General features: G+C 48.3%; 1 protein-coding gene across 2 annotated transcripts; it reads right to left on the bottom strand.

Moving 5' to 3' along the window:
- Positions 1–8,886: 8,886 nt before the first annotated feature.
- On the bottom strand, positions 8,887–55,105 carry HUNK (hormonally up-regulated Neu-associated kinase). 2 transcript variants are annotated; one of them, XM_039554975.1, is made up of 10 exons: positions 54,441–55,105; positions 39,460–39,752; positions 31,667–31,722; positions 27,140–27,275; positions 26,783–26,910; positions 23,458–23,593; positions 20,098–20,266; positions 19,175–19,258; positions 14,188–14,368; positions 8,887–11,950 (listed from the first exon to the last, which is right to left on the bottom strand). In XM_039554975.1, the coding sequence occupies exons 1-10, from the start codon at positions 54,687–54,689 to the stop codon at positions 11,307–11,309; spliced, it is 2,076 nt and encodes a 691-aa protein (XP_039410909.1). In that variant the 5' UTR covers positions 54,690–55,105; the 3' UTR covers positions 8,887–11,306. The 2 variants fall into 2 exon arrangements, with proteins under 2 accessions (XP_039410909.1, XP_039410914.1); XM_039554980.1 differs by having other exon boundaries at positions 14,188–14,251; positions 54,441–55,104.
- Positions 55,106–60,635: the final 5,530 nt, after the last annotated feature.

The raw sequence follows: 60,635 nt of genomic DNA, 5'->3' as shown, positions 1-60,635 counted from the left end.
TGCCTGTTCTCATCCTGCCACACGGGGGGTGCCCAGGAGTCATCTCCCTCCTCAGAGGGGCCGCCAGGAGAGCCACATGCACTGCATTAATAAACAGGCCCCCCCCCGATCTCCCCGTGGAATTTGAGGGGAAATTCCCTCTAAGCATCTGTAAAACTAATTTAGACTTTTCCTCCTAAAGCCCACGTAAATGCTCCTTTTTGCAGGGCCTGCAGAAAATAGACATCACTTCTGGAGGATTATCACACTAACCAAAATTATCTCCCTGTTATCCTGCTCTTCTCTGTTTGTTTGGTGCAGGGTGCAGGATCCATCTTGATCACAGCAGTACCTGGCATAAATTCCTTGCTGATCCTTGAGGAAGTCTTCCAGGCATTCCAGCTACTATATAAAAGCAACAAGTTGCTCCCTCACAGAGCTTAGCTGGGACAGGGGTGCACTGCCCAGTCCTCTAAAATCCTGCTCTCTTTGTTTCCTTCCAGCTACTGAAACAAACAATATTTTAATTCCAGGCTCTCTAACTCTTTCCCACACCTTGTGGGATCTTCCCAAAGAACAGTGCCAGGATTCCCAAACCCTAATGATCCTGGGTAGCATCCAAAGGTCAGCCATCCACTGCTGCTGAGGGGAGGTTAGGATTAGATTTAGGGTTCGTAGTGAGCCCAGGGCTGGTGGAGAGGGGCTTGGGAGGGACTGCCAGAGAGAAGAGTGGGCTGTGGAGAGAGCTGGGCTGTGAACCAGATTGATCTGGGATAGATCCATGGGATATTGTCCAGCCGTCTGCCCTCCACCAGGGCTGCAGCTGAGACAGAAAGCCTCGTGCTGCTTTTTGGAAGGGGCCACCTCAGGAAAGCCTTGGCTGCAAGTCAAAGGCAAATAGCTCAGGTCCTCCCCTTCAGGTGCTCCTTCAGCGCAGTCCAAACCCCCATATGGAGCAACTGCTGCAAACCTAGAGCAAATCTGAGCCAGTTTGTGTCTGGTTTTTTGTCAATATGAGGAGAATAACAGAAAATGGTGGTTTACGGTTATTTTTTTCTGTTTAACTTCCTCCTAGTGTCCCAAAGTATGCTGCACAAAGCCCTTATCAGGATTGCAGGGCAGGTTTGAAGACAAGCATTGTTTCTCTCAGTCACGATTTGACAGTGAAGTTGTGGGAGTTTCATTATCAAAGCTGGCCCAGCTGCCAAGTTTTAAACAATTCTGAGATCAGCTCATTCTGCCTCCCTCCTGCTGCTCCTTGTCCCTGCTTTGAAGGGACTTTTTGGAAGGAGTTAATCAAGTGCAGAGCTTCCAGGCTCTCCTGCAAGCCAGGCTCAAGCATAACCTGAAGTCTAAGACTGTGAGGGCCATGAGGGGTTTTCCTCAGTTCACTTTACCCTGCTCCACTGCTCCTAATATCCCTGCTTGCCCTGAGTGTGCATTTACCTAAAAAAGTGTCAGTTCACATTTTGGGCTTTTGGACTTTGATTTGGGGTTGGTTTTTTTTTTGCTTTATTTTGTTTTTCCCACGGTGAAGGAAACCAGTCCCAATCCAGTAGAGCACCTGCTAACATCAAATTCATGTCTACAACACACGTTTTTCAGGATTGGAGCTGACACAGAGTTTTTCATAGCTACTCAGTAGCAGCCCAGTAGGATCTATTTGACAGACATGCCCTGAGGTTTTAAATTGTCTTGGTCTTTTACACAAATTGAACGAACCCCACAAAGCCGCTGTTTGACTCCTGTGCTCCAGTTGTTCTGGGGCTGTGTCCTCCTGCCCTGAAGCACATGAGGCTGAGGAAACCTGCCAACTGTCTGGGAAGTAGGAAAAGCAGGAGGAGAGTAATTCAAATGCTTAACACCTCCCATGAATGCAATTTGCATTGTAGAAAGACTAGGTAATTTCTCACAGTGACAGTCAGATAGCAATGAGATGCTTCCCCATTTTACACATCAAGGAAAGGAAATCAAGGTTGTAAAAGCCCTGTTTTCATGCCTAGTCCCAGTGTTCCTCTCAGAGATAGGGGAGGCTGCTGAGTCTGTGTCTTGGGAAGCATCGTAGGAAGCTCCTGGTGGATACATATCCAGCTCTGACCCCACGGAAGGATGACTAAGTAAAACCTCTCCTGTAGGCATTCCCCATGTTCCCACCCTGCTCCCCTCGCCAGACTACACCAGCTCATCAGGGAACTGCAGGCTGCTCCTCGTCATCATGGAAACGCTGTTCTTCCAGCGGAAATCAATTGGTTATTTTCCTACAAGTGCCAGAATTCAGGCTCGCCTGTGTTTCCCTCACGATCTCTAACAAAAAGCGATGCCTGACTCATGCCTGAGCTGATTCACACCTGAGAACTCCCAGTACCGGGAAGAGCCGTGCAGACAGTCAGGGAGATAGGTTTTTGAGGGGTTTAGGAAGGTTTGCATTTCTCCTCACACGGCCTCTCATGGGCTGTGCCGGGGGTGAGTGTCTAAGGGGGGAAATCTCAAAGCCCTTCACCCCAGAGTCACAGCACTGCTGTCCCTGAGGAGCCCCTTGGATTTTCCCCGGTCAGAGTACATGGGAGAAATGGATGCTTTCTTCTTGTTCATGCAGCCCCAAAACATCTGAGCTTGGTCCATGCAATTGCTCTGCCCTCCACAACCCCTGCTAAGCCATGCTCTGGGGCCAGGGGATACTGTAATCTAAACAGGACAAAAATAACAAACAAGAGCATGTCCCCTCAAGAGAGAGGGATGTGGGGGTGATGGATGAGGGGAGGGGAAAGGATTGATTACAAAGAAAGGGTTTATGGCAATCCCCAGCCTAATAAAACTCAAATAGGGCAATTTCTTATTCTGAAATCCGTCAGTGACCTTTGGCAAATCAATTCATCTCTGTCTGTGCCTCTAGTAAATGGGAATAATACAGCCTTGCTGTCTGGAAAACCTTTGGTAATTCTCAGATGAAAGATGCTTTATTGGTACCAGTATCATCCTTCATTGTCATTAGCATGATAACAGATCCATCACCTAGCAACAGAGCAGCAACTGCTGCTCTGCTTGTCCACGGATGTCTCTTGAATTTTGGCTCTCTAGCAACCTGCTTTTCATTGCAAGAGGTTTTACAACCTGTGACTGTTCTTCCCTTCATGTTGACTGCTACAGACAGCACATCTGCCACGCCCCAAGTCCTCCTGTCCCCTTTTACCTCTCACCATCACAGCAAGCAAAATTTGCTTCTCTCAGCTAAAGCACCCCAGCAGAAGTTTTGAACTTTAAAATACACATATAAACTTCATGCAACCTTAGGAATGTAACTATTTATCAGATGTGCACAAATTACAGGGGGAAAAGTGGTAATTGGGAAACTTCATAAAATTTTGCAAAAGCCACCACTTTGCCAGACATTCCAGGCCTCAGTTTTAAGGACAAAGTTGCACATACATAAATATCACCAGCCACTGAAGATGAGGAGTCCTGCCAAGTCCTGTGATGCTTTTAGACACGAGACAGGAGCAGTCCTTCCACACTCAAGCGGTGCACAGACCAACCTAAACCACTAAGACCAGAATCAGCAACTACTTGGAGAGAGGATCAAAGGGAAAGATAAGGATAGTAAAAGCGTTGTCCTGTCTCATCCGAGAAAAGCCATCCCTAATTCTTATTTTTTTGTCTAAGCCCTCTGCTCAAGCAGGGCTGCTTTGGGAAGGTCCCTTGCTGGAAGAAATATGGGGAAGTTGTGCGCAAGGATTTTTAGATATTAAGGAGCAATAAGATTCATGTCTACTAAAATACATGAATTCATGACTGCAACCCTGGGTTTACATGACTAGTTATTAAAAAATACTGTACAGTCGGTAGCTGTTTCAGATTCTGAAGGCACACCAGCCACTTCAAGGCATCAATTACTTTTTCTTTCAAAGATGAAAACCCCCCGCAGCCATCTCATGTTTCCAGGTCAGTACCTGGGCATGAGCAGGGCTGTCACCATGGTGCTGCCCGGGACGCGAGGCAGAGTGTGACACTGTGACACGGGTAATTGCCAGCAGTTTGCTTTCTTGTCCCTCATCACCCCAGCACAAAGTACAAACCACGATGGATTTAAGGAATTGACTTTTAAGGTTTTATTTAACATGCCTGAAAATATTAGAGGATGGTCAGTGTAAAATGCCTGTAAGAATTATTTCTGAGATGTCAGCATCCCTTTGAGTAGGTGAGTCTGATCTTCCCTAATTGCCTGTAATCCCATCCTCAGCCTGGGAGGCACAGGTAAATAACTGGGTTTCCAGCCTGGCGGTGACTTGGGATTTGGTGTCTTCATTCAGAGGGGATTGCAGGGAACTGAATAAAGACAACACTGTCCACGCAAGCTGCTCTCTTGGCAACCACAATTCGAGCAGTAGAAAATATCCCGAGAAAAGGGCGGGCTGGGAAGAGAAGGAATTGCCTGAGCACACAGCATTAGGCTCTCCCAGCAAAGACAGAAAAGTGGAAGGTATTTGTTGCCTGATCCTTTCTTCCCTGTAATGTTTGACCATCCCATAATCAGTCTCACAGGATGATGGCCCAGGTATCCCACAGCACAGGCTGTGAGAGGGCTCAGGTGGATGCCATATCCCTGTTTCCTAGAAGGATTGTTCAGCACAGGCATCAGGGAACACCACGAGGGATTTTCATCCTCCGGCACTGTCAGCCTGCGCTTCCTCTTCGCTTATGCACTTGGATCAGGTGTGGTGGGCAGGGAAGCCTCATCTTCCATGAAATCACTTGTTTGGGTGACATGGGGAATCCTCCATCTCTGCCTCAGCCCCGTGCTCGCACCTGAACACCTTCCACAGACCAGGAGAGGCTGCGGAGCGGCTGTGGGAACACAGGGCAGGTCTGCTCAGCCAAACGTGTCTCTGCCTGGCTTGTTCCTGCTTCTGCCTCCCGATTCCCCCTGCCGAGTCACGCTGCCCTGTCTGCAGAGATGCAATTAATCACTATGGAGACTGCTGCAGCTCCCCTCCGTCTGGGCTCAGGGGCTCAGCTGAGCGCTCAGCAACAGGTGCGGGGCGGCTTTTTGGAAGGAGCTTTTTTCCACGCTGGTGTGCAGTGCCTGAAGGCAGAGGGAGGTTTTTCCCTCCCTGCTAACAGTGGATGTGCGGGTGGAACTTCCCGAGGCAGAAGAGTCCCTGTGGCATGGACCAGGTCCCTGTCACTGGTGGAAGTGGTGGGAGTCAAGGGTTGTTTGTCAGAGGAGTGGTCGGATTTGGAGTTTTGAAGGGTCTCCCATCCTTCATGCTGATGAAGGGTTTTAACCTCACGGAAAATCCTGCACTGTGTGTAAAGCCTTGGCTCAGGGGGTCGATCAAAGGCAGGGAAATCAGAGGAAACCACAGGTCTGCAGGTCCTGGCAGGTCTATGGGTGCCCATGCAGAGCTCATGTCACCTCAGGTCCCCATGCCAGGGCTCCCAGCCTGGACCAGAGGCCAGGCGGTCACAACAGCCCAGACTGTGACCCCAGCATGTTGGGGTGTGCTCCCCCGGGGAGCAGCATGTCCTCCCCTCCCCTGGAGTGAAATGTGGGATCTCAACCTAGGGAAAACCTGGGCTGGAGGTGGGGAAGACAGCATTTTGCTGACACTTAGAGACACAGTAAGTGTGTTACGTGCTCTAGCCGCAGCTCCAGGCCATCTGCCAGCCCAGCTCCTCACTCAGGATGGAGCACGAGTGTCTCTCATGGCTGTACGCACGGCTACGGGCAGGACCGTCAGACATCAAGTGCCACAGACACGTCTTGGAGCTGGGACTGGCACATGCCTTGGACACGTGTCCTTTCCTGGTGCCTCAGCATAGGCAAACTGGGCGACTGCCCTCAGCTGCAGGTAGCTTGAAGCTTCCTTCTGGAGAGCAGACCTAAATATGTCGTCTCTTCCATGTGGAAAAGAGAGCAGAGCTCTGAGAAAAAGAAAATTCGGGGCATCCATGGGGTTTGCCAGGTCAGGGAGCAACTGCTCTAAAGCACTGGCAGCTCCCTGCTGAACCCACACGGGCAGCACTGCCCCACCCCTGCCCCCTGAGCTCGTCTGTGTGACGGGACATGGAGGAGAAGGGGAATGACAGCCGTGGCTAACAACTGCAGGGATTTATGCATCCAACACCCCGTGCATTCTTGGAGGAGCTGAGCCTGACAGGCACCCTGAGAAACAGCAGCAATGAACAACTGCACCCAGAGGCACCCCAGGACAGCCAGGCAAGCGTGTCCTACCCAGGTGCAAAGCCACCAGTGCAGCTCCATGGGAAACTCCCAGCACAGCTGAAGGTCCACATCCCTACCCAGTCACCAGGAAAGGACAGAGGGGTCACAGCCAGCTGCATCCGTGGATGAAACATTGAAATGAAATGCTGTAAGAGGAGCCCCTGGGGTGTGGTGATACACTGTCCTTGTAATGCACAGAACAATCTGCTCTGTTCCAGGGCTCTGCTTCACCCCAGTGCTATTTCTGTGGAGGTACAGTAAAGGCAGCTGACACAGACCCTGAATCATTGCCCCCTTCTCTTTCCCAATCTCTTGATAGAACAGACACACTGCAACACCTGTCCACAGTGCAGTTTTGGCTGTGAGCTGTACTGAACACCACCCAAAGGAAATGCTCCAGGGCCCATCCTCTCCTGCTTGCAGAGAGGCATCCAAGCCCTTAGGGACAACACCTGTGCACCCGTGATTTAAAGCAGCTCTGCAGCTGCTCTGCCTGGGCCAGGCCTGAGCTGGTCTCCTGAGGGCCCTGCCGGGCAGGGAGCCTCCCTGTCAGCTCCCTGTCTCTCCTTCAGATGTTGCACCAGCCCCTGAAACTGCAGTGGAGCTGCTCCAGACAAAGTGAATGTTGCACAGCAAGTACTGCTAGGAATGCTGGTTCAGCAGAGCAACCCCAAACACAGCTGCTGGAAGGGGGTTAGGTTGCTTTCAAAAGCATCGTTCCAGTTATTTAGGAAGGGGAAAGGTTAGCATAGAACTAGTTTCAGTTTGGGGAAAAGCACCAGATGCATTCCCATTTTACCTAAATCTATGTTCTCAAACACTTTGTTTTCCCCAGCCTTATATTCTGAAGCACTTTCCCGGCACGAGCATCCAGGTCTTTTCATCCAGGACTTTGCACCCAGCCAGCCAGCCCAGCTGCAGCATCACTTCCAGCAGAGTCTTGAGGCTCCAGAAATTTCAGCAGCAGATTCAAACCTCTCAGATTCACTTGGGAGCGTTTCAGGCCAGGAGAGCTGGTGACCTGTGACAGTTTTGTCACCGCGCGCTGACAGAGCGAGGCCCCGTCCCTGGCAACTGCAGTGACACCTTTGCACAAGCCTGTTGTGTACTCCTTCTCCCACACAGCAGAAACAGAGAGAATCTCCTGTCTCTGGGGCTGGGAATGTGAAATGTTGAGTAGGTTTTGTTGTGAAGGTTGAGGCAGACCCGAAGCCAGCACGTGCAGATCAGTTCTTTCACAACTGAAATTTCCCTTCATTTTTAAACCAAGAAAAAGGCCATGGATTTCTGTTCATGAGCTGTGAGGAAAGGTCCTGCCTGGGAGCACCTGTCACAGATCCCATTCCAGCATCCCTGAGCCTCCTGAAAAATGTCCGAGCCCTCTTGGCTGCTTTCTGCCAAATGGAGTCTGAAATCAGACATTTTCCAGATTTTATGAGGATTGGTGACCAGGTAGAGGAAACTCCCATCAGCTCATTGGGATGTATAGGAAACATGGATCCAAGTCCACACACGGGCAAATTGTCTGGGAGCAGGCAGAGATGGGAGAGAAAAACCTCATTTTATCTAACAGCTATCTGGAAATAAAGCCTCTGGTGACCTTTCTTTGTTTTGGATTCTGTCCTTTCTGCTTGTAAGAGATACAAGGAACTGGTCTTTCCCCCCTTGTATAGGTAGAAGAGTGCTCTTCATACCAACATTAATAAATATCATATTTATTTTAATTTTAGAAAAAGCTTAGCACCTCACCCTTGCTCAATAAACATCTTCTTTCTTCTCTCTTTGGCTCTTCATGCCCTGACATCAGCAGGCAGACAACAGAGATGCTCCTGCAAACTCCAAATCCCACTCTAGGCTCTATCTGGATGCCCTTTGTTCTTCTGATTGCCTGTGCCCCAGGAACAGAAAGCATCCTGTTACAGGCTTCCTCTGAGATCAAACATTGAAGAGTTCTGTGACGCTCCAAGGAAGCCATGTGGAGGGAGGACACACGAGATAAAATTGACCATTTGTGGCCACAAAGGATTGAAGAAGCAGGGAAGAGACAGGCAAAATCCAAAGTCCTGCACACAGCAGTAGGGTCCCCGAAACTTCTGCTCACTTCTGGATAAGCACAGCCCACATGAGCTTGGGGTGCTACAAGCAGTGAAGTTTTTTTAGTATTTAGCAGCCTATTTACAGGAGAAGTACAAAGACCAACACCTTCAGCAACAGCTGCTGATTCCTGCTCTTTCTCGCTGAATATATCCAACACCTGTTTTTCCAGGCAGAAGAGCCTGAACAAAACCACTTTTACCACTCTGGATCCTGAACTGCTGCCCAGTGATCAGTCAGTTTGCGAAACCCTCCTGTAAGTGTTTCACAGCTGCTCCACTGACTCCACTGGGTTCTGCATGTGATCAGCAGCTCAGAAAGGCCCCACAGAGGTGTCTCCATCTTGCACCACAGCTCAAAACTGCTCTTTTATCGACACCCAACCTGAAGTGTAAGGTGTATTTTCAGCGCTGTCAAACAGCTTCCTGACAGGTTTGGTGCCAAGCCTATGGCAAACACCAGAAAAAGATCTCAACCTTCCACTAGTCCAGGTTGCTCCAAGCCCCATCCAACCTGGCCTTGAAGTTTTTGTACTGAGATCATCTTTGCTACACAGTGACCCAGCAAACAAAGTCAGCAGTCTGTGGCAATCTTGTTCAAAAAGTACATATATTTAATAATGATACCAAATACAGCTTGTCCCCCCTGGAATTTCCAGTATGATATTTCAGTAGGTCCCTTCTGTGGTCACTGCAGTTGGACTGTACATAGCTACTGACTATGCTGAATACATGGTTATGTTTTAGCAGTGTAGTACTCATATATTCTCTATAAATATAATAAAAGATTTAACATTTGTTTTCATTCAGATTCTTACACATACTTCCTGTGTTTTCATACACAAAAAAAAAACCAAAACAGAAAAAAAACCATGTCTCCTTCCTGCCTCCCCCAACCTTTTATTGGGTTCCAAATAAACCTGAGTTTGTAATTCAAGTCAGCATCTGCCATCTGTTCGGGTATGTGAGTCTGAAGCACACAAAGGGGGGGACTCCAGTGGTCCCTGACTTCAGTGGTCCCTGCCCACTGGCCTGGCAGCACAAACATGTTCTTAGCACGAAGAGAATGAAAATGCTCTGACGTTTATAAATGAAGGAGCTAAAATGGCCCCCTGGGATGCACAGGTGCTCTCTACAAACAGAATGCAACACTTCTTGATCTGAAAATGGATAACATTGTTTCAGGGCTGTGTTTCTTATCCTATTGGGGTTTTCAAGTGTAGCACAACTCCCTAAGAGGTGGGAGTCCTCACTCCACTCAAGGGTCCAAGATGCACATGGACTCTCCAGGACCGAACTGGTGCCAAACTCCAGTGTTGAGGGGAAGGTCTCACCTGCAGGGTGCTCTGGGCATCACTCTGCTGGTTTTTCCAGCACTGAGCAGTCCAGTTATCTGTCAGTATTTGGATTAATGTCCATTTTTTCCTGCAGATTTTGGTCTCAGACCCATGGCACACTGCAAACCAGGAACACAGGCTCAGCTATGGGCTCTGCTGGGGACCTTCTCCCCTGCCTCTGCTGCCCCTCTTGTCCCAGGCTCTCAACATCCTGCTCATGGAACTGGAAGGAAAACTTCTCAAACAGGGGTAACCCTCAGCATTTGCAGACACCAACGTGGCAGCAAAATTGTTTGTGAAAGTACGGATGAAAATAGGGCCTGGATTCCTCCCAGTGGCAAAATCCCCTCTTCCAGCAATAAGAAGACAACACCTCTGCTTCCTGGGTTTTGAAATGTCATTCAGGGCTGGGAGCAGTGTGGGCCAGGGCTGCCCATGGGGGAACCAGACTGGAACAAGCTTTGCTGAGATGCTCTGAACACACAAACACGTACACAGGGGTGGTACAGATGAAAGAAAAGAGCAGTCTTTGTCTTTGGCTAAACCTTCTAATTTATAGGAAATGGTTTGAAGACAGAAACAGAACCAAAAATGTTGCCAACCTCTCAGATGTATCATTTACTTAGAAAAACAAGACTGGTATACAGAACATGGTGTCTTTTAAGAAAGTTAATCTTCACTGCTCATAACAATACCCAATTTTTGGTAACCACTACATTACCAATCTTGGAGTATAAAATGGACTTGGTACAGGTTCATGTGTCCTTTATGGGTCTTTTTAATTCACTGCAGTCTCAGAGAAGCCTTCAGGTGTGTCCAATGCTGCCTTGCTGTAACAGGGGCTGATGTGGGGGTTGGCTGTTGTTTAAACACAGCCTGTTGCAATCTGGATTTCTGTTTGAAGCACCTGCTTGCAGACCCCTCATATGAAAGGAACTGGCCTTTAATGCAGTGAATTTCCACATGATGACACTTGTTTTTAAATAATCATGTTTCTTGTGACATGATTAAATCATAGTTTTCTTTATGAAAAAAAGGATTGCGTTATTACCTACTTTATGTAATTAACAGTAAAATCTGCTTTGAATTCCAATATTCCCACTTTTTCTGAATTAGACCACTCATGTCTTTATTCAAGCTTCTACCACCTTCATCTTCTCGGCAGGGCTTGTCAGCAAGCTCACTTTGGACAGAGTATCTGGGGTTTTTCCCCTTGCCTGCCCCAGGAACAAAGCCTGCAGCAGGACCACGTGCTGTGTGGCACAGGCAGGCGGAGCAGGGACAGTCTTACCACAGATCCTGGCCCGGCATCCACAGCACCACTGATTTCCTGGAGGAACCAAACCCTCGGTGCTCACGGTTCTTCCAACCAACCTCGCTGCAACACCAGGTGAGAGCAGTGAAAATACAGATTCACGTAGCTCTTTCAGGATGTTTTACTGTACAGTCAGATGCCAAATGTGAATATTTCTTAACAACACAAGCAGAGCCCTCTTCTTTCAACTTTAATATGTAGGACAATGCCTTCCTTGCAAGCAAACCTCCAATTTCCTACGCTGCACCGCTGCGGGGTATGATGCAGTGACAGCAACATGCCTGTGGCTTTCCCTTCTTGCTTAAAGGAGAAAAAGGTTGGATCCCAGAGAAGAGCAGTGCAAATCCCAGGATGTCAGACTAACACTGGCCGCTGACAGCCTCTGTGTTGAAGGAAATCTGTGTGGGGCTCATCTGCTGCAGCTGAGGCATCCTGGCTTCCAGGGGCTTTTCGCTCGCCGACTGCATGGTCTGGTTCCTCTTCCGCAGCATCTGTCCGATCCCCATCATGGGGAACCTGCCCCTGCTTTTCACACAGTTTGGGCTGCCCAGGGGGTTGCTGGGGACCAGCTGAGTAGGGGACACTGCTTCTTCCTTTGCCGGATATGCTTTTTCTTCATACGTGAACGAGACCTGGGTGGGGTGGACGGGGGACGTGCTCCCTGGGGGAAAGAGCGGCGACAGTGTCCTTTCACTTGAGCTTTTGTAAGGGAAATTCATTGGTGAGCCTAAAATTCTGTACTGGTGAGAGGGGGAAACCTGGTCTATTTGGTCCTCTCTGTCAACTGACTCAAAGGAGTGCACAATATTCAGGATGAGAGGGGAGTCCTTTGCCCGGCCCCCGATCCGGGATGGCTCCGGCTGGGGAGACTCCTGCCTCTTGAGGAGCCGGGGGGTTCTGGGGGGTGGCTGCTGGACCTCCAGGTATTCCAGGGAGCTGGAAGTGACACAGCCCATCTTGGATGCCAGGGGCTCGTGGAAAGGGCTCACCCCACCGCAGGAGTCTGCAAAGCAATGGGAGAAGGAAGCAGAAGAGCACATTGCAGTTACCAGCACTGGTGCCCCGGTGGGCAGCGGCCCACAGCGCCTCAAACATGTTCCAGAAGAACCTGATAAATGCACCAGCTACAACAAATGGTCTGGGATACACTCAGAACCCAATTCTCTGACCCTCACTTAATACTCACACCATTGTCTCCTGGGTAGTTTATCTGTCCCTTTCCTCACAGGCAGGAAAAGTGCTTAAACTAAGGACTTGAAAAGGAAAACCACAGGTATCTTCAGCTGTTTGTATTAATTATATCCTCTAAGGCTGTGCCTGAGAAATCTCACATTTCTCCTCTCTTAGCACAACTTCGTGTGGTTCTTGCTGGGCCTGTATTCACTGACACACCTAGAGACACAGGGGAGCACAGTGAGTTAATCCCCAATGGCTCTCCTTGCATTTTGGAACAAAATCTGTTCCTGGTTTCACACATGTAAATACGGAGTAGCAGCACTGGCCAGATTCAGGCTGCTACAGTTGGAACAGATTTGCTGCATCGACTTCAGCGAGAACCTTCCTCCAGCAAGGGCCAAAAATAAATGGAACAATCTTTGCAGCATTTGGCCCAGTCACACCAAACAGCTCGTGGAGAAGATCTGCTCAGTTCCTACAGAATGCTGGCACTGCCTTATGCCAAGCTAGGCACAAGCAAGCACGTTTTGCTGCCTTGATGGAAAGCTGTCCAAGGAGCCTGATTGCCAGGTCCCTCTAATTGAATTAAGTGGTAGCTATTCCATGAGTTCCCTCGGTCTCAAATCATCTGAAAAGGGTCTAACATCATTTAGCTCTGCCAGCGCTCAGGTCACAGCCACAAATCTCACAGGTATTTCTTGTGGAGGGATGGTCTTGTCAGGGGTTGAGACCTGAATGGATGAACAGGATGAAATCTCACACTTGTCTGGCAAAAGCAGGACTAGTTGGATCTGACCAGTTTCTTTCGAAAACTGGCCAAAATAATTTGACTATTTAAGATGTGTCAAAACATAGTTTCCATAAGCAGAGAAATGCTTTCGCTGAGATCTGCATGATTTTCAGGTTTCAGATCAAAAAAGCAGGGAAAAACATAAAGAAGGAAGGAATAAACATGATTTATTTCCCCCTGCGCCTTCCTCCCAAAAGGGACAACAAATCTGAGCAAAATGGGCATTTTAAGTGGCTTTTTTTTACATTTTTCACAAGAAGTGCATCCCATTTCTGACCAGCTCTCTGGACTCCTGCCCCTTTGCAGCAGGGTGCTCGTGCTGCCACACAAACACTATTTGGATGTTTTTTCTCACGTCGAGCACAACAAATGATAAATTATCAAGTCACGAGAATGAGCATGAAAGCATCACAAGCCACCACTCTGAACAACCCCTCATGCCACAGTAACTGTTTTACATCACTCTATCTCCCCACACTGCTCTGTAGTGACCTCCCCTCATTCAGTTCCTTATTTAACATCACCTTCCTGCTCCTCAGTGTCTCCCATCCAGGTGTGCACTCCCCACACCCCATTTTCCCTGCTGGCTCCCCTTTTCCTGCACTCCTTTCTCTCCCCTCCTTTTGCCAGCAGCTTTCACCCAGCCCTCTCAGGCTGCCCTTTGTGATTAATGCTCTCCTCTGGCTGTCACATCTTTTCCTTTCCCTGCTCATGCCTTCCTCCCTCCTTTTGCTGATGGGAAATTGCTGAGGTTGGCAGTCCCACCTGCCTTTCCTTGAGGCTGCCTCTTTCCCATTCCTCCACCATCAACTCCTCCCAGGGACTCCTCGAGGTCAGGGATTCTCCCGTGCTGCTCCTTAGCCCCCTCTCAGGAAAACACAGTGGCTGGTAGGAAGAAGTTTGGCTACCAGCTCTGGTTCCCCAGTGATCCGGGGTGGGTGGTGATGCTTTCAAAACACCAGCGTGAGTGTGGATGGCTTTGTGTGAGGACGTGTAAATACAGAAAGCAACTGGCTTTTTAAAGCACTGCAGGAATTCTGTCAAACACAGAAAGTGAGGATTCCTGACTGCTGAGCGCCATCATGGTCTCCTCAGGGCGTTTCATTCCCCGTGTGCCGACACTACCCAGGCCTCTTTCCCACACCACCCCCAGAGCTGACAGGGGATGCAAAGCCAGAGCCTCCCAAACACACAACACACAGGGCAGGACAGGCTCAGTAACACCACACCACACATGCACACATGGACCCACCGCTGGCCTTTCTCCCACTGACCTTTCTCCGGACCCCCAGCCTTGGTGACTTTCCGGTCCTTCAGCAGAGCCTTGGTGTTCTGGATCTGTGAGATAAGACAGGAAGAAGGCTGTCTATATGAAACTGGACTTTTCTCAGTTTTCTTTGGGAGCTGACGGTGAAGAATCTCCCCTTTCTTTTCTTGCTCTTTGAGTTTTTTGTCCTTTAGGTTGTAAAACAAACAAGAACAATTTGGTTTACTCAAGGGAAGTTTCAGTGACCCCCAGACCTACAAGGCGGATTAAGTACTATGTATTTACAAGGAACTTATTCTGACTACTCCGAGTAACTTCACCCTCCATGTCTCATTTTCCTCTCATCAGTTTGCCACGATTTCATGGCTCCCATCTGCTCTGACATTCAGGCAGTGTGAAAGCTGGTTTTGGAAAATTAAAGGAAAAGGAAAGCTTTTCTCTTGGAGCAAGCAGATAAAGGTTTGCGCTCCTCCATACCTGAAATACCCTACTTAAGCACCACAAAAGGTCTTTGATTTCTCTCACTCCCTCTGACATTTAAAAAGGTGAGCTGCAAAGTTTTAAAGAAGTTTAAAGCCTGTGGGTAATTTATCTTCTGTCCAGACAAGATCTGGAGGAATACAGCCCTTGCTTTTACAGCATCTCTGCAACTGCACAAGACATCGAGGGGGAGAAAATTACTGAGTCATCCCTTCCCTAAGCCCTAACTCCTGGCCATGATGGGGAAGGCAGCTGAAGGTGGGACTGCAAGAGCAAGACAGGTTTGATGTCCAGTGATGACAGAGGGAAAACAAAACCTGGGAGCAGGATTCTGAAGAGGCAACCAATTTTCAAAGTACTGTTTTACAATGAAAATTCATTGCATCTTCTTTCAGCCACTGGATTCAGCAAAGTGCTTAACACCCTTTACTGCCACTGATTTCTATTGTCTTATTTCACATTAAAAAAAAAAGTTTGGTTTGGTTTGGGGTTGTTTTTGTGGTCGCAGTTCTCATTTAAATAATATGTTTTGCTGCATCTGATTAAAAGGTCCCTGTAAGTACAAGTCTTTTTTAAAAACTGAAGGGAAGTTCCTTCCCCCAATTATGTGCCCATGTTTTTCTGATAATTATGCACTGCCAGTCTTGATTTTCTTTTGCAAGCTCACTCATAGACTGTGGAGTCTATGAAAAGCCTCAAAGTCAAGTGCACAAAAACCTGCGAGAGGAAAAGAAAGATGCAGAAGACAACTTGGGTTCTCCTGGGCCACAAAACAGCCCTGGAAGCAAAACCAGACACTGAAGAGGCAAAAATCTGGACTCATACTGAGCATTCCCAGCTCAGATGGAGCCTGGCTCCCTGCACAGATGGTGCCTGGGCACTGCTGGGCTCATTAACCTTTCAGGAGTTACAGAGTTGGAAAGAAGACCTGAACCCCAAACTAAAGTTTTCAGTGTTATTACAGACATGGTTAGGCAGGTGACTTGGGAGAACAAGGACCTGAGACCCTCTGTGAGCTCCTCGCTGGCTTCACCTCAGCTTCCCTCGTGCACGTGGTTTTTGCCCCCATCCATCCCTTATCTCCTCCAATTCCTTTCCCTCTGGCTAGCTGCAGCTAGCTGACCCTTCCACAGCCACAAAGGAGCCCCTCATGGAGCTGTACACCTTTGTCTAGCTTTGGAGGTGCCTGTCCATGCTGTGCTTGGAGCAGCACAGTGGCAGATCAGGCCCTGCACCATCCCTCCTGATGAGGGTGAGGTGGTAACAACAGCAAAAACAACAGCAGCAATACTACTACTAATAATGCTGTGGGAATATCACCCTGCCACAGTCAGTGGCAGGTGCACAGCTAATTCTGAGCCCACCACACTGTTTTTCCTCCCACGGCTCTGAAACTCTGCTGCCGAGTTCAGCAGAGACCGGGCTCTCCCCAGGATCTTTTTATAAAGGTACTTGTGAGGATGAGACTAAGTGGTGACTATATTAAACCCACAGGAGCCAATCAAGACTGTCAGGAGCTATCTGCTATTCTGGATAGGTGAGGAACAATCTGCGTGCTGGTTGCTGCAGCCTCTGTCTGAGTGCAGGACGTTCCAGGGCTGCAGTATTTTTAGCCTGATGGTGCATGAGCCAAGCTGCAGCTCCTCACCTGCCCAGTGCTCCTGCCTTTGCCCTCACCCTGCTGGTATATTCTCTCAGGCACAGCAACACAGCCACTCCGCACAATGAAAGCGCCCCTGGCAAGGGAAATTCACATATCCGGTGCTGGCAATTAATTCCCTCACACTGGATGAACACTGCAAATAGTCTTAGAAGTATTTTTAAAACTACTAACGTTGCTCCTTAATGACCACGGTTGTGAGAGGCTCAGGACCAAAGCGCTGAACTCCCAAGGTGCCACACACTTGCATTTGAAAAGGGAAGGAAGGTTCGTTCAGGGGAGCTATGGAAGTTCCCTCTGCACTGCAGAGTGCACGGCCGTGTCCCGCTGTCCCATAATGCAGGAGCTGTACCGGTATGTTACACTTGAATAGGTTGGGAATTACATCATCCTCTGCTATTTCCTGTCCTGACCTTGACCCTCAAACCTACTCTTAGTCCCAGCAATGGATTTGAAAGGCAGATAAAGGATATTTGCCTTGGCCATGACTGAAGTGGTGATAGGACAAGAACACCAGTTTTTAAAAATCGCGAATTCCAAGTCTGAGCCCACTAGCTCCCCTGGATTCACTGAAGGGACAGCCATACATCCCAAGCCCACTTCCACAAAAAAAAAAGAGAGATGGAGAGAGCCACAGACTCCTGCCTGCTTCCCTGTCCCTGCACAGCCCGTCCGTGCTGAGCACCTCAGTGACACCAGCCTGGAAACAGTCTGGGTACTTCACACCCACGGCAGCCTTGGCCCCTCTCGAGACCCGGTGGAGAAGAGGGGCAGGACATGACCACTGCCCATGTGCCCCTGCCTGCCCCAGCTGCTGGCAGCCCCTCCTGAAGCCAAGTCCTTATTTCCCATCGCTGGAGAGAGGTGGGAGAAATGCCATCGTCTGCTGAAGCCGTAGCTGACCATCCCTCCCCCTGCTATTCCCATGGCAACCTGCAGCTCTGCTGCGGTGCAGTGCCTGCCTAGGGACCAGTGGTTCCCAATTCCTGCTCTGGAAATGGTGAGGAGGTATAAGGGGATTCCATCTCCAGCTCATGAACCTTCCTGAGCTTACAAAACCCCTTCCCCTGAGTCCCAGTGGCACCCACTGAGCTGGACACTGCCAGAGCTGTGTTACTCCCACATGGAGGCATCTTAGGAGAGATGTCTGCCTTAGTTACAAATGGCAGCAGCATCCCAGGCTGTGCATTCACCCGTGTGCTGCTTCACCTGTTCTGCTACAGTAAAAGTAACATAACCCCACGTGTAAGTACAGCTGAAGTGACAGAAAACACTGTACAATCAGAGAATGGGTTGAAAGGGACCTTAGAGCCCATCTCCACCCCCTGCCATGGGCAGGGACACCCTCCCCTAGCCCAGGTTGCTGCAAGCCCCATCCAACTTGGCCTGCACTTCCATGCTCAGCTGTGCCCATGCAGCAGGAGAACAGACTGGGTTATTATCATTATTCTTGCAGTGTCTGCACAGTGAGTGCATCCTGGTAACTACTCCAAGAAAGACGTGACACCCCCTCATCCTCTAAACAGCTGCCCTGGGACTAACTCCGAGTGCAGGAGAGGCTTTGGAGGGAGCTTCTATCCCTAAGCATGCCTACAAACCAACCTGGGGCCATACCCCGGCACTGCTGTTAGTTTTCAGTTTTCCTGAGAGAAGTAAACTTCCCGGGCAGGCCTTGCTCAGCCTCCCCTGCACGGGAGCAGAAGCTGTGAGCCGATCCCTGGAGAGTGCAGAACCCCAGAGCGCAGTGGCTCTGTCACTGCACAGGGAAGTGACGCCAGCAGCCTGTCCAGGGAGAACCGAGATGCTCCATGCAGTATCTGCAGCATTCAACTCCCGGTACCTGCCGCTGTTTCCAGGGAATGTTGCCCTGCAACAGCCTGAATAAGCTGTGAGAGCTTTGTGAGATATCATATTCATTGAGTCTATCCACTGCTGATCCATTTCAAGTAAGATGGTTTTGATTTGCTCAAGACAAGAATAAGTACTTTGCCCTGATATTTCCATGTGGCTTGCAGTTCAGCTTGTCTTGCAAGCAGCCTTTATAATAAACAAAACCAGCCACGACACAAATCTGCCCCTGCAATTAGATCATCAATCCAGTGCTGAGGAGCAGCTTTTGAAACAGGCAGACTCCTCAAGAATGCTGCTCTTTGTGTTGGCAGGGAAGACTTGCACAGCTCATATTACTCCTGTAATTTTAGTGCTTGGCAAAGAATCAGCCAGGGAAGAAAAATCCTGCTATGGTTTAATACAAAATACCTTCTCTGCTTGCAGGCAAGAAGACGAGAGACCAATGGAGCAAAAGGTTGAATCTTTTGTCTGCCCAGGGGAATTCCTTCATGATGCAGTGGGCTGATCCTGCATCACTTCTGCTAAGCAGCAGAGAAAATTGACTTTGAAGAGTGTTGTGATAATACAGTTTCACTGTCCCGGCAGCCAAGCCAGGGCTGGCCCAGGACACCAGGAGGGTCACCCGGGCTGTCACTCAGCTCTCTGCCCTACACCAGCAAGGTCTCAAGGCTCAAAGCCTCAAAAACACTCAGTCTTCATCTTTTTTTAACACCAGCAACTTGCACCCCAGATGCCCCGAGTTTGCATCATTTTGCTGAACAGAGATTTAAAAACATTTAATTTCTTACAAAACCCTGAAAGTCACCTTTCTATTTCCTCTCTAGGGGGTTGCTATTTGTTTCTTCGAAAAGAAATAAAGGGAGTTATTTGTCCTGCACAGGCAAGACCACAGGTCTTTTTTTTCTCCACAGGTCCACAACCCCATCACCTAAATCACAATCACCAAGGATGCTCAGATTCAATCTGCTTTCAAAGCACTTCAACAAGCTTTGGTGAGCTTTACCTCATAGGAGTCTTTATTTGCCTTGTACTTTTCTATCTGGTATAGCTGGTTCTTGTGGCAAATACTGTCCTGGCCTTCAGCCTTCTGTGGAGAGAAAAGCACAGAAAAGTAAAATACCTGAGATAATTAGAGAACACCAACGTTCAATTACCGTACCCACTCTTGGCATTCACTGGAGGAGCATCGGCTTACAGGGATGATGGATTTGGTCCATTACATTTTAAATATCATTGGTGGCATCACCATTAATGTGAAAAGAACTGAGGAAAAAAAAAACTAAGAAGCTGTTGTCAAATTGGAAGGGCCAAGCCATGCTCAGGGGCCAGGGAGATTAGATCAAGTAAAACTTTCAGCTGAGTTTTCACTTAAAAGCTAAAGAAGCTTAAGAGGTCTTAAGCTTCCTCTTGATCTCCTGAATCAAATGACATTGTGTTACTGGTATTCCAAGCAGCAGAACTATCTCAACACAGGGACACAGCACTTCACATCACACACCAAAGGCTCTGCATGCCACCAGTTTGCTTTCTGCAGGATAACTGCCCTCCCTGCAGTTACAACTTCCTCGTGAGGGGAACAGGAGTGACAGGCACTGATCTCTGTGGTGACCAGGGACAGGGAATGGCTGGAGCTGTCGGGGAGGGTTAGGTTGGATATCAGGAAAAGGTTTTTCCCCCAGAGGGTGCTGGGCACTGCCCAGGCTCCCCAGGGAACGGGCACAGCCCTGCAGAGCTCCAGGAGCGTTTGGACAGCGCTGCCAGGGATGCACAGGGTGGGATTGTTGGGGTGTCTGTGCAGGGCCAGGAGCTGGACCGGACGGTCCTTGGGATATTCTGTGGTTCTGTGAGATCAAATGCCAGCAAACCAGGACAATTTTAGCCTTTTTTTCCCCTCCTCCCCCAGCAGTGGCACGAGGCAGTGCTCACCCTGAGGCTGGCCAGGTAGCGCTCCAGCTTCTTGTTGAGCAGGAAGTAGATGGCCAGCGTGTGACTGGCCCTGTTGGAGAGCACAGTGTTGATGACATCGCTGTTCTTGTAGCCCAGCTTCTCAGTCATGTGCAGCAGGACGCTCTGGCTGAGGTCCTCCAGGTGAATCCTGCACAGGGAGAGGCAGAGCAGGATTTTTGGACCGTCCTCCCAGTGACAGAGCCTCGGGGGGACGAGGCAGAGCGTCAAGAAGAGGCCCCAAGGGCTCGGTAACACAGGGGTGATTAGTTCCATTCTCCCACGAGCAGGCAGGGAAAGGAGAGATATCTGGGAACCACAGGAACTGCAGGAAGCTGAATGACCAGGACTCTGTCCACTGTGTCCATCCCTGATGGGAAATGGCACCATGATGCTCAGGCCATTTGTTACCCTCCATCTGACCCTGAAGACCATCCCGACGATCCATCTGGTTTTGAAAGGAAAGAGGTAAAACCCAACCCAGATCTGGCTTTCTGCAAAGCCCCTTTCCTTGAAATCAAACAGCACTGAGCTGAGCTTCACCCCCTTACCTGCTGCACAGCATCCACGCACTAATTAGCTAGGGAATTTCCTGCTGGAGAAAGGGGATGTACAGGGTTATTCCAGCAGCTCAGAACGGCAACACTGCTGTTACACTCCTGTCACAAGCACAAGCCGTGTTTATGTCTCTCTCTTCTATAAAGTCTGGAACAGTCTCAGCCAAGGCAAGAAAAGCAGTACAGAAGTCTTGTGGAAATGCCAAAGCATTGGCTCAGTCTGAGTTAAAACCAGATTTTTCCAAAGAACTCTGCTCCTATTTAGACCTCTAAATGGGCTGGCCAGCTTCCCAGAGGTACCCGTCAGCTCCCATCCATCTCCAGAGAAATGCTGGGTTTCAGCTGTTTCTAGAGGATATTCCTCACTCCTAATACCAAGCCTAATATCAGAGGGAGCTTATTTTGCAAGCTTCCCCCTTCCAAGGGATCCCTCCCCACCTTTCCCACTCCTGCCCCAGCTCTGATGCACAGGACTCAGACAAGATGTGAAACACAGTCTGGGAAATCTCAAATAACTCGTTCCCTTTGTTCCCTGTGCTTATGAACACTTGTTCTGCCCCTAAGGAATGCTTGGGGTTGGGTTTTTTTTTTTCCCAAGCTCAAAAGCAAAACTTATCTTGGCCACTGCACGTTGAGACATCTGGGCAGCAAAAGAAATTCAAGCAATTTCAACTTGAAGTGCTCAGCAAAATGGGAAATTTTTGCTTGCCTTCAGGGAATTTCTTTAACAAAAGCAAGCTTATGAAAAGCTTGGGAAAATATTCTCCTGAAAATGCAGTTTCTGCTGTTCTCCCACCTTATCTCCATGCTCTTCCCCTTCCTACCACGCTCCTGTCTTGGGAACAATGGGTGTTACCCCCAGAGCAGTGGAAGGGCACTGCAAGAACGTAACACCACTCCTTCAGTGTTGATTAAGAGAGGAATTGATTCTTTGCAAATTCAGCAGTGGGTTTTCCACACACTATTTCACCACACCTTACCCATATCTGCACACTGAGGAAAAATAGGAGAAATTTCATGGAAGCTGACTCTAGTGGTACTTTCTGAGAGAAGCTCAAAAGGAGCCAGGCCACGTCTTTAAAATATTTAAAACTTTGCAGATTATTTTCCCTATAAAGCTCCAGTATGACAAAGTCTAGGTAGGTCAAGCCTGAGGCATCAACTAAATGAAACAAAAGTAATATTATTAAGAAAGAAAGAAAGAAAGAAAGAAAGAAAGAAAGAAAGAAAGAAAGAAAGAAAGAAAGAAAGAAAGAAAGAAACTCTTTAAAGGCTTTTATCGTTTACAGCTTCACATGAAATTTGGTTTCAGATAGAAGAAGTATCTATTTTTCTCTTAATTTCTGATAAAATGATCGCAAAAGCAGCGCAGTGAGAGAACAAAAAGGAGGAAGGAAGGAAGGAAGGAAGGAAGGAAGGAAGGAAGGAAGGAAGGAAGGAAGGAAGGAAGGAAGGAAGGAAGGAAGGCAAGCAACTGTTCTATTGCAACAGCAAAGCACAGCATTCCATATTGATGTTCCCTTTGAAAATACTTCTAATAGGAAAGGATTATAGTTGTTCTTCTTGTTGTTGTTATTATTACTGCTTTATATTACCCTATACACACATAGGCATGAGCAAACTTATGTCTTCTCTGCAGTTCAGCACGGCATTTTCTTCCCTTTTTTCCACAGGATCCCTTGCCTTCTGGGGAGATTGATTCCATAAATAAAGAGCAGTGCACAGCTATTCCAGCCACGAGAGGCTGGAACAGCATCTGGAATAGGGCTTGGACACCTCACTGCACCAATACCTCTGGAAAGGACCCTTCCACCACAACCTGACGAAAGCCTTACAACTCTCATCTAGGAATTAAGAAACAGAGGTGTGGAAATGCCCCTAAAAAAGCAAAAAACTGTGAAAGTACGTTCAAGCCCTATTTCTTTTGCATTTTTTTCCTCTTCTCAAAGAGGAGCCAGTAAATCCTGCAGGTCCTGGGTAGAGTATGAGACACAGCTGGAGGGCTTTGATACAGGAAGGAGGTTTTATCTGATCAAATACAGACATGTAATTCCAAGTGAGTTGCCTGAGGCTTCATTTACAGTCACTGGAGAGAAACTTTTATCTCCAGGGCACAAAGTCATCCTAAGGCAGAATCAGAGAGAAGTCAGATGAATGGTTATGTAAAAAGTGCCCTTATTTCTCTCCACTGACTGCAACTCTACGCTGCAGATGTTTCAAGTCGAGCAAGATTATTTATAACCAAACTGGACCACAAGCATCTTCTCTTCTTTCTTTTTCCCTGGATGGATGTTTGACTGACCATGAGATTTGTTCTCTGCCTGCTTTTAGTCACATATTCAGCAGGGTGCAGGTATTCAACACCAACAACCAACAAAGCAAGACCATTAAACCCTGACCCTTCTCACCACAGTCTGCATATTCCCTTCATCCACAGAACCTCACAAACAGGCAGAGGCCCTCCTGGAGAAGCAGCTTGGCTTTTACTGACCAAAAGTAAAAGGAGGAGATCAGAACTGCCTGTCACACCCCCATTCCCAGGCCTGCAGCCAATTAATCAGAAGATCTGCACCCCAGCCCACCCTGCAAATAATGCACTATCTGCCAGCTTCCAGTTTAAGGCATTGCTTTTGGCCATTTCAAGCAACACAGGGCCAATCCCAATAATGCTTAGGATGGAGTCACAAAAGCAATTCCTAGGATGTGTCACACAAAAGGAACTGGAACACCAGGGAGATAATATACAGGCACCATGGCAGGTTTTCTCCCCCCCTCCCTGCTGTACCTGTTTGGATAGGTGACATTGGGTGGTGCTCTTCCAGGGTAGTTCTCATTGAGCCACCGATTTGCCAGGGCCTGCTGGATGTTTGGTCTCTTTGCAGGGTCTGGCTCCAGCAGAGATCGCAGGAAGTTTATGGCCGCTGGGAAGAGATCAAGGAAAAACCCCAACCAACAGCTCTGTCATCTGCTTTAGGACTTTCAGAGGAGATGAGTTACTACAGGTGAGTAGCCTGAACAAAAGCACACTAAAAAGGAACATTTTCCTTCCTGCATGCTCCAATGTCCTTGAGAAAATGAAGAACTGATAAGGGATTAGTAACTAAAGCAAACAATGATTTACAGTCACAGTGATTTACAGAGTTATAAAGGAGAGGGGAAAAAGCACTTTTTGTCTCAGAGCTCATTTGAAGTTTTGGAGCAGGTGAGCCAACATTTAATTTCCACATGAGGGCAAGAGGCTGGAGCCAGGTCAGAGACAAATCGCTGTGCTTGAAGCAGGAGATGGAGCAGGGCTCAGTGGAGGGGAGGGAAGGGATGCAGACCTGGGAAGGAAGACACAGCAAATTTGGCTCCCTTTCACATTATAAGGATAAATTCTCCCTTGGCTTCCATCCAACGTACAGTCAGCTGCAGAAGGTTTCAGCCAAATTAAGAGAGGACAGCAAAATAAACAGGCTTTGTTTTGTTCTCCTGAACCTTCAACTTTCAATGACATTCAACCACTCCTCCTGAGTTTCTTGCAAAAATGCTCAATTTTTAAGTCATGTGCTTTTTACATGATTAGGAGCAATGAAATCAAGTGATTTGCCTAAAAACTCACAAGAAGTGCCTCTCTGAGCTGAAAGTAAACTCTGTTTTAACTAGGTTTGCTCTTTATTCCTCAAATTATCAAGGCTAGATTTCACTGCTCCTCCATGTAATTTAGGGAGAATAAAACACCTGCAAAAATCAGGTTTCAGCTGGAGAGAGGGCCCTCTCTGTGTCAAGAAGCTTATGTGTGCAAGAGAGATGTATTACTCTGTATTTACCAGTTCAGCCAGGCATCTGCTGGGCTTTTTCTAATCTCTCCTTTCACTAACCACTGATTTATGTGAGATACTTTACTCAAATATTCCCGAGTATTTTTGTTATTATCCTGCAGCAGCCAGGTTGCAGGAGCAGCAGGAAGAGCCTACATCCGAGTTCCCAAACTTGCTGGAAGCTGCTCTCTGCGTGCCTGGTGTGCCCTCTTCACCCCCATCACAGCAAACAACAAACCCCTTGTTCTCCCATTTCATCCCCTCTCGCTCCAGTGCTTCCCCCACGTCTGTGTTAGAAACCTCACACGTCCCATGGGTTCAGAGCCAGAGAAATCCCCCTCCCCAAACCCACACTCCCTCCTTCAGCACCACCATGCTTGATCTCCAAATCACCCAACGTCTCCTTAAAAATCCTACTTCTCCATCCCCACCCTTGCCAAGAGGCAAACTACTTAAATAAAGCTTGTGAAGTGCCACAGATCAACAGATTCAGACTGGGAGAAACTAATTCTGGAGTGAAGATTCCCCCCTGGAAGCTCCCAGACCTGGGCAACAGAGATGAGCAACAGCACCTTGGCTGATTTGAGTTCAGATGGCACAAGGAGCTTTTCCAGCTAAGCCACACAGCTGTGGGACAACAAAATGATTTCCCCAGGGAGCAAACATGAGGGAAAAGGAATATGTGTAAGGTGAACACCAACTTCCTGACCATCTGACCTCTGCTCACCTAAAATCAATAACCAGATAGCTGCTGTTCAAGAAGCTTAATGAGAAACAGGTTCCTAAGCGGGAAAACCAAACACCAACTCCAAAATTTCCCTGTTGCTACCCAGATTGCTTTGGGTGCTCACTGTCACCCAGCATTTTAGGTCACACAAATGAAGTGTTTTCCTGCTCAGTGATAAGACTGGCTACCTGCATGATGGGACTGTGTGTTCAGTAACCAGGAAATTAGATATTGAAAGACAATGTACTGAGCATGCAAAATAGACTCCTGTAAAAATGCTCTACTTTATAGATGAATTAACGGAAATTAAGACCCAATTAAAATAGAAGGTCCATAAACCCAAGAAGGTAACAAACCCCTACAATTCAGAGAGCAGAGGAGCAGAGTTTCCGCCCAGTGACCCCAAGCCTAACGGCGGCGGGAACAAATGTCACCTTAAATCACACTGTGCCATGTCACTGAGCTCTCATGGCCCATGGCTCGGGTCAGGCACTGATGGGCACCTTTGTCCACAGTGAGCAAAGGTTAACATGTTTAAATCTAGTCCATTAATTTGCCATCATCTCTCTGCAGGTTCAGGCTGCTGGGGCTCTCCCAGGATAAACAAAATACTGCCTTCCCTGGGGACCACAGTGTCAAGTGAGCTACAGATGCTACAGAGAGAAAATCTGGTCTCCATTGTTAAGTGGCAGGATGGATGAAACAGCGAAACGAAGCCTGTCAAAAGCAATGTGATCTTTTTTGCTGCTCAGGGTCTGGCCTTCTACAGGGTGGAAGGTGGAACCCTGAATCTGTACTTGGAGAATTCACCTTGTGACTCAACTCCCAAGGGCTTTTTCTTACACCCTCTAACAGCAGTTTCCATTCCCTTTTTGTGTTTGCAATCTTTTAATTTTATCAAAAGCCCTTTGCAAACAGGCTGCCAGGGTAGGAGACAGAAGCTCTCCATGGACAACAAATTTGGCATAAAAAAATAAAACCCAGCCACCAAATAGAGCTTGTTCCAAATGCTGGCAGTGGCCTTGCTACAAGCTGAAAAGTGATTCTGTTGCCTAGTGACATGGCTCTGAAGCAGGAATTAATATTTCTAATACTAAGACATCAACTAATTTGCATTTTGTGAACACACAAAGGTTATCCCAGGTAACTGTCCCAAAATAACTGAGTGCATGTCATTATTCCGTAATAAATGTGAGGTCATTTGAGGCAGTTTATCACTCAACCCCAGTCATGATAATGCCCAGGGATCTGTTATTCCAAAATAATCTGTTCATCCATCCTTACCATGTGCTAAAATCTTCTCGATGTGCAAAACTGACCAACTGCTCTACAAAGGCAATTCCACAGAATTTCAAAGATTCGTTCCTTCTCTCATATTCAGCACAACTTGGTGCTTCTCCAGAAGACAAAGCAAAAGGAATTCTGCTACATCAACTCTTGCAGGTCTTCCAGAGGCCAAAATGAAAAAAGGAATTTTTCCCAACTAGCACAACACACCAGCAGCATGACTCACAATCCGTAATTCCATGCAACACCTCTGACCCACTGGATCTGGACAGGTCCCAGCAACCCCCCTGGATTACCTGAGGAGAGCTGGGTGGGAAAGGGGTTCATTTCTTTGTCCACCATTTTTTGGTACAAGGCTCTCAAGCTGAACGGCTCCACAGTGAAGGGTAATGTTCCCGTCAGCATGGCGTACATGTTCACCCCACTGAAAGAAAACACACAGAAAAAGAAACCAAAGTGACCGGCAGCAAGGAAGAATTTAGGTTTTAGAGACTGTACTTCATCTTTAATCTCATCTGACAGTTATTACAGGGTTGATGCCCCATCTCCGAGAGCATTTCAGGTCAGGTCAGATGGGGCTCTGAGCCACCTGATCCAGCTGGAGATGTCCCTGCTCATTGCAATAACAATTATAAACTTGAGAAGTAACTCACATGGACCAAACGTCTATTTTGGGCCCGTATTTCTTCCTTGCCAGAAGTTCAGGGGCTGCATATGCTGGGCTCCCACACTGGGTGCTGAAGGGATCAGAATAACCCAAGATTCCTGCACAGTTGCTCAATCCAAAGTCTGTGAAGGCACAGAGACACAGTTATGAAAGAGAGACACAGTCAAACTGTGCTAGAGCACAAGTTGAAAAGAAGGAACATTTCTTCCAAAAGCTAAGCAACAAACTCCCTAAGGAGAAAAAGAACTCATCCACATGCAAAAATTTTATGTAATTTGCTTCTACGAGGCGCTAAATAGCCAGAGGCTTCTACAAACAATAAAAAGAGCCTTAGAACATGCACAGTTATCCATTTCATACACAAAGCAACTACATTTTGCTGGCAACTGGATGGCAACAACCAGAGCTGAGCTTGTCCCAGGTCCTGAGCCACCTCCGGCTGCCGTGGCTTCCACACTGCAGCAGGACGTTATGGAGGGGACAAGGTGAAGTGGGATTTCTTCAACATTCCCTCTAAATCGTGTAAATGAACCATCAGTTGTAAAGGGGGGTCCCTTTCTGGGGCTGCTGTGGTGATGCACAAACACAGAGGATTCGGCTCTGGAATAACACACAGAGACCTTGGGGCAAGAAGGGGAATGGCTTGACTTGGCTGCCCCCTCCCTGACTTCTGCCTTGAGTTATTGTATTCCTGGCCCCTGGGTGTATCTGACACTCTCGTGGCAGTAATAATGAGGGACTGGCAAAGCTGGCACTGGAGACAAGAGGGAGCCCCTCAGCAGGAGGGGCTGCAGTTTCCCAAGTGCTTTCGGGCAGCCCAAGGGTGTTCCCAACATCTCCCTGCTGTCTGCTCCAGCGCTGGTGTGGCTGCAGGCCAAGATGGGTTTAGGGAACAACAAATCCCATTCATTAAGAGTTGGACTCGTTGATCCTTGTGGGTCCTCTCCAACTCAGAATATTCTGTGAATCTCTGAAAACCACCAGTATTAAGAACACTGACACCTGATTAATTCCTCGGTATCCTCTCTCAGTCATTAATTTGTGGCTCTTTTCTTACCTGCAACTTATTTGCACTGGACTTGCAGTGCTGGCCTGTCCTTCAGCTTTCACCCCACTGAAAATCAAGTTTGGCTGAAATTTGAGGAGTTCCTCGAGGTATTAGAAGCACCCTGACAGGGCAGATACATAAGCCTTGTTCCTTCACAAAACCAGGCAAAGTATTAAAATGCTTACAAAAAAATGCAATTATAACAGTGCCTGGAAGAAACCTAAATGATGGCACAGTGCTTTCCACTCGACTGGCTGCCTCTCTGAGAGCCAGGCAGGCACAGGGGAGACAGGAATCACCATCTTTCACAGCTAAAGAGGCTCACTGGGGGTTTTCCTGGAGAACGCTGTCAAAACTGAAGGGAGAATCAAGACAATTTCCTTGCCTCTGATGGAAAACAGTTGTCTCTGGACACTGCTTAATCATCCCTGCTAGAGATGTACCATCCCCGGGGCTGTTACAAATACTGCAGAGGATCCATTAACTTAATTAATGTATTCATTAGCTGTGGCCTGAGATGAGTTCTGTCAACTATAAAACACTTTTTAAAACTCAAAGAAATAATATCTCCCCATAGTTTTATTCCTGGTCCTTACCCTGCTGTGTCATGCCAGCTCCAAATTACTTGACTGTACTATGATGTTTTACAGTCACAGGATACAAGGGCTGTATTCTGTGATGGTGTCAATCAGCATCCCTCCATCAGTATCCGTGGAGGGATACTCTGGGAGAGGTTTTCATTCTCTTACTTGCTTCAGTTGTAAACCCCTTCCTTATTCACTTCCTTCAGCCCATTCATTTCAGCCGCTATGCTTTTTTCTCCCTGTTGAAATGCAGAATGTGTGCAAACAGATGCATCCTGGGGACAGGGATTCCATAGCCATGGAGATGAGAATATTGTTATTAACACTGTGGCAGCACAACGTGATCACAGTGTGATTTCCATTGTTTTTATTAAGGATGCATTGCTGATTTTGATAAGAACAGTGCGACCACCAGCACTGATAACCTTGCTGCCACTGCCTGCCTCTGCCTTGGGCTCCCTTTCAAGAAGCCCAGCAAATTACAGAATTCAGATCAAAGGCCACCCTTGGTTTTCCAAAGTAAATATTTTGACATGGGAGCTCCACCACCCCCACCACTCGTGCTATCGAAGCATCATCACATTGCTCTACTCCTCCTCAACGCCTCCAGGGAATCCACATCAAGCTATGGATGCACGGCTATCCCTGGAGCTCTGCCAGTCAGAACAGGGAAAGAGCTGTTAAATACAAGCTCCTGGACAAGCTGGACCAGCAGAGCTCCACAGAGCTGGGCATCCCAGCAGGATGCCAAGAAATTTGCGTGGTCCGTGAGCGGCTTCTCCCGCTGTCTTTATCAGACACCGACCGCATGGGCTGGTAGATAATGAGGAGTGAATTATTTCCGACAGTTCCAATCCTGATGTTCTTCAATGTGATTAACAGACTGCTAAGAGTAAGTCCTCTCAAAGGGAATTTTGCCAAGAAGAATATCTAAGAGCAGGTTCTAAACCCCCTTGTCACATAGCCAAAAGGAGGAACAAATCCAAGGTGCCCTTGAGCAGCTGGGTGAAGCAAGGGGCTCAAGGCATCCAGTTCTCACCAAAATGCAAGAACAAGCAGTGACTTCAATGTCACACTTTCAATCTTCATTTCACCTTTTGTTCTTCCTTTCCCAGCTATTACAAAACCAACATTTTAATTTTTATTGGCTACTCCTGTGTTTGCTGCTGGACAAACCACAGAGACCAAGCTCTCACCCCACAGCAGGTAACGTGAGATGGTTTTGTAGCTCCAGGTCTCTTCTCCCAATCATGAAAAGCAGCACTTTAATTCCTCCAAACACGTTCTTCACTCCTGAAGAACCTTCCTGGGAAGGACTAGGTGATGACACAACTGATCATTTCTAGTAAGACAGGCTACATAAAATATTGCAACCTTTCTTTTGCTGCAACATCCCCAGTTGGGTGGTGGGATTTAATAGCTTTGTTTTAGAATACACACTGCCTGCAATCTGCTTTGCTTAAACATCAGGCTGCAGACCTGAGGACAATTTATTGAGGCTGTGGAAGATCAAACTGTCTCTTTTCTCTATGCTTCCCACACCACCCACTGCAAGGAGACCTTTCCATGCAGCCAAAGCAAATGGAACTGCAGGATCAGGCCTGAAGTCGTTTCCTTTGGCACATGAGTTTTAATTGTACATGTATCATCTGGGAAGGCCTTGGTTTGGATGTGAAGCTCACAAAGTGTTGTGTAATCAAACACCCAATAACAGGGAAGTTATGTGAGTTCTTTAAATCCATCAGATGTTCATAGAGCGCTGGTGCAAACCATCTGGTCTCACTTATCTGCTAAATCAGGATAATGGGTGGTATCCATCAGTACTGATGAATGATTCATGGTAACAGATCAGTATCCTCCTGACCCACAGCCGAGGTAATGCAGAGTTCTTTGCTGTTATTTTCCCAGGCAGTTGATTTGCTACAGAGTAATCACTGGAAGTCCCGGTAGCATTTCCAAACCTGAATTCCCTAAGTAGAACCTGGGTATTTCAGATTTCATTAATCATCCTGCCCTTGTTTGCTTGGACATGCATGTGCTTTATACGTCACAGTGAGTGTCCATTTGACCTGGATGTTTGAATGTTAAGTGGTTTTCACCACTTTTCAGCCCATGAAACTTTCTGAGGAAAGTCAGCTGACTTTTTAAGTCTGCAACCACAGACACTGCTGTTGGCAAAAGTGAAGGCATGGAAAGAAATATAAACAGATGTTTGGCATTTGTTTTATGAAAGGAATATTTTCTTTTCAATGCCCACATTAACATTAATGGAAGTTATGCAAGGCAGTGAGAGACTATACCCACCAATGATTAATCCAAAATGCCTGCACAGCTTGAATGAATCAAGCACCCCACACAACTGATACCTAAATACAATCAAGGCTCTACCGTTGATCTTTTTTATTTTTTAACGGCCCTCTAAACCAATTTTGTACTGGGTGCTGGAAGCAAATTTAACAAATATAAATATAGGACCACATTTTGCCAGCTGCTAAAAATGTGTGCAACTCCCACTGACTTCAGTGGAAGCATATGCTCACGGGGGCAGAATCCAGCCCCTAGCAAATAAGAAACGATCATGATAATAAAATAAACCACTTCTGTGGTGTCAATTCTTAAATTTTTCACCAAGCTCCCGATTTGAATATGAAAGATGTGGGTTTAAGATGTAGGATTATTCCCATACCCAGTTAAAGCTGAATTATTCGGATCCTTTTTTTCACAAAATGCTGTCAGGAACAGCTTGATTGCTATCTATACTCTCTCAGCTCCTCTCTGCAGCAACATTAGCAGTCGTCACATGGAGGATTATGAAGCCTCAAAAACTCTCTTTATAAAACTAACAATTTTAATTACTGGAATTGCCAAACTGGTTTCATACCAATAAGCTTGATATTGTTGTCTTCATCTAGCAACAGATTTTCTATCTTCAAGTCTCTGCAAGAAAGAAAATATTTTGAGTGAGTCTCCAAAATAATGAAGCAGCTTTGCCTCACTCTCATCAGTGTATGTACAAGGCTTGTATATAATCGAATGTATAATGAAAGCAGCACACACAGTTCCACAGCAAAAGCAGAAAGCCCCATGCATCCTGCCCAAAATTAACAGTGCTTTCACACACTGCTTCCCACCTATTCTTCAGGCACAAAATGACATTACAAGCACTTGTCAGTACATCCTGTAATTAACCAGGCTCTTCATGTTTCTTAAGCACTGGAAGTTTACAGGAAACTTACAAACTGGAAACATTTTAAGTATGTTTGTGGAACCGGAGGTCTATTTCTCATTACTCTTCACAGCCAAAGGCCACAGCTGAAGGATAAACCTGAGATCAGAGGAGCAAAATGTCTGTCTGTCTACAAGAGAGATCAGAATCAGCCTGCTGTGAGGGTGAAGCACCCAAACTCGTTGCAGAGATGGTCACCACTGGTATTCCCATACGCCAGAGGTAAAATCCAAGGCTGAAGGATTGAAATGGTTTGTCCAACACCACACAGAAAATCAGCCCAAAACCCCAAGCTGTGCAGACTGAGCATTAAGTATAATGTGAAAAAAAATCACTTTGGTTGCTACACAACTCGTCCATGACTTCTAGCAGTTGGCTAAGTCTTCATCACAAGGATTTTTTTGCCCCCATCCAGACAGGAAATATTTGTAACAATCAGCATGCTGGGATATCCACGGCTCAGAGGGGCAGTGATGCTTCTCCCAGCACGCTTTGGAAAAATATGGATAATAAAGCCATCAGCTCTAACTATGGGAAGTCAGTGACATCCGTGGTACTTTGCCTTTGTAAGGCAAAGGCAGTGATGAAAGATGCCTCCATTACAGATGAAGATATTGGACTTAATAAAATAAGACAAGTAAACCAACCATACCAAGGGAAGTACTTCCTCAAGGAGGGATCTGTGAAAGGAAGACTCCAAGGCTTTTTTAAAATGCTCCTCATTTCATTTCATGCCCATGCTGTGTTTCAAATAAACCTGAGGCAGAAGAGCACCTGCAGGTAGAATGACCCTCACCTCATCAGTAAGACCACAAGGACCTACACAGGAGGGATTTTTGGCATTGAAAGCAGCATGGGCAGGTGAAGGGGGGATTCTGCCCCTCTGAGGTGAGACCCCACCTGCAGATCTGCCTCCAGCCCTGAGGACCAACAGCAGAGGGACGTGGAACTGCTGGAGCCAGTCCAGAGGGGGAATGGCTTCAAACTGACAGAGAATAGGCTTAGATAGGATATTGGGAAGGAATTCCTGCCTGTGAGGGTGGTGAGGCCCTGGCACAGGGAGCCCAGAGCAGCTGTGGCTGCCCCTGGATCCCTGGCAGTGCCCAAGGCCAGGCTGGACATTGGGGCTTGGAGCAGCCTGGGACAGTGCAAAGTGTCCCTGCCCATGGCAGGGGTGGGACTGGATGAGCTTTAAGGTCCCTTCCAACCCCAACCCCTCTATGACTCTGTGGTTATATTCCCTCCTCTGGCAGTATCCTCAGGGGTTATCCCAGGGGGTTATTGCATGTCCTCCAAAAGGCATTTCCCTTGTAGGGCAACCAGCGCTGCTGAGAAAGGGCTTGATCCAGGGACAACCTGCCCTGCCAGATGGATCCAGATCAACCCACTTCTGCTTCCCTCTGCTGCCAAAAAAGGGCTTAGTGCCTCATGTCTCACATCTTTATTGCTTGCAGATGGAGGTTTTCACAGACATTGTGATTGGTCTCCAGGAAGATATCAGGGCCGGGAACTTAACAGGAGAGACTTCCAAAAAACCAGTCTGGGAAAGATAAAAAAAAAATACAAAACGAAAGCCCCCACCACTTCTAAAACCTCCAATTAAACCAAAATCAACAGAAGCACTGCAATGCTCAGTACAGCATCTCAAAGCAAAGAGAAAGACCATTTGGAAGCTCTGAGTATATGAAATATTAGCTAAGAAGAGGCAAGACTTTAAAGGCAAGAAAGGGAAAGATGCAAGCTGTAAGTTGAGGGGGAAAGACATCCAGGCAATCAACAAATGAATGACAGGAGGACTAACCATGAACACCAGAAAAGATATTTTAAAGGATTCAAGGAAAAAACAAAAAAAAAAGAACAAAAGGTAAATATTACAGAGCATTTTAAAGCCATCAGAGGAAAAAAAAATAGAAAGGTAAATATTGCCTCAGTAGAGAGTGCAGGCAAACCTGGTTAAAGCTGTTTACCCATCTGTCTGTTCTCAGCAGATTTGCCAGTGAGTGCTAACTGATCTAATGGTCCACCCCAACAGGAAAGCACTGATTTTTGGAGCAATACCAGGAGCCAGGACAACAGGCTTTCCCACATTTCTCTTTGTGGTGGTACAACCCAACTGCATACCTGCTCTAGGACCCATTTCCATGAACATCCTAAATGCTTCACTAGGTCAGTTCTGTCCAGTACAAACTTTAATTATCTTTCACAAAAAGAGACTTACCTGAGTTTGCTCCAAAACTTGTGGTCCAGACTATTCACCAGCTTTCACTGAGTGTCTTACTTGCCTTTTATTTTCCAAACCCTTTATCATACAGAGCATGAAATTCAGGCCTCCAAACATTCTTGGGGGCAATGGTGTTTCTTTTTCCACTGCAACAAAGCACGGACTCTGGACACTTTCAGTTTCCCTCCCTGAAGTAAATCTGATCTTGTTCCTTCACTGTCACAGCTCCTCAAAAAAACACAACTAAAGGATTATTTATGGGTTTTCCCCCATAAGTAAATTCTCAGCTTTCATTGCTGGAAAAACTTAAAAATACCCTCAGGCACTAAATGCAAAAGGAACAAGAAGTGCTACCTTTGCCTAAGGGATCAGTTCCCTGATGCTGAGAGTCTCTAACTATGGGACAAGTCAGTCACATCTAGGAATAATGAAGGCACGCAAGGAAGGCCAAGCTGCATTCCCACAGTGTGGAGAACCAGCAGATATTTATGTCTTCTCAGCTCATGGAGCTGGCAGCACACAGTTGGCATTCCCTGGATCTGAAAATACTCCATCTTTATGGGCTAAGTTTCTTTGGGAGTTTGTTCTGCTGTTGATGGGGCTGATTTATCTCTTTGGACCACTCTGGAAACCCCAACTGCAGCCAGTGCCTGCAGTGAGGAACACAAGTGGATCCCTGGAGCGAGTGACCCCATCAGCTGCTCCCAGAGCAGTTTATTCCATGCCAGGGCAGGCAGCAGGCTGCAAAAGGCAAGTTTTGCATTTCACACTTTATTTCTTGTCTGGGGGAGGAAGGATGAGAAAGAAGGTTTCTCCAGCAAGCAGCTGCACAGCAGCAGTTGTTGGCTGCTCTCTCCTGAATCTTATTTTTAATCACAACAGCACCACAGAAAATCACTCCTTAACTATCAACCCTCAAGGCCACTTTCATGCCTTGTGCAAGAGCTGGACAGGTTGCAGAGACTTGGGTTCATCACCACACTTATGTATCAGTATTCATCTCAAAGGCTTTGATAGCAAAATTTTATTGAGCCCAATTCTTCTGTCAGTAACAATGTCACTGGATTCCATGTGGCTGCCTCTGTCAAAGAGGAATCCAGTCCATTGTCTTCACTAAAATGAAGTTTAGTTTGTTTACACCAGAGCACTCCAAGAGAGAATGCCCAAAGGTAATTCCGAAATCTGAAATAACATGGAAAGACAAAGCAGCTCTGCACTTCAAAAGGAGAGTTTGTTCTGTAGAGCAGGATCTGTCATAAATATTGCAGCAGCAGCCAGACTACTGGCACTTAAAATTAATAGGCTGGAAGTTATCAAAGCCAACATGTCAAACAGCAGGTACCAAATGAGGAATCCTGTGGCACTCCAAGCAACTGGATCGTGTGGCATCACCTAACTCTGCCCAAAACCACAGGGGTTTTTCATCTCTTTCAAACTCCTGACCTGCTTCTAGTCACCAAATGGCAGTGAAAGGCAGGAATCTGCTGCCATGAGGGCCGAAAAAGGGGAATACAGCAAGCCATCTCTGCTACCAATACACTATTCAATTCCTTTCTTTGACAACCTGACAGTAATTGCATTGAATGGGACTGAATTTTGTAAAAATGACTTTAAAAGGGTTGTTGAGAATTTCCTGTGGGATGCAGTGGCAAGCACCAAGGCTTTCACTTCATTTTCCCTGCTGTCCTTATGCTCCCAGAGGGCTCATTGCTCATGCTGCTTTTTGACAGCATGAAGGCCTGTGTAAACACCCTCTGCCAAGAGAAAGCTCCACCAGATCCTGCCATTTGGTTCTGTTTTCCTCTGTCAGAGGAAAAGATAAATATTCCTACCTGATTCACAGCTGAGCTTGTTACAAGTATATTTTTAGCAGCAGCCAAACAGCTCTCCTGATAGAGGGAAAGAAACCCAAATGATAACATGAAATTATATATAGAAGAGTGGCATTTTGTTTTCAGCGAGCAGCCGAGGAGTTTTGAACCCTGGGCACCCCTCAGCAAAGATGCAGCTTCTGCACTCTGGAACTTGCAGACTTCATCCATCTGAGCAGATGACAAAGTTGGAATTTTAAAATACATCTATACAGTCAAACATGAGTTTGGAGGTGTTTTTACATCTCTAAATAAAAATGAGGTTTCTTGAAGTGCTTCAATTTTAGGCTGTTCACACATCAGTGCCTCTTAACAAAAGCATTTCCACTGAATTCTGGGTCCCTGCTCTTGCCCAAAGACCAGTGCTCTGAGTGCTTTTCTGCCATGCCAAGTCTGGATAGTAAGCCATGCAGCTTCCTGAGTAATACTCATCAAATAACATCAGCAAATTTCACGCAACTTTATTCCATCTGGGGTTTTTCATCCCAAGCCGAACAGGGTAAGCCATAGACATTATTCCCCAAATAATGCAGACAAAACCTACGGTTTTCTTTTGCAATAGAAAAGCCAATAAAAAGCTTTTCAGGGCCCTGCCCCGTTCCATGGGAAGCATTTGGAGAGACAAACAGCAGCCCCTTTTCTGGTCAAGGATGCTGCAGTTTCTTCCACACGTGGCAAACTCGAACGCCCCCGCATCACCACGCACATGAAAATGCTGGTATTTTTACCTGCTTTAAAAATAACAACAACAACAGAACACTGCCATTGCAGCCAGGCAGAGAATGAATCAGACTCCTGCACTATTTTTTTCCTCCCTCAGTAGCTGATTGAGTAGCCTGTTTTTAGAGCTGCCACAGTCAGAGGCCCAAGATGCTGAAGGACAACTCCTGAGGTAATTGTTAATTTCTCTCCCTCTCTTGCTCAGAGAGAGCCAGGAGAATAAAACCAGATCACACTACCAGGGCTTTTCCTGCATCTCTACACTGCTCTACACACTTGGCTTGCAGAAGAAGGCAACACATTGAACGGGTTAAGCCAGAGAAAATACTTGCAGATATGCTGCCTGTGATTCTGTCAAGTTCTATCATTTTAAGCAGAATTAGTCCTGCTCATTCACCGTGGGGAAGCCTCCCAAGAAGCAGCTCAGTGCTGCAGAGTGATCCGAGAAACAGGGTGGATGGAGGAGGCTGCCTTTGGGGTAGGGATTAATTCAATACCACAGGGCTGGACAGACAGAGCTCAGCTGCCAGAGGAAGCCCAGCACTGTCACTGTTCTCAGGGCTGCTGCCTCCTCCCACAGCCTCTGGAGCTGTGCTAAGCTCACAGAGGCAGCAGAGAGGGAAGGGGTGAGAGCCAAACCTGCAGGATCCACATGGGAACTCAGGCTCTCCCTGGGCCCCAGAGCCTTGCCCTCTTCTCACCATAACAGCCTGTTGATTCCAGCTTGTGCTTAGGGAACAAGCTATTTTTGTCAAAAACGTGGGTTTGAATCCTCTCTGAAAAAGAAGGCAATCAAAGCCAAGCCTACCAGCCCCCTGTAAGTGCCTTGGCCACTGTGCAGAGGGTGAATTTTTCAGGGACAGGAATTGCTGCTGCTGACCCAATCCTGCTGTTAAAAGCTAAACATGTTCATCTGTTCCTGCCTTGTTTTCCTCTGCCCATCTCAGAAACTTGATTTATTTCCTTCATCTCTCTCTCTCTCGCTAAATACTGGGTATCAACTGATCCCTGACAGCAGTAAGTGAACTTCTTCCTTGTCCTTGCCTCAAAACTGTGGGGTTAATAATTTAAAGAGATCAGCAGTTTTGAGGCTGATAGAGAACCTGCTGGCTGCTCAGATATTTATATTACAGTGGTACCTGAAATGTAGCTTGAGGTAAGACCAGAGGTGGCCTGTGCACATAGCAGTTATCCCTAATGGATCACAGGGAACACACAGAGATCCAAGACAAAAAAAGCAGCTTTCACAGAGCACATGGAGTTCCACCGAGCCAGATGCACCCACGCCGCACAGTGGTGGGCAGCTCAGCACACAGCTGGGCACAGCTGCAGGAGCTGGCTGTGGGCAGCTCCCCACCTTCTGCACAGTCAGTGAAGCCAAGGAGATGCAGACCCAGATCCTCAAAAGCATTCAGATGTCTGACTCCTACAGCGTGCCCACAGAACCCAAGAGGATGGGGCCTACACAACTTGCTCAGCATCATACGGGAACTGTGTGGGAGTCCAGACTTAACACCAGCTGGCCCAAATTTAGAAAGCAGAGCCTCCTTCTTAGCACAACGCCCTATAAATACACCTAAGAACAGGAGAGGAGAGATGCTGGCTCCAAAGGTCCAGCCAGCCCACCATCCTCCTGTCTCCATAGCAGCCAAGAGCACAGAAGCAGAGAAAGGTACAGGGACAGGCAGTCACATGTGACACCTCCACCTGCACTCTTCCAGATCTCCCACTTGCTGCTCAGGGGCTTCAGGCAGAGGCAGCTACTCCTTGTTCATCAGGCTTCTCTCTGCTGAGCTTGTCCTATTTCCCTAAAGCCCAAGTGAACTCCTAACTCCACAGCATCCTCCTGCCAGGAGATGCACATCCTGCTCATACACAGAGCTCAAGGAGCGTTTGGACAACGCTCTCAGGCACAGGGTGGGATTTTTGGTGTGTCCTGTGCAGGGCCAGGAGTTGGGCTGGATGATCCCTGTGGGGCCCTTCCAACTCAGCATATCCTGTGATTCTGGGGATGAAGGTCCCAAAGAAACAAAGTGATGCATCGCAGCAGCTCTGGCTCTCTCCATCCTGTGAGGCCCTGCTGAGGTGATGCAACAAATGCAAAGAGCAGGGAAGCAGAAGCCAGGGATTTCAGTGGTCCCACTGAGCCTTTGCCCAGCCCTGGCACTGCGAGGCTTTGGGCAAATGAGCTCCTCTCCCCACACTGCCATACTTCCACCAGTGAAGCAACAGGCACAACCACCTTGTCAAAGAAATAGAGAAAGGATTCATTAGCTTGTGTTGGTGCAGAGCTTCGGAGAGGCAAAACAGTGCTTGCAGGGAAAGGGCCCTACTTCTGGACTGCACAGGCTTTATGGACACAGAACCACAGAATATCCTGGGTTGGAAGGGGTCATTGAGTCCAGTCCCTGGCCATGGAGTCAGCACAGCTCCTGAGTGCTCACCTGAAGCTGCTTAAGCGCTTTCTGCAGGCAGTTCCTAATGCCCAAGATAAGAGCATCCAAACGACACCATGAAGAGCAGCCAGAAAGCTCTCAGGAACATGTTGTTATAAGGAAATCTCCTTACAGTACAAATAAATGCCACTTCGAGGATCTGATCTAAACTTTCCCACCAGAGAGGCTTTCCCAAATTACCTGTGCACGACTCCTGCCCGGTGAAGGTGCTCCACTGCCAGGATGAGCTGCCGGATGTATTTGCGGGCTTCGTGCTCCTCGAGCCTTTTCTTCTCGTAGATCTTGTGCATCAAGTTGCCGCCAGGGCACAGCTCCATGACCAGGTAGTAGCTGTTCTCAGTTTCCAGTATATCCAGCAGCTGGGCAATATTGGGGTGGCGGATCATTTGCTGGATCTGCCCTTCCCGCCGCAGATTCTTGGTGACATAGGTGTCCTTCTTGGCTCTTTTCTTGTCAATTACTTTCACTGCCACCTAAGGAGAAAACAGGAGAGGGGGCTGTTAGCTGTCACATCGATGATTTGTTGCTCTAACCTTGTAGAAACAACCATTAAAAAAAAAAGGAGTCAAAAGGATGTCCCTCTCAGCTGGCACACCATGGCTTCAGGCACAGCTGCACAGGTCAGAGAGTTCTTCCGACCCCCCTGACTCGTCCATCCTTTATTTCCTTGTTCAACGACAGTCAAAAATTATTGCAGGGAAACCAGTAACAAAGGAGAGGAGATGATCCCACTAACCATCCACAAACACTTGACACGCTTAACACTGGGCATTTATTGCAGCTGTTCACTCAGAAAGCCTCCAGACTGGTGTTTACAACTTTGAAGTGTCGCTTTTGGCTTTTCCCGGCTTTGAATACACAACTGGAGATGATATCCCTCCGTGACAATTTTCTTAAACTATAGTCAAGCGTTGGCTTTGCATGATTAAACAGGATAAAAACACACTATGAAAAACAAAATCATTTTGGTACCACTCTCCTGGCACATTTCTTTTTTCTGCTTTTTCTCTCTTGTGAGAGCTGGAGAGGGACTTGGGACAAGGACAAGCGGAATGACTTCCCACTGCCAGAAGGCAGGGCTAGATGGGATATTGGGAAGGAATGCCTGGCTGTGAGGGTCGCGAGGCCCTGGCACAGGGTGCCCAGAGCAGCTGTGGCTGCCCCTGGATCCCTGGAAACGTTCAGGCTTCCTGGTCATCTGCACCTACCCTTTGACACGAATGCCTTGGAATTGAAGGGTAAAACTGCAGGAATTGGGGCTTCCTAGTGTGTGCTAAGAGCCAGGACACAGTATTGCTGAGTGTGTTATTGGCTGAATGTGTGTCTGCTAAGGAAAGATCATTCTGATGACATAGCCCCGATAAAGAGGTAAGGCTGAACACCACACACGAGAGCTGCTGGGTGAACTCAGAGCGGCATCAGAACCATAAACACCTGGGGGCTACATTCCTGACTACTCACATTAAAGAGACAACATTTAGTCATCAGATAAAACAACAGGTAAATCAGCTTAATTTTGCCATTTCTGAAAGCCTCAGGTGATTCACCAAGGAAAGGGACTTAAATTAGTACATTCTTTCATCCAACAAGATAGAACTGAGCACAGAGGCTTGCACAGATTATTTAGACAGCAAACCACAGGATTTACTCTGGTGAGAACAAACAAACTCACAGGTTACAGAAACATGACACACCGCACTGTACGCTGGCAGCACAATGCAATCTGTGCAAGAGTTAAAAAAAATTTAAAAGCTGGTATTTTCCACAGCTGCAGGGTACAAAACATGGAGTGGTAACAGTACAGAGCAGCAGTCTATTATTCATACTGGTAAGTCACCCCCAACTCATTGACAAAAAAAAAAGCACATTACACGTGCCTTAGCTCAGCTCTGGAGGTGGAGCAACCCCCTGAACCCAGAGCCAACCACGTGACTACTTAAGGACTTCTCCATCATCACCAAGAATTAGCTTTCTATGCCTTAAGGACAAACTTTCCCCTTAATTTTGACAGATACCTGGTCAGGCACTCCACCAATCCCAGCAGACAAGCAAAGCAGGGTTGGGATTCACCCCAGCTCTGAGCGACCTTTCCCCCTTCAGGACCCCTTCCTTCAGGTCCAAGAGATCCCCCTGCACAGCTGACAGAGCTGACCAAGGTGGAAACAGCAGATTTGTTCCAGCAATACCCTGTTCTAGGGATCAAACTCTGCATGGAGCTACCCCAGGGCTGACTTAGCTAAATATCCCTGATTCTGAGTTCATCCAGAGGTAGACCAAGGCAAGTGAAGACCAAATGTGCCCAGACAGATTTAACACACAGAGCCTCCTGTGCAGCGTAGATATGTGTGCATGCACCTGGAAATTTCATTCAAGCAGAAGGAAAAAGCATTCAGTAGAGAAAATACTGTAGATGTTGGGTAATCATAAAACAAACACATTCGAGCTTTCACAGCCTACTCAAGACATGCCAATTACTCAGCTTTGCTCTCCCAAGCTTCAAGTAGGGGCTCTTTGTTTCTGCATCATGCCTACCTCCTGACTTGAGTTCCTGGCCAATATTGGCACAGAAATAAAAAAATAAATGATAAAGCAAGTAATTACTCTCAATATGTAGCAACAGTGGCTCTTGACATTCAAGACTCTGCTTTTGGCTAAACCTCTGCTGTGTAAATAGATAACTGGTTTAGGTTATTCTGTGTTATGAGATACAAAGATGAGTAATAGCCCGTATTTTTGGTTCCCAAGTCCTAGAATTACACTGTTGGAATGAATTACTTTCCTGAAGTTTATGGTGTGACACATCATATGAGCAATTGCTGCTTCTCTCCGTCGCCGCACTAAAATAGTCCAGGCTGGGCTAAAGCACACGAGTGCAGGTGAGGGCAGGGTGAGCACCTCTCTCCTTGGAGCAGAGGGTGATGCTGCCTGCAGAACCAAGCAGCTGAAACTCCACCACGGGCACGTGTCCTCACCCAAACACCAGCACGTGTCCCACACACACGGGCACGGGGGACTGGTGCCAGCTCCTGCTTTAGGAGGGCTTGTGAATCTCAGAGAGAGAGAGGCGGGGGAGGGTGAAGCTGACTGGCACCAAACTGCACAAAAACAGTCACAGCAAGGCCCTGAGGAAAAAAATAAACCTGAGAAGGAACAGCTTAAAGGACCAAACATTGCCTGGAGAAATCTGGGAGCCAGAGCTGCTGCCACCAGAGAAGACACATTTTGCATCCCCTTTGTAAGCAGTATGGAATTGCCATGAAGCAGGGAAGAGGGTCACACTCATCCTAGGAATGCCCCGTCCGTGTGTCCACACAGGAGGCACCAGCTCCTGTTGGGCAGCTTCCCAGACCTGCCAACAACCCAACAAGGTTCTGCTGCTCCAGGCAGGAGGAACCTCCAGGTGCTCAGTGAGCAGAAGTCCAAGTCATCCTCTCTCCTTCTGCCAGTGACAATTGGGGAAATCCCAGCTCAGGAAGTTGTGCTTCTGTAGACATTTGCTTGGCCAGAGGTCAGTTTACCTCATGGCCGGGATGCTCTGCAGCAGTGCTGCTTCACTCAGTCTTGCCAAGACAGCGTTTTTCTTGGAGTTGACCCTCCCAAAGTTCTCCTCGGTGCTGGAAGTCTGCTTTGAAAACTCACACTTTTCAGTTTCTGCTGTGCCTCCCTACGAAATTCAAGTCACAGTGTGCCTGCAGTGCAGTGCTGCTGGGAACCACGTCTTGGGTGCCAGCACAAAGCTGAACACAAACCCAGAATAATACTGGGGCAGGAGGGGAGATCCAAGACAACAGGCTGTCTCTTGGCACAGGAACACACCTCAGAGAGGCAGCAAGCCCTCGTGGCTGCCAGCAAACAGGTTCTCTTAAGGGCCTGTTTGAGGGGCCCAAGTCAAGAGGTCCTGAACAATGCCCACGTCAGATGCCTGCAGTAACAACTACAGGAACACTTCCACTGCAGTGGCCCCAGCTCGGCAAATAATGTTCTAACGTGTTTAACTTTGCAGAGAACAGAGGATGGCACATGACCTTGCAAAATCAGGCTGTGACATTTTGAGGACTTTTGAAGAGCTTTCCCCACTTACCCGACCGCTTGGATTGTTTCCCTCTGCAAATCCTCAGTCTAAGAGAGAGGCAATTCCTGCTGGCTGCTGCCAAAGGGAGCTTCGGCTGAATTGAGAGGAAACTGGTTTGAAAAAGAATCCAGCAAGAACTGTGGGATTTGGCCAGGAGACCAACAGAGAACAAGAGAAGCAACTTCAGCTATCGGAGGGACTATTTAGCTGTCGGAGGGACAACCCCCTGTCTTTTTCCTCTTTTTTTCCCTCTTCTTTTTTTTTCTTTCAGAGTCTACTTCCGGCAGACCTGCTGGAGATGGTGCCAATCCAGGCAGCAGCACTCACTCCCAGCACCATCCTGGAGCATCCTGACTATGCCAATGCAGCTCAGAGCTGCAGCTCAGGGCACAGGCAAAGGGAAGGCTGGAGACTTGGACTTCTGCACCCAAATCACAAACCTTTACTGTCTAGTTTAAGCTTAGCCAGGAGAATGAGACAAAGAGCCAGACCACGGAGATATTTTGCAGCCATCAGTACTGCAAGTCCATATCCAGCTTCTTTCTTTTTGCTGTGCCCAAGGCGGCAATAAATTCCGTTTCTTTCCTCCCTTATTTCCAGTGATAGCTGTCTGGCTTCACTTGCAGCTTGCTTTGTATTTACCACTGTTCTCACCGCAAAAATCTGAGCTCCGTTTTCAAAACCAGCTGGTGATTTTGGGTGGCCAATTCAAATCATATTAAACAGACCTAACTCTGAAGCCTGCACAACTGTCAGCACAGTCCCAAAATCAACCCCTTCAAGGGCATCTCATTTTGGGCAATCAACCAGCCAGGCACAGAACAAGTCGTTCATCACAACCAAATCCAAGGATTAGAAAATGCCAACTTCATTCTCTGGGTAGAGTTTATTCTTTCCTCTAACTGTTCCAACTTCGCAAATTTTACAGTGCAGTAAAGGAATGGGGTTTTTTATACAGCAAGTTCCAGTATCTTAAGAAATAAAGCACTAAAGAAAAGGGTATTTCGGTATTTGCTCTAGTTGTAGAAAAAATCGGCAATCAGAAAAGGTAGGGAGGAGTCACTGCTGTTAAGGTATTTTCTTTTCTTCTGACTCTAACAGCGCAAGAGTTTGGGGTGTAGCAATACACAAGCCCAGCTGCTGTAGAGGAGTCCAGGATAAATGTCTCAGCAGGCAGCAGGCCACTGGCTCTGCTGGCAGACTAGACACGGCCTGGAAAACTTGAAATCAGCCCCTGAAGAAACATCAACTCTTCCAGACAAGAAAGTAGCTCCGAGTACATTCACTCATGTACTTCAGATTCCTGGTAGCCTGAAGGGAAAGAATCCAACGGCCAGGGGAAAAAAAAGAACATCCCACCATTCCCTACAGCCCAAACATGACAGAAGCCAGCAGTGTAGAGAGGTATTCAGGAGGACTTTAGATAAGCAAATGATCGTAAGGCCTCTTGATGCCACAGCCAACTTAAACATAATCCCTAAAAGCATAAGCAGGATGTATTTGTTAAAGTAAGAAAAGGTATTAATTACACCTGTCCAAGGCACTGGGGACTATTATTAGGTTGCTGTATCCAGTTCTGGTGCCAGTAATTAAAAAATCATGTTGAAGCTTTGGAAAGAGTTCTGAAAAGAGCTTCAGAACAGTCTGAGGTCCAACAACTGTTTGTCGTAGCAACAGAGTGAAGCTCAAAATATTTAATTAAGAGAATGCTAAGCACTGACTCAATGATTTTCTGCAAGCACCTACTTGAGGGAAAGATTTCTGATAACAGAAAGCTCTTTAATAAAATTGAAATGAACAGCCCAAAAGGTAAATTGGGCAAACTCAGGCTATTTGTCTTCAACACGTCTGTTACCTCACATCATACTTATGGGGAACTTTGTGCCATGTTCCACAGGCAACTGTGGTTATCCTTCCCCGGACTTCTGCTCTGCTGTTTCCACAGAGCCAGCTGCCCTTTCCGTCTCACCATCTGTGTCACTCCCTGCTCAAACAGGGACAGACAGACACATCCTGACCTGTCAGCGTCCCTGGCACCTGGAACAGACAGACCTTTACAGCTCAGGGACCAGCAGGAGATGGTTTGGAGGCAACTGGGGTGCCACAATGCCCCTACCCAACCACTCGGAAAAGAAACCCCCATAAAATACATTTTTCCTTGGTTCTACATGTCCAAAGCAGCAGCATTTGTACCAGACACAGGTGCCACAGGGTCAGAGACTGCCTGGGAAGCTGGAACACAGAACAGCCTCATCCATGGGAAGGAACTTGGTTTATGGCTTATCTTTAGTGGGTCACGGCAGGGATCTGTCTTGCCTTTGGCAGAAAGAAATCAATTCCAGCAACCTTCCAGCGCTCTCTTGGTCAGCTCATTAATGGGGCAGCCGTAACTGCATCCGTGAGGGAGAGCAGCACATTTTTACCTCCCTGGCCTCTAAGGATATCTACACAAGTCAAGAGAGATTATGCAGAGACTGATGAAAGTAGTGGTGGCAGAAAGCCAGACAGAGACATACACGAGGATGCACTAAAAGGTTCCAAAAGAAATCCTTACAGAGCTTGTCAAAACCAGCCTCCAGGCCGGAGACATTTCCTGCAAAGAACAATCTTGTCTCCGAGCGCCTGGGACAGACGGGTTTGCCTTGCCTTGCCACTGACAAAATGCAAAACATCCATCAAGTATCACTTTCCAAAATCTCCCTGTTTTTCAGAAAAGGGCTTTTTGACCCCCATTCCTAAAGTAAGACTGACATGACAAAACACTGGAGGAAAACCCTAAACTGAAGGAATGAGCAGCTATCAGGGAAGACTTTCCTCAGCGAAGCACACGGGGAGCCCGATGTGCAGATGGAAAACCCCTTTGGACCAACGAGGTCCTCACTCCACATCACTGGAAGTTGGTGGCTGCTCCCAGCCACTCCCAGGGGCACCCAGGGCGATGAGTGCTGGGAAGAGGAGGTTCCCTGCACCCAGACGTGTCCCCAGCAGGCTGGCAGGACAAGAGAAGGGACATGGGAGAGCACAGACAATGCTTCAGCTGCCAGCGTGTCCCACATCCCACCCAGCTGTTCCTGATAAACCATAACTCACCCTCCTAACGCTGAGAGCTTCCCCTGGCACAGAGAGATGGATGAAGGTCTCAGGTTACGAGCGGGGAAGTAGAAGCAGAGCAGTGATACCAATGACATTCCTCCAGCACCGATCCCTGCAGGAGACACCCAGCAGCCAACGCGGCTTCCCATTTTCCTGGTTGTGGGATATGTTTCCCATTAAATAGCCCCTGTTTCACATTTTAGTGATCTTATGCAGAACTCATGGAAGGCTAAGTGCCCCTGATTTAATACCAATACAGCTCTCTGGCTTTAAGGAAGAGAAAAACCAACAACCCAATCCCCGTGAGCCACTGCTTTCGAGGCCCAGGTAATACCCTCCTTTGTAGTGGTTTAAAACACAGCAGATAAAACATTTACAACTGCCAGGAGCCAGGAAAAAGGTGTCTCCAATAAAGATTTTATATATAAATAATACGCTCTCTCCCTCAGCTCCGTGGACATTATTCACAGAAAATAAATTTATTCTCTGAAAAAAATGTTTCCATGACAATCTTCCACAACAGACAGAGAGCAAAGGAACTTTATTTTATATAACTTGCCTTTTTTTAGTTCTCTTTGTTGCAATGGCTTTCCTCCCAGTGCCTCTGATCTCACATGGCAAATGAGAAGCACTGTGGGTATAGCACCAAAGGTGTTGAACCCAGAGCTCAGCAGGACCAGAGCAGAGCAAACACTGACAGAAAAGGAGACTTTGGTCAGGACAGCAGCAGATTCTGTTAATTTTTCGCAGGAGTTTTCCCTGGGGGACCACGGTGACTCCTCCCAGGCCAAACTTTCCATGAGGATAAGGTCTGACCCTGCTCTCTGCTAGCACTGACTCTGAGCACAGATCAGCACACAGGTGTGGCAGGGGTTCACTGAGCCAGCTCGCGGAGGGGTGCCTCTGTACTAGGTGGGCCCCAGAGTGGCTTCTCTCCTGCTCCAGAAAAGCCAGCCCAGTTCCCCTCATAGCACAACCTCCAGCCCACCAAACCGCTCTCAACACTGAGTTCATCTCCTGCAGGAGATCGGCCACCAGACAACCCCGCAGTGAAACACAGCATGAGCTGTTTCACTGAGCTCATGGGAGAGGGAGCTTTGGGTTTTCTGCTCTTCAACTCATCTGAAAATAACAGCTCAGCCAATCAGGAGCTGAAGGAACCAAAGTGGGGCAAGCAGAGCAGCACCAGCATGGCCTGAGTCCAGCCAGTTTGCTCCGGTGCACTTGTATCCCACACTGCCAGGTGAGCACCAGCACTGCAATCCACCTAATTCGTCTCCTGGCTGGTATCTCCCCACTTATTGTCTTTGGACAGCTTTGATGCCTCTCCATAACCTTGAAGAGCAGCACAGTCAGCTGTAAACCCTCAGCTCATTTCCGTGCCACTGCTCAGACGACACAACAGCTTGGGGTCCAGGCAGACTGTCACAATTCAGTCACCACAAGGTTTGTCACGACTGCTTTCCTGCCAGGGTTGTATCCTTGTGAAGAGCAAGTGGTTCTCATTAATAACCTCCCTTTTCCCAACTGCAGGCAAACAAAACTCCTGAGGGCAGAGGGACAAAGAGCTGCATCTGCTGAAATGCAAGAAGCTGCAGCAGCATCCTGCAGGTCGCTGGAGTCACAGGAGACACTGCACAATGCAGGAAGCAAGACGTGCTCTAATTGCCAAGACATTTAGAGATAACACATGCCTTTGGAAATGGGCATACAGCTCTACATACCATTAAACAAGTTAAAATTACAAAACTTGCAGGAACAAGTACACGGATCCAGATGTGAGCGTCACCTGGTGTCAATTCAACCCAAAACACTCGGCTTCCCTCCATCCTGCATCTGCCACTGAAAGGATAACAGTCTGTAGGAAAAGCAGCACATTGCTGACATGAGGCATCCTTAAAACTGCTGAACGCAAACTTGAAAGCAGATTATCTCAAGAGGATAAGGAACTGCCACATGCGCATCAATTCAGCTCATTGCAGAACAAGTTGCAAGCTACAGCTGAAAAATATTAAGGCAGTCTTTCTGAAGTCAGACTGTGCATTAATGAACAGGCTCCCCGCCTATCCAAGCCCATTCCTGCTCACACCCAGTGTGCAACACAGGAAAGAGAGAGAGGGAAGAGTGTGGCTTCATAACCAATTTTCACCTGGTTATCTTCCAGGTGAAACAGTCTGAGCAGCTGGGAGCACATCGGCAGTTTGGCTTCACTCTGCCTTCTGCTAAAAACTCTTGCAAGCTCCATAACACCTATCAGGGAACACTACACTGACACAGCAGCCTGGTCCTGCTCCCAGCCAAGTCCTCAGTGCTGCCACTGCAACCACAACACTGTTCTCCAAAACATTTCCTGGAGTGTTGCATGTTAACAGAAGTGTGTGTGGAGTGGCTTTAGCACAAATTCTGGATCTGCACACACAGACACAAACCCCTGTGAACAGAACAGTGTCAAAGCTGCGAAAGCAAACACCTAGAAGCAAGAAAATGTCAAAATCCAGGCTGCAGAAACACCCTCGTTTTGTTTCCTCAGTGCATGTAATTAAGAGTGGCACATCATCCAGGTGCAACAGTTGGCAGCTGTTTAATAAAGTGGAACAGCATCCTGGGAAAAAGCCACCCTGTGGATTGGCAGTCAGTGCTTTCCAAAATAAGCTTTTTTTTTTCTTTTTTGGATAGAGATAAAATTTGAAAATATGTAGAGAAACAGGTAAAGATAAAACTACTAATTAAATGTAAGTGAGAGAGCAAATGCATCCAGGAAACTGATATGCAAGTATCACTGGGGGAAGAAAAAAACCCCACCAGATCAAATTTCAAATTAAAATCCTGCAGCTTTACCCTCTGAGCCCCTGAAAACAATGAAGGTGTCACAGTTTTACCTGCAACCTCACAATACCTGGGAGGGAGGAAAAAGGAAAAGGTTGAACGGAAAGACCTGTGAACACCTTAGCAATTCAACTTCTGTCTGCAGTGAGGCAACCTGCTGACCCATTTGGTTGGCAGGATGGTTTGAAAGTGACACCACACACACCCTCAAGGCCCCCAAAACTCAGAAAGGGTAAAGACAGAGGCAAAGATCCTAGAAGTGTACATGGGCATGTACCAAATTCCCCAGGTTTTAAACCAGTGCTACTGCCTGAGAAATGCTGGATCTTGAAATACAGACAAGGATGACAGTACCCCCCAGTGTTGAATTTCCCAGCAGCAATGTCACCAGGGAGGAAACGGCCACCCGGGGCATCAACAGGGCAAGATCCTCACCTGCCAACACCCCCAAAAGCCACCAAGTCTCCATTCCCTGAAGCCTGTGGTGAAAGACGTAGGGAAAGAGTGAATTTACTCACGGCAAAATTTAACTCTGTGACACAAAGAGGCATTTCCAGGTCTCTACAGGGAGGCTGCTCTGCCTGCTCACCCACCCCTCCACCTCCGGGGGGGCTCAAATATGCCTTTTTTTTCTCTACCTTTTTAACAAAGAAATGCATTCTGAACATGAACTCTTCTTTGAAAAGGCCACCTTTAATATTAATTGCTTTGCCTCCATAGAAAAACTGGTAAATTGTATTTTTAGCCACTGCTTCCCACTGTTGCAGAAAGCCTCTTGACTAAGTGTAACTAAAAACGTACCTTGTTCCAGCTCAACAATAGCACTAAAGAAAATGATAAACAAAGCTTTCCGTGGATGAGAAATCAAATGAGTCAATTTGCCTTGGTGACTTTTTTTTTTGTGGTGCCAAAGATTACACCAAAAAGCAGTTAAATATAATCTTGGATCAGGTTTGTTTACAGGGACTTTGGCTCGATATATTGTCAATGTGTTGTCACTCCACAATGCTGTACAGAGTTATTGGGACATTTCGCTGGGGCCTGCAGCAGATAACGGAATAGATAACACAGAGTGTGCTAACAGAGCCTCAAATCACCCCACCACAGTGATGGCAACGTACTCTCAGCTCCACAAGAATGCAAAAAGTAAGTATATTTTTATAAAAATATACCTTTTTAAAATAAAAATATCTCTCTTTATAAAGGAGAGATATCTGCTTTCCCTGATCCCCATCACCCAGCAATTGACTTGGAACAATCCAAGAGTATGTTTTGCACAGGCTCCCAAAGTCACCCAAATACAGCTCACTCAGCAGGGCTCCAGAGCCACAATTTAAAGCTAACTTGGCTTGCTCTTCATAGAGGAGCTATGTTTCCTTAGGATTAGCAATAAAGACTGCCCGAGTCGAGCTGACAAATCAGCCTTTTACCCCAAAATGTCAGATTACAGGCTGCGATATTTCATTCAAAAGCCATGGAAAGAATAATCCGTTCAACATTCTCCTGCGCTCAGCTAAAATGCACTTAATTGCATCAGGCCCCACCAAGGGTTTTCCAAGCCCAGAAAATAATAACATGCGTGGCACTATGGCAGCACAAACCACAAGCAGCACCGCAAGAGGTGTGGGTTAAAGCCCACTGATGAAAACCTGGGTAGGGAAGGTTTAAAAATCTCACCTCAGCTCACCCTCCCGAGCTCGTAGGAGCTGCCGAGTCCCATCCCACACAGGTCACGCCGAGTGCACCACCCATCAGCTGCCCTGCTAAAGGAACCAGTGTCTGGCCCATGGAATGTGCCATCCCATCCCTCTTGAAGACCTTGCCAGATTCCAGTAATGTCAGGGTGAGGTAATGGCAGATTTTTGGCACCCGCTTGGCATCGCCTCGACTGTGTACAATGCCTTGTGTCAGGGCAATGGATCCAAGCCTGGCTGGGGGCTCATTAATCCACGGATTTCATTCCCAAACACACAATTTTCTGAGACAATAATGTGCATTAACTCCTCTGGAGTTGCTAAAGTCTGCTGCAAATCAAAACCTGTTTGGGCCCCCGCTACTGAAGTCTGACATTTCAGTGACCGTAAGGGGCCCGGGCTCGGCCAGAACAGCTCCCAGACAGCAGGAGGAAGACTCTGCTTAGGGCAATTTCATCAAATTTAGGCAATGCCCTCGGCTCAACAGCGGCTTTACAGACAAAAATCAGATGTCAATTGGGGTTTTTTGCTTTCAACACACAGAGGCACTAATCCCAGAATAACAGGCTTGTAAAACATCCGCTTAGAAAAATGCAGTGATCCCAGTGATCCACAGGAGACGGCCGTGTTTCCCCACTCTGCTGCACTGGACTCCCCTTGTGAGCACACGAAGTGCTCACTCTTGCAGATCAACTTTTCCTCTGCAAGTGAAAAACTGGGACACTCTACACAGCCAGCTGCTGCCTCGGGGCATGGAAGTGGGGACAGCATCGGGCCCTTAAGGAGCAACCTTCCCTTCTGGCCTCGGGAGGAGCAAGGTGGGAATGGGATCAGGAAGAGAAGTGCCTGGCGGCCAGAGAGCAGGGACTTGTTGGCAGCCGGTCATGGCAGGATGCTATGGTGGAAGTGCTTAAGAAATGGCTGATGTCCACAGCCAAGAGCAACGATCTCTCCCCACAGAGCCTCCTCCCATGACCTGCTGCCAACAAATCCCTGCTCTCTGGCCGCCAGGCACTTCTCTTCCTGATCCCATTCCCACCCTTGCCAGTCTCAGCCTCCCCGCTGACACAGCCCTGTGCTCCGAAAGGAAGGAGCTCGGGTAAGCAGATGTTTCCCTTCTCTCCCTGCTATCCCAGGCGGAGCTCCGTCGCCTGTGGTGGGCTCCATGCGGGCAGAGCTGCGAGGCACAGCCGGCTTGGGCACATCTCAGCTGCCTCTGGCTGGGGGCCACGCCAGAGCTCGGCACAGGAACGTGCCCAGGAGAGCTGAGTTTCCATCAGCTCCGACCTGGGGTGAAACCCTCACGTGGGGTCACGCCTGGGATAGAAAGCATTCACCCCTGGGGTGAGAGGAAGGAACCTCACTCAGAGAGGACCTCACCTGAAACAAATCATTAATAACTCTTACCTCCTACCCATTAACTCAAACTGCTTATGCACAAATAGCTGGAACTAAAGAAGTGGGTTTCTGGGAAGGTGGACCTTTGATTAGTCAGTTTGAAAGTATGTGACTGATCCTTCACCCACTGCCAGCGAGAGCTTCCTCTGGTGCCACGGCACAGGATCAGGTCAGACAGAGCTCTGAGATCACCCTGTCTGTCCTCAAAGATGGACACGGCACCTTGGCAGGAAGGAAGCGTGACTTGCTCAGTTTCTGCTTGTCACTTTGTCACAGTGTGTGTTGTTCAAGACACTGAGGGAGAAAAAAACCCGAATCAAGCAGCAGACCTGGGAGCTGAGACATAGGGGTGTGTGGTGGATCTTTTTTATTTTTTTCCCCTCTTAACAGACTGAGATAAATGTAGCAAACCCAAAATGTGGAGGTGGGGAGGACGTGTGTGTGCATGTGCCTTTTATCAACTGGAGGATCATTGGATGTTTCTGTTACCAAGGAGAAGCACACGCTTGGTAACAGAGGAGAGCAACATTTATTTATTCTTTTGCATTCCTATATGATAATATCCACTAACCTTATCATTTTTCACATGATGAGATTCTCAGAGTCCTATATTAAATTTCACTCCGTGACAAATTTACTGGAATGAAAAAATAACTACCCGAGAGTGCAAGAATGCAATCATCAACAGCGGCACGTTTGCAGTGCTGCTGGAGCTGGAGGGAATTACACCGCACACAGCCCCACGGCTCCAGGGAGGCTTCAGCAACAACCCAGCATCCTGCTTCGGGGAGGGAACGCTCTGCTAAGATACAAGACAGGCAGAAGTCCGATAGCTCACAGAATCCCGGAGTCATTTAGGCTGGAAAAGACCTCAGAGATCACCGAGTCCGAGCTGTGACCGATCCCACCTTGTCCCCAGCTCAGAGCACTGAGTGCCACCTCCAGTCCTTCCTTGGATGCCTCCAGGGATGGGGACTCCAAACCTCCCTGGGCAGCCCCTGCCAATGCTTAACAACCCTTTCCATGGAGAAATTCCTGCTGATGTCCAGCCTGAGCCTCCCCTGGCCCAGCCTGAGGCCGTTCCCTCTCCTCCTGTCCCTGTTCCCTGGGAGCAGAGCCCAACCTGCGCGGCTGTCCCCTCCTGCCAGGGAGTTGTGCAGAGCCACAAGGTGCCCTCTGAGCCTCCTTTTCTCAGCGATAAACAACCCCAGCTCCCCCTCACAGCACTTAGAAGTTGTGTGGATAAACAAGAGCAGCACAACTCTTTGTCGGGGGCTCTGGGGGGCTCGTCCCTGCTCGATTTACTGCCCAGCCAAGCCCCCGCTGCTCTTTATAACGCTGTGACCTGTCCTAACGGATGGGTAAGAGCCTCCACTGAAGGGCTCTGGATAAAAACCAAAAAGCAGAGACCCTGCACGGACTTTTCCAACCAGCACCTTGGGGAAGAACCATCCGGGGTGCACCTCCACCAGCAAAGACATTTGCCGTGCGTTGTACCAACAACTTGAGACGGCCGGACTGTGCCCCCTTCCCTCGGCATCTCCCATCGCCTGGTGCGCGACAAGTACCTGTGTGTACCCACGCGTGATATGTCGCGACTACACTGCACACAGCGACGGCTGCCCAGCAACACAAGCCCCACCAAAAACCCCACTTTTCTCACGAAAAAGTAAGCAAGCAAACGAGGCGGGGGGGGGGGGCGGGGGGAAATATGAAAAGAAAATTTAAAATTAAAGGAAAAAAGAGACAGGTCAAGGCAGCCGAAGTATTGCAAGAGGAAGGCGAGACTGCAGCCGCGGAAAGCTCGGCGGGCGCGGGGGAAGCGCCCGGCGGAGCCGCGGAAGTTGGGGACGGCGCCGAGCGGGCTCCTCCATCCTCACGGGGAACTCATCCTCCGGGAGGACTTCTCCATCCTCACGGGGAACTCATCCTCTGGGAGGACTTCTCCATCCTGCCGGGGGGCTCAGCCTCCGGGAGGGCTCCTCCGTCCTCCGGGGGGCTCAGCACACCCCGCACACCAGCCAGCCCCCCGTTTTCCCGCCGTGGTGCCCCCGGGGGGCTCCCGGCGGGCGCGGTACCTTCTCTCCGGTGAGCACATGCAGCCCCTCGCGGACCTTGGCGAAGGAGCCCTCTCCCAGCTTCCTGCCGATCAGGTAGTTGCCGACCCTCTTGGTGTGCTGGAAGTCGCGGAGCCGCTCCCGGGGCGCGGCGGCGCTGAGCCAGGCGGCCAGGAAGGAGCCGCCGTCCGCCGCCGCCCGCCGCGCCTCCCCGCCCGCCGCCACGGCCGCCGGCTCGCCCAGGAGCCCATCGCCCGCCGCCGCCGGCATGCCCGGCTCTCCTTGCCCCTGCTCCTGCTCCGGCCGCTGCCTCCGGGGCGGTCACCGAAGTTGCTGCGGGGAGCGGAGCGGCGGCTGCAGCAGAGGGGCCGCGGGGCGGAGCGGGGCGGGCGGGGGCCGGCACTGGGGCGAGCCGAGGTGCCCCGGGCTGCCGCCCCTCCTTGGAGCCGGCGCCTCCTCCCGTTCCTCCTCCCCGCTCCAGCCTCACGCCGGCAGCGGGGCAGGGGGAGGAGGGACCGGCGGACGGAGGGGGAACGGCTCCATTCAGTTTGAATTTGCGGTAATTTAATCCGCTCGCACGCGGCGGGAGCAGCTGCAATCCAGACCCGACAGCCTGGGGGTTTGCACACCCGGCTGTTCCCCCCGGCATCCCAGCGCGGGGCTGCAGCGCATCCCTCTCCCGGGAATTAACCCGGCGCTCCCGGGCGCGGCCGCCACTCGCTCTGCATGTGGCTCTGCTTCACTGCTGCCCGGGAGCAGCTTTTGTGTTGCTTTCCCCCACCTCCCTTCGCGAGCACGTCCGAGTCCTTCTCGCCGCCGTGTCGGAAAGGCGCGATGGCCACCGCCGCTCCGGCGGCTCCGTTCCGCTCCCTCCCCGCTTCTTTCACCGCCCGCTTCTCCATCTTATCCCCCCGGCGCGCGGGGTTCCGGCCGAGCTCCCCCCATCCCGCCGCCTGCATCCCCCGAATGCTCCCCCGCCGGGAGCGAGGAGGCGACCCGGGCGCCCATCGGCTGCAGGCCGAGTCCATGGGACTGTCACTGCCCGACCGGCCTTCCCCACCCCGTGGGGAGGGAGAAGGAACGAGTACACTGCCATTGTCGCTGCGGAGCCCCCTCCCACCCAGCTGGGAAGCGGGAGCGGAGGAGAGCAGGGATGAAAGAGGAGACAGAGCCGGCAAAGCCACCCTGCTCTGAGTTTCTCATGGTCAGTGATGCTCTGCCCTCCTCTTTGTCTCTGTCGGTCAGTGATGCTGGCAACCTTCCGCTTGTGCTGGGGGAGATCTGATGGAGCAGTTAATTCACGGAAATGCCTCATAAGGATTTTAACCTCCAACCCATCTTTAGTTGTATCAGCCAGAAAGCCATAAAGGGCTCCTATTTGTCCTTAAGCACAATCCACATTTTCAAGTTTTGCCTGAGTGCTTGTGTTAGGGAATACTTTGAAATATGAAAGGAACCACGTACACCCTAACAGATGTGAGTTGTGTCACCAAAACCTCCTGTTGAGGTGCAGCTGTACGTGGCACCAGCCAACCTAGGGCTCCCATGCCATGCCATGCCATGCCATGCCATGCCATGCCATGCCATGCCATGCCATGCCATCTTGCCACATGCAAGGTGGTGAACACACCTCTCCCAGTTGTTTAAGCTCTTCTTTGACTCCTTAAAAATGTAAATCTGATTTTGTATCACAATGCTGTCCGTTGGTTTTTGTCTCGACTCCCATCACTTGGCTGGGAGGACCATCCAGCTCCAGTCCCTGCTTCTGGAGGAGTCTCACTGCATTGCTGACGGAATTTTGGCTGGCACAGGTGCTGATGAGCCGTGTGCTCCTTCCACACCACTTTTCCCTGACATCACTGCTTTGCTTGCACTCCCTACCGTAAGCCAGAGCTGAGCAATGCCCTGCTTTCCCCATCCCGACCTAAGGGATAACAATTTGTTGTCTCCCCTGTGTCAGCACAGGCTTCCCAAGCCACAGTTAATCAGATTAAAACATCCCCAGGCTTGGCTTTGGGCAGAAGGTGTTGGAGGAGGCTGGTGGTGAGGAGCTCCGGGCTGTCTGAGCGGGATGAGGTGTGGAACTCTGGCACCTCGGGATGACCCAGAGATGCTTGGGGTGCGGCCGGGGCAGGAACTCTTCCCCCCCAGCACCCAGCACCAAGCCAGACACCCCTGGTCAGCCCTCCTGGCCCAGCCAGGTCAGGAGCTGTGCTGGTCTTCCCCCACACTTAGGAGCAGCTCTTATCCAGAGACCCCCTCTTTCCTTGCAGGGGGAAGAAAGCATCTGCTGGGAAGAGGAGGAGAGGGAGGGAGGGAGGGGGTGCCAGTGCTGGGGTGCAGGTGGTGGGTGAAGGCCTCCACTGCAGGGCAGATCACCAGCAGGGAGAACTGTGGAAGCAGACTCGGCTTTCTGGAGCTCAGCTGGCCACATTCCACCATCTGAATCTCTCACTGAGCTCTCCAAAATGCATTCCCAGTGGCTAAACACATTCTCAGGGCTGAGAACCCTGGAACTGGCTCCACACCACCATGCTCCATTGAAATATATGTCTTCAGATGAAATTTCAAACAAAACAGAAATCCAGCACTGTCCCAGTAGGCAGAAACTGGAGAAGGGAAAGCTTCAAAGCCCATAAATAATAGTTTGGTCTGAAAATCTCCGCTCATTGCATGTACTGGGTACATTTACAAGCATTACAGCACGTGGCCACCTAAAACAAGAGTCTGCACGTCCTCTGACCTAACACTATCCTGGGAGTGCTTTGTGCCTTGTGGGAAGGTGTAGGGACACAAGACCATGCCCCACTGCCTGAACTGATGGCAGCTGGGGTGCACTTTGGCAGGACACGTCCAGGAGAGAGCTGCACTGATGTTTCCTCAATCAAAGCTGGAGTGGGAAGGCGCCAGGAGTGGCCCTGTGTTTGCAGGGAAGGTGACCAGGTCCTTGCACAGGTGAGGACAGTGGCAAGGCAGGATGGTTCCATGGTGAGCCTGGGTCTGTGTCACCGTTCCTCTGGTCAGCATGACAAATGTGAAGGTTTTAACAACACTGCTGCGTGGGATCAAAGGCAAAAAGGAGGGGGGAAGCTGTAGTGCAGACAGTTACATTGGGAGACTGAAATGTACAGATTGCTTTCGAGATGGGAAGAGCCTATATCCTGTCTTATTTAAATACAGGGCTGTGCTTAGAGGGTTTGGAGCCAGACCCTTTGCCTGCCTAAAGGAATATCCCTTCAGAGACCCAGGCAGGCAGAGTGGGGTGCCTTTGTTTGGGCTCCACTCCACTAACAGAAACATGGTTTGGCCACTGCGAGGATTAAACAGATGTTAATGGTGTGTTTTCCAGTCAAACACCTGAAAATCAGCCCCTTTGAAAAATAAAACTGGCGAGAAATGTCCATTGCAGCAAACATGGGGAGAGTTCTGAAAGAACCCAGTGAATATTTTTTTTTTAATTGCCTCAACTCAAGGACTTAATGAGTTGACAGTATCCTTTTACCAGGCGAGACTGCTGCCTTCTCACGATTCCCATCCTGTCCAGCTGTGCCCATCAGGGTGCAGTCTGGATGAAAAGGGGATCAAAGGCTGCATTCATTTCTGTCCATGCTTTAATTTAAATTTAACTCCAGTGTGCTTTATTTTGAGCTGCAGACTTTCTAAGTAATGACATTTTCTGATTAACTGTTGAAATTACAAATGAATTAAAGGCAGTAGTCTGTCTTCAGGTTGCAAAAGCTGTAATAACAAGCTACTAAAAATAATATAGAGCTTGATTTATGCCCACGAAAGCAAAGAAATTCAGAGTCTCACCCTGACAGTATTGTCCTTTGCCATCTCCAGCCTTTTAAAATACTGCAGTAAAATGGATTATTGGCTTGTGGACTGGGAGTTTTACAGCCACGAGGGAGGATGAGGCCCCCGGGCCAAATCCCCAGTGTCAAGGTCTACCTGGGCTGAATCCTTACTGGGAACTCGCAATTGTGCTGCAGGAGAGCACCGAGTACATTCTGTCCTGGTCAAATTAAAGGTGGTAATTCAACATTTCCCTGCCACATCAGCAGGCCTTTTGCAGCCAGTGGTTAACTGCTGACTTAGTCAGGTCACAGGAGATAGCCTGGCTTAGTGCTGATAGGCTAAAAAAAGAGAAAGTCAGGCCATTATTGCTTATGCTTTCCTGGGTATTTCATCCTGCTTTAAAATAATTGGGGATTTTTGGAGGTTTTGGTTTGGGTTTTGGGGTTTTTTTTGACAGCTGTTTAATTTTGTAATATTTGGGGTTCAGATATTACAGGTTAAAAGAGTTTAAATTAATTTAAAGGAGATTTTTTGAAGTGAGGATGTATTTATTCTTAGATAATTTTTTAAGGGGTTTACAGTGTTTGAATCCCTGAGTTCAGGCAGAGGAGAACCTGTGTTGGCTGGCACTGCCACAATAACAGGAAGGAGCCAAAACATGGACAGCAGGGAGAGGAGAATCCTCTCCATATGCCAGGGATGTCCAGGATCAGCTGAGGACGTTGCGACTTCTGTGCCTGGGTCCTGCAGATGCCATTCAGCTGACAGGGACAGGTGACTTCCTAAACCCATGATGGAGAATGAATGTACTTCACTTTTCCATGGTTTCAGGATCCTGCAAATGTTGTCCTCAAAAATATTCAGAACATAGTTATATATACATGTATGTTTCTATGTGTGTATATATATATTTATTTTTTTTTGCAAATTTACCTGAGTAAGCATTGAACCATTTGATGACTTCTACAGAAATGTGTTGGCAGTGGGGTGATCTGGCACTGTACCTCCAAAAGCTCTGCTAGATCCAGAAAAATCTCCAGTTTGCTCCCTGCAGCTTCTGTCCTGCAGGTCTCTGCAGCCAGCACATAAACTGAGCACTTGGAGGTATCATAAAGCAAATGGAATTTAATAGCAAAGTGACTAGCAGGGGGTTGCTGTACTGGTGCTGTTATTCTTTTTCACATTTCATTAATTGAGAAGTTCAATTTCTGAATTTCAGTTAAACTGCTGCGAAGCCCTCCCTGCAGTGCACGCTGTCGTGTAATTTGGGACCTTGCATTTAAGTTTCATTTACATGTAAGAGAACACAAGAGGATTGTATGGGAAATGCTCTGTCTTTTCAAAAAGCTTTTAGGTATCAGTGATGGATGAGATGTGAAGAACAAGGAGATCAGACCGTTGTGAATCCCTGGGTTTAGTGTGTCCTGCAGGAAAAGGGGTGAGGTGTTGGGAATGCTGACAGAGCCCCTGCAGTGGCCTCCTTGGGTCAGTCCCTGGTGTTCCCGTGCTCTGAGAGCCATTTCAGTGCATGATGAGGATGGAGATGGGGTTGAAATAAAGTTTTACATCCCAGGAGGGACTGCTGCTGGTCCAACCACTCCTGCCAGTGCCATGCCACAGTGACAATTCAGAACCAAGATGCCCTCAAAACGTGGGGTTGTATCTCCTTACTCTCCTCCTTTTTCTTGTCAACAGGTCAGAAAATATCCCAGTGCCTCAGAGCACAGTCCAGGACTGGCTGTGTGCTTGCATCTTTAGTAAGAGGTGTTCTTTCAGTCAAAGAAAGGCAGAGATTTAAATGCTTCCTTGCAAGAAATATTCCAAACACCTTGTTAAAATGTGACCAAAGCAGCAATTCCGTCCTGAACAAAGACCTCCGTGTTTTGTTTAAGCATGAGAGAATTTGGGATGACTGAATGAACTGCTGGAAAACAGCAAAAGAATCAGATTAAAAACCTTGAAATGAATGCAGTCTCGTACCAAGCTATGAAAATTCATCTTGGCGCTTTGCAGCTGAAAACATTCATTTTCCAAGTGTTTTCCTTTGTGTCCAGGACAGGCTTGCTCCGTGATGACTGCAAGGCTCATTTACAAATCACAGTTACCTTGCTGCAGTCAGGTCTCTGGATGCACCTTCCCAAGCTATGGAAACCACATCAAAGATTCAGGGCTGGGAAGCCCAGTTAGGAAGTGTGCAGTCATTTACAGGTGAATACTCTGGCATATGTTCAGGGCCTGAAACATTTCTGAAGTGATACAAGCTTAAAATAAATCGATTCAATTTTAAATTACGAATCCCTGTGAGGGTGGGGAAGCCCCGGCACAGAGTGCCCTGAGAAGCTGTGGCTGCCCCCATCCCTGGCAGTGTCCAAGGCCAGGTTGGAGAGGGTTTGGAGCAACCTGGGATAGTGGAAGGTG

The sequence above is a fragment of the Corvus cornix genome, chromosome 1 (assembly GCF_000738735.6).
Source record: "Corvus cornix cornix isolate S_Up_H32 chromosome 1, ASM73873v5, whole genome shotgun sequence".
NCBI lineage: Eukaryota > Metazoa > Chordata > Aves > Passeriformes > Corvidae > Corvus > Corvus cornix.
This window is presented reverse-complemented; position numbering and strand designations above follow the sequence as displayed.

Bases quoted from the DNA above. Each gene is read 5' to 3' on its own strand.
- HUNK (XM_039554975.1), bottom strand. From the start codon at position 54,689: ATGCCGGCGGCGGCGGGCGATGGGCTCCTGGGCGAGCCGGCGGCCGTG. The intron at 39,753-54,440 runs GTACCGCGCCCG...TTTTCTCCTTAG, and splicing joins ATGTGCTCACCGGAGAGAAG to GTGGCAGTGAAAGTAATTGA. The intron at 19,259-20,097 runs GTGAGCACTGCC...TTCTCTCCACAG, and splicing joins GCTACCTGGCCAGCCTCAGG to AAGGCTGAAGGCCAGGACAG.